Below are 72,089 nucleotides of genomic sequence, written 5' to 3'. Positions count from 1 at the left end.
CCCCATGCCATGCAGAATCTGCACCATGTGGAGGTGGAATAACTCGAATTCCATTGGATATGGATGGAGGAAGAAGAACATGCAATTCCTTCTCTAATCTTTCTGCATTACCAAAATACTTACTAACTTCAAAAACCCCCATCCATCACTTTATCACACACATCATCATATAAAACCATCATCTGTCTATGTGTGTGTGTGTATATATATATAAATAAAATAGCAATATCAGTGATATGTTAATGTACCTACTACTCTAGGTAAACATGCAGTGCTTCCAGCTAAGACAATGGTCTTGAACCAAGTTTCATCTGGGGTTAATCCTGCAGCATGGCAATGTTCAAGGCAAATTGCCACTGCTTGATGCAAACCACTTGCAGTCCTCCTGTATCAGTATGTACCAAAAAGACCAAAATACCCCTTCAATCATATAAGTAATAAACTTTGATCGATTGATTTGATGTGTGTATCATATGTTTAAGGTGTACATACAGTCCTACAATGCGTGGCTGGAATAAAATCTCTCTTGTACGAAATCTTTCTTGCTTAAGGGTAAAATGGTCATTTAGATGCAACATTTTATCAAATGGGTAGAGTTTCATTATTGATTATCTTTATATTTTATGTAGATCTTGAAAGAACTTGAAGGTGTTCATATGATCAAAGGACCTGATCCAAGTTATAATGACATTTGCTTCTCTGGTGCTGGAAGGTAATGTTTATTATATATTTATGGTTAATCATTGTATAAAAGTAAATAATAATAATAATAATAATAATAATAATAATAATAATCTTTTTATTTTCGGTGATGTTTCACAACTCTCAAAAACTTTCCCATCTGTTGATATGGTTTTTGGGAAGGGACAAAGTAGAAAGTTCACCTTAAGTAGACAAGACGTGATGAATTCACAGATTCGCAAAACAAACCACTTCAATAGTATATCTAAAACTTCAATTATCTCCTTGGTTATTGATGGAAGTTCCTGTATACAAATATATACAAACTTGATGCTGGTATCTGTAAAGACAAAAATAACACCATTTAAATGGCAATTGTGCTTGTAGAAGTCCTTGAGCAGATGGAAGTTGACCATATAAGCCTAAAGCTGCCATCTTTTCATCTGCACTTAAAGTTGCAGAAGGAAGATGGAGAAGAGCAGCATACTATTTATCAAAAGAAACTGTTAATATCAAAACATGGATGCAAAGAACATCTTGTAAATATATATAAAAAATATATCAAACCTGAGATAATATACGTGAATGACCACCTGGATGTGATGATTTGGCAACTTTAACCGATAAATCGACTTGATTTAGAGTAGAAATCATGTTGGATCTAACTTCTCCAACCATTGGTCCAAGTGGCCAAATGAGATTCTTGCAAGTGCTCTTTTGATGAAAGCAACAAGCCCCGAATGAGTAGCAGGTAGATGTGATATGTGTAAGATATGCAGTATTGAGGCCACTCAATCAGTCGATCCACAAACTTCTCCAAAGCCTTTGTACCAAAAACAAACATCTGCAAAGAAACATTGTTATCATTAAATAATTAAGTAGAAAAAAGGAAATGCCTTTTGGAGTAAAGCAACAGATCAGGAGAAGTTGTTATTACTAACTTTGGAATATGTAGGTTTGCACAATGCATCCAAACAGCACGTAATGCAATTCCAAGTGTCAGATGGGTCACGAGTTGATTCTTAATAAGCAATCCAGTCATTTCAAATTTATAAAAACCATATTTCCTGATTTGGAAAAATGAATAAAGCTTCGAATAGATATAAGAGGCATTACCAACGACAATAGCAACAAGCTTAAGTTGTTTATCAGGGTATCTGTTGAAAAACTTGTACTCTTCAAACAAGTTTGCAATCATGCACTCAAATATTTGTTGTTCCCTGCCAAATGACACGCCATCAAAACATAACTACTCAATAAACCATTAACGATATTAGCAAAATAACTTAAAAGTGAACAAACACTACTAGAAAATGGAAAATATAATACGGTTATATTTGTATATATAATATGGAAGGTCATGCCGTATTGTATTAGGGGTGTATTAGATTAGAGATGTAATAGAGTACCGTAAACAACCGTACTCTATCTCACATATATAATTTCTATCCCCCCCCCCCCCCCCACACACACACACACACACACATATATATATATATATATATATATATATAATACGACTTGCATTGTTGTTTAACCGTACTATATCCTCAGACTATCCGTATTACATTCCCACAATAATCTGTACTCTATAACCATTTATGATATCATATGATTCGGTTATGTATTAAATGACACAATATTTTATCCCCAACAATACTCTATACCAACATGTTAACACCAAACATCAAATTTATCACACAATGAAAAACAGAAACACAAACAAATGTGGTACACCAAATAAAAGATGAGTACTTGTTCTATTAATCCTTCAACATGGCGATCTTGGCATTCTCCCAGTTGAGAGTTGTAGCTGCTCTAAGCATTAAGGGGAAATACACTAGCCTGAAATAAAAATAAAAAAAACAAGATCATGAAAAATATTATAATGATGATGATAGATAATAATTTCACTTTTTCTAATTACCCCTGCATACCAAATTGAAATTAAAAACATATCTTCATTGTTAAAACACATCTTGCATGCCATCTGTCCTCACCTATTAATCTATACCAAGAAGGTTAACTAAATAAAACAAACAAAAAATTATATCAAATGGGAATCATAAAGAGAAAATAGTTCCAAAATTTATTATTACAAAAGAAAACAACTGTCAAAACTCACATGATATAGATATAGTCAACATACCGTAGCAGCAAATGGAATTTATCATGTGTTGAGTTACTAGATAAAAAGAATAAAGAAAAGAAAATGATATTGTCATAAACATACTTTACTAATTACAAATATATAATTTACTATTTACCTTGTTAGAGGGCTGATTTGTGGTTCATTGGCTAGAATGTGATGCAACTACATACACGTTGAATCCTTACAAAATCTCGTTTTAAGATCTTCAAGTGATGCTGTAATCTCATCCCCAAGTGTTTATGAGGATATTTGTGGTTCATAGGCTAGAATGTGAATCTAATATGGAATGATATCATATGGATATATACCCCTATTAAAGTTTCATTAACCAGGTCAAAAATACAATCAATTTTACTGTAGGACACGACATGACATGACAAGATATACCAACTGTGTTTGACATGTATGTATTGAACTGAGATTGAGACTAATATCAATGAGACAAAAATTGCATTGCAACACAAAAAGGTGGGACATGGAGTCACTCTAGCTACTCTTGTATGCACAAAAGAAGTAAATGCCCTCATTATCCTCATCATTGAAAATTGCCCTATATAGTGCAATAAAAAGGTAAGGCATAAAAGACTTGTAAATTACACCTTCTTAAAGTAACTGTTTCCTTCCTGCGATGTTCTGGATCAAAGAAACAAAGCTCCAGGTCAAGTTGATCCGCTGCAATCCGAGATATAAATTCAGAATTTGCTTTGATGCTAATATTTTAATGTAAACAACAATTTCCAATTATGCCCTTGGAAGGTAAGAGATGTGCAGGATAGGCATTACCTAACATTGTGTGAAATCTTGTAGAAATTAGGTTTTAAAGCAGTATTTGCTGCAAATTTACATGCCATTTCTTAGCCTTTTAATGTCCACATTTGGCTTTGAAACAAAAGAAAACAATCAAGCTTATGAGGTTGAATGTTCTTTTTACATACCTCGAATGAATTAACGGATGTATGCTTCATCTAAATGCAAGGTCGCCCTCTTTAATTTATCATCACAAGGTTGACCATGTTTCACGAATCACAATTCCTACAAAATGACATCATCAATCTATACATGCTTGAAAGTTCCTTTACTCCAATAAGTGGTATCAATATAAAGTTTGTTTAACTATATCAACAAGTTTTTATTAAATAATAGGTAAGTATGGATTTCAACAAGTTTTTACTCCAATACATGTCATATAAGCAGAATGTAGAACAATGGTTTTGAACTTTCTTCTTTCAAAGCCCACATTCTCATTAGCATCAACAGAGAGAGATATGGACATGGGTGGTCTGGACACTATAAATTTGCTCCTATTAGAGAGTCTGAGTGATCTCCATGACTTACAAACTCCACTAAATGCAGGAAACTCAACAACTCCAAGTTGCATCATAACTAAAAAGAGCACATCATGGTTAAGATTTTACCAATGATCACAAGTCTTGATCATGTCCGTTCCCATTGCATTATCATGGTTCTGATCTCCTTGTCTTACCCATTTCTAGTTTTCTACACTTGCAAAAAAGAAATTTGCATTTGAGATTTCCTATATGCCATTTCCAAATAGAATACAAAGGTTATAAACAGGGGACAAGCATATACGTATAAACTTAGAAAAAAAATCCAATTTTATGAAAATAAGATGCTAAAGTAATGAGTCACCCAACATTAACCATAGTTTGTTGTTGTATAAACAAAGAAGCAAAAGGAAGGAGTCAAAACTGGTTTGTTGATAATGTAAAGCTATATTTGTATTGGGTTTTTTCTATTGGTTCCTAAGGTTTTTGGTTTGTAGTTGATTAGGAAAATAGTCTAGATAAGCACATCCTCAGTTTTAGTTTTAATCTGAATGTTACAATAACTACTAAGAAGGGGGATAAGAAAATGTATTCCTCTCCATGTTTCTAAATACGTATCTACTAATAGGAGTTGATATGAAAATATATCGTTATATGATCATCCAGATCCTCTTGAATCAGTTATAAACAAACAATAACAAGATGTTCTTAAAACCAATTAACCTAATTAAAAACTGAGAATCAAAAAATTAAGCAGATGGATAATTGGTTGAACTAAAGCAGGTTTTATAGTTCTATGTGTCTCGCTCTAGCTGCCTATCAAAATTACCTCCTCATGAGATATTGTTCTTATGTACTTGATATACTCCATCTGTTTTTTTTTTTTTTTGTAATTCAAACCCTTCTTAAAGCCACTCAGCTGATTATAAATGGAAATGTAAGGATCAGAACAGAAAGTTAAGTCAAAAACCATAAAGAATGTCAATGAGGCAATACATCGAACACATTATGTGCACTTACAAACCACAAATGTGCACTTACAAATCACAAATGGAATCATCAACAAAGAAATAGAGAGAAAGGAAAGGAGGATTCAAACAAGAAGGGGATAATGATCTAAATTCGCATTCAAACAACTAAATGTATCAATCAACAAGTGAAGAATTGTCAATTTTGTAACAAATTGGGTAAAGAGAAGAGGCACAATCGTGAGAAGAATTCTAAAAGAGGTAACTCACAAGACATGAAATACGAGAGTCCAATAATGCACGTGGACAGGAAAACAATCTGTTTCTTGGCGTCATCGATAAGGTCTCGAGCAGTCATCATTTGCCTGCCGGTGCTCATTTTTTGAGACTCTGATCAGATAAATTTTCAATGCTATAAATTCTTTACATAAATTCAACAAAATTGTGACCCAATCTTGCAATCTGATAACTTTCTCGAAGCAATTGCAACGACGATTCTAGATCCACGAATCAATTGTGACGCGTTCGTTCCTGTACGACCCATAGGACCCGCCATTGTTCACAGCTTCGGATCTACGATTGTGAGCGCAATGCTACCGTGTATCTACGATTATTCAACCATCGATGGGTTTTCCACCCATACTTGAGAACCTAGGTGATTTTTCCCGTAGAACCCTGCATATGGATTCAAAGACTCGTCAGAAGCCAGAATTAGGGTAGTAATGAACATATGAAGGTCAATGAGGAATATGAATGAATTTAACCGCATGAATACAATCAGCTTTGGAAGAGTAAAATTGATTAAAATAAGCATTTTTCATGTTTCTTCTCTTTCGTACCTTATTTTCATGTTCATAGGTTAAGGAATCATCAGACCATTAATTATCACCCATAAATTCATTAGTCTCAGATGTTTTGGTTCCCAAATCAGAAAAAGAATCCAATTCGTCCCAGAGAAGAAATAAGCACTAAAGAAAGGGCAGAGATAGTTAGAGACAGCGAGGGAGGGAGGCATACGACAATGACAAACTTCATCATCTTCTTCCACTGCCTGGCAGTGTGTGATTCACGGTGACGACATGATTAGGGAAAGAGGGAAAAAACCATCGAAATCGACAACGCCATCTCCAAAATTGACCGAAAAGCACCTTTTTTCATCATCACCGGCAGATCCATCCTAGTCTCCCTTCTTTCCGTCACTTCTCACAATAGAGAAACAAGAGGGGAGAGTCGATTGTGAAGATGAAGAAAAGAAGGTAGAAAAGAAAGGCGTGTTTTCAAAAATTTTGGGTTTCGTTTTCCCCCGTTATCTTCTCAAGCGCGTTTCACTAAAATTATAAAGCAACATCTACAGAAGACGCACGTTTAAGATAAAGCGCCCTCCGTGTTTTTAATTTTTTTTTCTTGAGACACAAATTTAAGGGCACGCAAAAATGCGTATCCTCTATCCTTCAAAATTTGGAAGTCTGACATTATTTTTAAGGACGCCCAAAAATGCGTAACGTGAATCAGCGAGTGCCATTGTTTGCGCGTCATTAAAGGCTATTTTTGTTGTAGTGTACACAACTGAAGGAGACAAGGAAAGGCACCAAGTGGGCCTGATCAAAGAGAATAAATGGAAAAAGTTTCTTGCATGTGAAACGTACACAATAGATACATGGATGTAGCTGGATGTTCCAAATTTAGCTATATAACATAAGTGATAAATTATGATACATTATTGGAAGGATGACAATTAAAAAAAATTACCTACTGAACATGTACGTTTTGTCTTGTTTATAAAATATCGCATGTTTAACCCCGAAATACAAGTTGTAAATTGTTATAAAGATCATATTTTAAAACATTTGAATTTAAATTCGTGAACTTAATACTTAGTATGGTGAAGAGAGAAGTATATGTGTCTTAGCTTGTTCCATTACAGGTGTATAATCAGTTTGTAACGGCCCAAAATATAAACAAAAGTTTTTCGATTTTAAACTAATAAAATTATTATCCAAAACAAAATCCCATCCATAGTAAATCGAATGTATCATCTATGTCATCAAAACATAAGAGTAATCAAGAAAACATGCGGAATAAAATTGTGTGTGCACCACAATCACCCCAAGCTCTTCCCTTTTGCACTTGAAGTACCTGAAACAATAAATTGAAAACCGTAAGCATGAAGCTTAGTGAGTTCCCCCAAATACCACATACCCACATATCATACATATAATGGGCCCTATCCGATGAGTGTAACGGGCCTCGCCCTAACTCGCATAACTGGTCCCGCCCGCTGAGTATAACGGGCCTCGCCCTAACTCGCATAATGGGCCTCGCCCAACATACAATTCATATAAGCATAACCATATAATAGCATACAAAATAATCATCGGGCTCCACCTAGTAAGCATACAAGCACGTACCCATGCAAGAGTCACGTAGACATCTAGCATCCTAACCTCACATATCATGGCCGACATTGGTGCCTTGGGCCCGCTAATCCCAGTGAGGAAACTCTCCTCGAACTTGTTGGATCACACTACTAAATCACTAGGTGCTGGTCCGACCAATCCACACACTATCAATACCAATAACTTCCAATTAATAATTGGCTATCAAATCGATAACCATCAGTCTAAAATAGGGTAAAAAGACAATTTTACCCTTTACCTAGCTAGATTTAAGACCATGGCCCAACCAACTACACTAGAAAGCCCAATTCCAACTTGGTCATCGCAAAGCCCTATTATGGCCCAATTTTCCAAATTGGGCTCAAGTCCTTTTGTGGGCCCTCAACCAAGTAAACCCAAAATAAAACATCAACCCAAGGTAAAACTTGATGGCCCAACAAGGTCCCATACACCTAAAGTCCAAATCATGGCCCAAAACTGAGAGCCCAAATGTACGGAGCCCATCTGATGAGTACGCGAGGCATACTCAGCTCGTATGCTTAGCGTACACGACTTTAGGCAAGTACGTACAACGTACCAGCTTGGTATGCCCAGCGTACTCACCAATTGGCCAAGGTCATCAATTAAGCACTTAATTGGTTAAGACTTCGACCAAAATCTCATATTTGACTTCCTTGAGGTGGTTTATCACGTAAACTTTCCAACTTTACCAAAAGAGCTTAATAAGTGACTTAACACATGCATGAGACCAAAACCACCATAAAGTTTGAACCTTTATGCTTAAGAAACCCTTAAAACGTCCATATCTAAAAGGTTTAGCACCTAAAACAACCTTAGCTCATTAAAACCAACCAAAAGGGACCAAAATGACCATAAACAAACTTAAGAGTAGATAAATGCATAGAGTAAGCAAGATATGGACTTTATACCTCAAAATTCACCAAAAGACTGAGCTAAATCTGAATCTCAAGGCTCTCCTCCAAAGAATGAGTCTTCAAGCTTCTTTTTCTTCCACTTCAAGGTGCACAAAATCCACCAAAGTTCAAAACAAAGCTCCAAAAGTAACAAATAAGGCAAAGGGACGAACTAGGGTTTTCAAAGGGTGGAGGTTGGTCTAAAATGTCTAGTAGGTGGGTTAATGAGGCTTAAATAGGGTAGAAAGCCTAAAAATTTGGGTTTGCGCTTGGCCAACATACGCCCAATATAACCCACGTATGCCCAATGTACACGGTTCGAACCCGCGATCATATATCAGCTAGTATGCCAAGCGTACTTTATGGTATGACCCACATACTAGCCTCAAGGTGTAACAACCCAAAGTTATCCATCGCCGAAACCCATTTCATTTGTAAGACCCGTTTTTAGCAATTCGTTTCGGTTTCGTGTTTGGGCTAAGTTATTCAAACTTATATGATTATTATAATCTAATAAGTGTCCAAACCCCTTAGGAACTCATGAAATTGGCCCAAATTATTGATTTGAAAATTTTTAGAATCGTTTCCGCCGGAATACGACAACTTAATCGGGTGCGACCAAAAGCCCCGTTTAACGTCGGTATCGAGTAGAATTCCACCGTGTCCAAATCTTAGAACATATTTAAAGGTTTAAGCTTCCATTTGAAGCTTTTTCCCTCTCTCACTACTCTCTCTCTCTAACCTCTCTCCTCAACCAAAGATTCAAGGTCCAAAACACCAATTTAAGGCTTCAAATCTTCAAGGTAACTTCCCTAACTTGTTTGTTCAACCTCATTAGCCTTCAAATCCAAGTTTAATCAATGATTTAGGACCTCAAACATGAGTTTACGGCCAAGGAGCATGCTTGGACCGTAAACTCAAATAAAATGGGTTTTTATGCCTTTAAACCCCTCCAAAACAATTTTGGGACTTAGATACGACTATATGATTTACAAATTCAGACTTAGAACACCCTAAACATGAATTTTGAGGAGTAAACTTGATTTTACTGCCCAAGAGCATGCTTGGGCCATAAACTCCTCATTCATGGAGAGTAAACTCAAAAACAAGTGTTTAAAAGCCATTTAAACACACCTTTAGCCTTGGAATAAATCCTAGAACCAACCAAAATTAGTTTGGGGACCTTAAACATGATAAATACCTCCCATTTAAGTGTTTACGGCCATGAATCCCCAAGAACAAGTTCCAGGGCCGTACACTCCTTTACATAGGTTAAATGGTGCCCTAAATTCATACCAAGGCTTGGAAAAATTGTTAGAATCACATGTGATTGTCCTAGCATCACCAAATAAATTAAGGAATGGGTATGGGGGAGTTTATGGCTGTAAAATCCATGTTTACTGCCGTAAACTCCAATAAATGGCCCATAAGTGAATTCAATCCATTCCAAGGCCCTAGAATTAATCCTAGCTAACTTTCCCAAGTGTTAGCATGCCATTTAGCACCATAAAACCCTCAACCATGAGTTCACGGCTGTGAACTCATGTGTGTATAGTGTATAGGGCCGTAAAATACATAAGGAGTTTACTCTTGAAGAGTAAACTCATTTCCCAAGTCCCACACGTCCGTAGATGTCACCCGGGTCACTCCAAACACTTGTTTTGAAGTGTTTTCGGTCATTGGAGTGCAATATCATATCTAATTAGTGATTTAGAATCTAATTAGATATATTTTTATATCATTACATATTACATAGGAACCTCGCGCGTTATCAAGCCCCGAACCGACACTTAGCATCCGAACCAACACGTTTTCTCGTCTGGTGAGTTCATACCCCTACCCTTTTTCAATGGTTTTTCAATGTTTTCAGGGGGGAATACAAGCAAAAGTACAAGAATATCTTGTACTTGAATTCATTATTTCATTGAAACGGTTTCATAATTCATACACTTTTAAGAATTGAAAACATATTAACAAACGGTTTAACTTATAGAATTGTTCTTCAAACCTATTTCAATTCTTATTATATAGTGTTATACTTTATACTTCACAATTGATTGTTCACACTTTTACTGATAGAAATCATAGAACATTTGTATTGTCCTTAATAAAACACCTTAGGTTCGAGTGTGAAGGACAAGCATCATTAGAACTTAGTCAGTCATAGATACTACTTCCCCTAGATACGAGAATAAAGAGTAATCTTAATGATTGGAGACAAGTCCTTTGTAACACTTCCCTTGGCACGAGAGAGTGGAGGACTATCCCTGTAACCAGAATCTCCAGAAGGGAGAACGTGACTTGAGTGTATAGATCTATACGGGACTGACTATCCCGCAACTGGCTGCTAGCTACAGCCGAGCCGAAAGGTTCAAGGGTGACGAAAGTCATAAAAAGATATTGGCCCTGGCCCGAGTCATATCTAGTCTGTAGTATGGTTATGGAACACGCAATCAAGATTATGAACACTTTGCACTTATTTATTAGTTTTATATATGTGTTAAAACTAATGTACATTTAAGGGTAATCAGACTTTCAGGAGACTTCACACACACACTTTAAGTATGGTAGATACTTGTACATTACTTTCAGATTCAGTAACACTTCACAAACAATTAGGAAAATATGGGATTTTCCTGGGATAACATTCGTACATAACCAGAAACGTGTAATAACTCGGATAACTAAAACTTTACAATTCACAAGGGTAAACATGTTTTTCAGTGTACATCTTTTACATTACATTTTGGATTCGATAAACATTAATTTTAAGAAAATATGGGATTTTCTTGGGTGTAACTTTTTCAGAAACAGAAAGGAACTCGTACCTTTTTCAGAAAACAAACCGCTTATGAACTCACCAGCTTTATGTTGATTTTCAAACTGCTTGTATTCTCAGGTCCGCATTAGACAGGTACCCAACAATCCTTTTGACGAAGACGGAGTGCGTAGAAGACACGTCTTACTTTTGTTCATATATACTATGTATCACACTTATACAACTTTACTTTTGAACATATGTAAATTCTAATATGTAATGTAATGGTTGTTTACTTGCTTACTATGTACATTGGATTTGATACTCAACATGGAGTCCGCCCCGAAAATGTTTCCGCATTCGGTTTTCGGGGTGTAACACAAGGACCAAAATGCATTATTTTGTTTATCAAGGGAAAAAATGGAAACTTACAAGGTTCAAGTGTTAGAATTTTCCCTACTTGAATCAGACTTCGTCCTCGAAGTCCGCTGCTCCAAATAACTCCGGATAGTGCTCCCTTATATAATCTTCCAGTTCCCAAGTCTACTCCAAACCCTTGCCGTGCTGCCATTGCACCTTCACCAACTCAACAACCTTGTTCCTCAAGGTTTTCGTCTTCCGGTCAAGAATCACCACCGGTCTCTCAATGTAGTTCAAATGGTCATCCACCCGAATATCTTCCAATAGTACCACTGCAACATCATCAACTAAACACTTTTGTAGTTGAGAGACATGAAATGTGATGTAGATCTGAATGAGCTCATCTGGAAGATCCAAGAGATAAGAAACCTAGACCACTCGGACCGAAACCATGAAAGGACCAATGTACTTGTGGCCAACTTGCCCTTCTTCCTAAACCGGATGACACCTTTCCAAGGTGACACCTTCAGGAAAACTATATCCCCTACCGAGAACTTTAAGTCTAATCGACGTTTGTCGGCATAACTTTTCTGCCGATTCTAAGCCTTTTGAAGCCTACTCCGAACCTGCTGGATCAACTCGGTAGTCTTGCGTGCCACCTCGGTACTCCCCATAACCCACTGACCAACCTCACTCTAACATACCGGGTCCTACATTTCCTCCAGTAAACCATCGCGAAAGGAGGCCGATAAATGCTGGCGTGATAAATGTTGTTATACGGAAAGTCTACGAACGGAAGATACGTATCCCAACTTCCACCGAAGTCCAAAACACATGCATGTAACATATCCTCCAGGGTCTGAATGGTCCGATCACTTTGACCATCGATCTGCGGATGGAAGGTTGTGCTGAAATGCACAACTCGTCATGGAACCTACTCCAAAATTTAGAACTAAACCAGACATCCCTATCTGAAACCACGGAAACTGGCACCCCATGTTGAGCCAAAACCTCCCTGATGTAAATCTCCACCAACTTCTCCGCAAAGATGCTCTCCTGGCTCAAGACAAAATGCGCGCTCTTGGTCAATCGATCCACGATCACCCAAATCTAATCTCACCATGCGTAATCTAGGGAAACTTTGTAATGAAGTCCATGGTAATATATTCCTATTTCCATACAGGAATCTCCAACGGTTGCATCTTGTCGCGAGGTCACTGATGCTCGGCCTTAACTTTTCTGCAAGTCAAGGTCCGCTCTACATACCAAGACACATCCCGTTTCATGCAGGGCCACCAATAATATAGAAGAAGATCTCGATACATCTTCGTCTCCCTAAGATGAATGGAGAACCTCGATTTGTAGGCCTCCTCCATCAACACCTGACACACACTGCCCCAATACGGAACCCAAACCCGTCGATGAAGAGTCGACAACCCACATCTATCATAATCGAAGGAAGCCATCTGAATCTTCCGGTTCTCTTCCTTCATAGTCTAAATCCGAGCCTCCCGAATCTGCTCCAAAAGCGGAGTAACCACTGTCATCCTCAAACATATGTCTCTAACCAGAGCCGCGACCGCCTTGCCGCTGAGAGAATCGGCCACCACATTGGCCTTTCCTGGGTGATAAAGGATCTTACAATGATAATCCTTCACCACATCCAACCATCGACATTGTCTCATGTTCAGATTTGGCTGATCCATCAAATACCTCAAGCTCTTATGGTCCGTGTAAATAGTATAGTGGACCCCGTAAAGGTAATGTTGCCAAATCTTGAGGGCATAAATCACGCCCCCAGCTCCAAATTGTGCGTCAAATAGTTCACCTCATGAGGCTTCAGCTGCCTCGAAGCGTAAGCGATCACGCACCCCCTTTGCATCAACACTGCTGCGAAACCTATGATCGACGCTTCATAATAAACCACAAAATCCTCAACACCCTCCGACAGGGTCAAAATCAGAGCCTCACACAACTACTGTCTCAAGGTCTCTAAAGTTTCCTACTGCTCAAGCCCCCAACTAAAAGTAACAGTCTTTTTTGTCAACTGAGTCAAAGGAACAAGAATCTTGGAGAAATCGTGGATGAATCTCTGACAGTAACCTACTAGTCCAAGGAAACTCCGAATGTCAAATGAAGATCTCGGAACCTCCCACTACATCACGGCCTCAACCTTAGCCGGATCGACCAGAATACCATTCTGGTTTACAAGGTGCCCCAGAAACTGCACCTCGCGCAACCAGAACTCACACTTGGAGAGCTTTGCAAAAAGTCGCTCCCTCTTCAAGGTATCTAGTACCTCCCTCAGATGCTCCTCATGCTGCTCATGGGTCTTGGGGTAGATCATAATATCATCAATAAACACAATCACAGACCGATCCAACATCAGAATGCACACGCGGTTCATGAGATCCATGAACATGGCTGGAGCATTGGTGAGCCCAAAAGGCATCTCTACAAAGTCGTAATGACCATAACGAGCCTGAAAGGCCGTCTTTTGCACATCCTTATCTAATGATAACTTGAATGCAAGTCAATCTTGGAGAACCAAGATGCACCCTAAATATGGTCAAACAGATCATCAATCCTCGGGAGTGTGTAATAGTTCTTCACCGTTACCTTATTCAGCTCCCAGTATTCAATGCACATACGATGAGACCCATCCTTCTTCTTCACAAACAAGATCGATGCTCCCCATGGCGAATTGCTTGGCCGAATGAATCCCTTGTATAACAACTCCTACAACTGTGTATACAACTCTGTTGGATTAGGTGTCTAAGCCCCTAACTATAATTGGTATGTACTTGAGCCGATAGTAACATAGTCCATTTCGGGTTGCCTTCATCAGAACAATTTGATAGGATGGATATTTGAGTTAGAGGTTATTTGTGATTTATTAATATAGTATAAGTATAATATATTAATTGAGAAATCATATTATTTAATTAGTATTGATCAATAATTAATTTGGAATTAATTTAGTGATCAAAAGAGACTAATTAAATTTACGGGGAATGATTATGTAAATGAGTGAGACATATGGTTTGGGCTAATGATCCATGATTAATTTTTAATGGGCTAAGTTTATGTGAAAGTCCATAAATTATTAGTCCAAATAACTTCTGGATCATAAGCCTAAGTGTAAGAATTAGGGTTACATATAACTCTTGGAATTCTACACTATATATGTAACCCACTAAAGCCAAAAATCGGACCATGGGTGGATTATTCTAATAGACGGACGATTTTTTGTGCTCCATAACCTCTCTCATTATTCTCCACTTGTTTATAGTGTTTATGACTTGTTTGAGGCATCACACTTAGGGTGTTAAGCTCTTGAAAGGCCAAATTCAACAATCTACAACAAGAGGTAATCTTCTAATTTACTTTTATGATTCATCTGTTAAATTGTATGGTAGTTGTAGGCTTCATGCTTTGGATAATTTTTGTTGCATGTATAACTAGAGAAAACTTAGATTCAAAACTATTAGGGTTGTATGTGCACCATATGAGTGTTATAGTATACATAACCCAACAGTGGTATCAGACCCATGGGTTGTTTTCTGTTATACACACATATAGATTAATTGTTCAAAGTTGAAAAAGTTGAAAATTTGCATTCTGACATAAGGACTCGAAGAGTCCATGTTCATCACTGATGAACTCGACGAGTCCATTATCCGACTCGACGAGTTGGATCATATGTTGGCAGTTTTTCGAATTTTTTGGTCTGAATTGGATTAGAATCATTACCACAAACTGTTTTACATTATAAAAACTGATTTTTCTGATATGGTAGTGATTAGTCTCTTCCAATTAAAAGATAACTCGTCAAATTTAAGATAATTACAAGTTTATATGATAAAACTAATTATTTGAAAATTTTGATTGAAATTATCTTACTACAAGAGTTATTAGGATCAAATTGATAAAAGATAAAATGGTTATTTTATAAGTTTTAAATTTGATCTAAATGTTTTTGGTGAGTTACAAAACTTGTCTTTAAGTTTTGAATTTCTAAAAGTTTCTTTTTTGAGTTACAACTTGTTTTGGAGATCAAAGGTTTTTTGAAGAGTTTCATAACTTGTCCTCAAGTTATGGAACATGAAAAGTCTCATTCATTAAACATTAACTCCATAAGTTATGGAATCCAAAAGTTTTCAAAAGCTACAAAACTTGCCCTTAAGTTTTGGTATTTGAAAAGTCTCAAAGTATGAAGCATTGAATTCTAGGACTTAAGCAATTTGAAAAGTTTTTTTTTTAAAATGTGTAACTCTTGGGTTCATAATTTAAAAATTAATTAAATAGTTTTAATTTTGAATTTTATATTTAGAACCTTGATGTGCTTTGAATAGTTCAATTACACCATTATGGACCTTATTAATAGTTAATTAAATGTTTAATTAAAAGAGTATTATTAAATCCATAATCATATGGTTTAAGTTTAATTAAATTAAGACTATAATTTATTAATAGATTAAACCACCAAGTATTTTAAAAGTTTAAAATACACCCTTATACTATATAAAATTAAAAGTTTAATATATTATATATGTATAAGTAAAAAGTCAGTCTTATCGTTAGTAGACCTCATTCACGAAGCCAATCTATAAGGGTGGTATAAGGAAACTGTCTATAAAATGGAAGTTGCATGGGTGTCCACTCACACCCACCGCTTCCTTGATTGGTGGAGGGTCGTTAGCCGAACGGGTAAGATAAGACACAAACTTACATTAAAAGTATAATGAAATACAAAGTAACTAAACATTTATAAATTCCAAATCTTAGTTACTTAGGAAAAATGTGAATTTGGTGCTAATCCATGAAATTCCACATTGCACCTTATTAGTCATTAGTGGAGTGTGTGTGGTTAATCGACACACTAATATGGGACTAATGAAGGATGGCAATGAGTTTCTCGTAAATTATCATTGATCAATGGAGCGTGTGTGGTTAACCGGTACATGATTTGGTGGTAAATGACAGCGAGAGTACCAAGCTAATTTGCATGGTTACTCACACCTTGTTTGTGATCCTCGGTATCCTTGTCACAAACTTGAAAGGCATAATCGAGATTAAACATGCCATTGAGAAGTTCAATGAATCTCAAAAGAATCTAGGAATTTCAATTCATTTAAAACCTAATATTCAATTTCGTTTTTCATGGTGGAAATTGGTAAATCGTCACTTACCTACCTTCAAATATTTTACAATTGGATTACGACATCCCTCTTCCGAATTGTAGAATATTGTGTTGGGTCCTAGCCTTAATATTTCATTTTGGGTGTTTTATTAAGGACTTAAATCAACTAACTTGAATTTCTCCCTTATAGATGTCTAGTTTTGACGACTATGGTCTTCCCGAATCTTTTGGAAAAAGCTTTCATATGAAGATGATATTTCACAATATCATACTTCACTTCCTCCACCTCCTCAAATTATTCTCCCTAACCAACGTCTTCATCGACTTGGAAAGTTCAAGGTCACTCAAGCCCTATTGGCTAGCAAACACCAAGATGGAAGGTCTGTGTGTGCACATGTCTTGGACATCAAGTCACACATTGACAAGATGGGAATGTTGGGTGTCGTCTTCCTAAGGAAGCTGGTTGTTGACTGGGTTCTTCAGTACTTCTCGAGTCGTATAGTCAGTTTGTTAAGGACTACTATATGACAGATCACGAAGTGACCCTTATCGATCTTGCCTATTTCCTAATTGTTGCTGAATCCGCAATGATTTGGCGCATTGGTCAAGCTAATTTGATTGGAAGATCTACTTCCCAAGCTGCCATAGACATAGGCAATGGCATAGATAGTCCTGAAAAGATCCCTTCTCCTATGGGAAGGGAATTGGCTATGGTGAAAAGATTTAACCATAAGTGAAAAGCCAGTTCTGAGATAGTGTGCAAAGGCCAAAGTGTCCACTTGTTTCTATTGCCATTTGAAGGGACATTGGAAGCGAAACTGCCGTGACTACCTGAAAGATCTCAGAGAGGGTAAAATCAAATTGTATGATTCTACTTCAGGTAATTCCACTATCTAACTCTATTAAGTTCATATTTATAGACTCTCAATATATGATGTGATAAGATTACATTTTGATGTTTTGTAGGATCGAAGAAGAGAAAGGAAGCTTAAAGAAAGAACATGCTGAGTCTGATCGTGAAGAGATGGATTTCAATCGTATGGTTCGATGATCGGATTTTGAGCTGTTGCTTAAGAGTTATGATATATTGCTTAGAAATATGTAGTAACATAGTTTTCTTATGTACTTGCATTGTAAGGAAAAGTTTTTCCGCATTTTATAAATAAAGAAAAATTAGATTTTATCTTATTTTATATTTCCTTGCAATGGAATTTGTGAAAATTGGTGTTTATCTATTTTTAGCAATATTGGAAAATGGATTTAATTCTTTCATTTGTGGTAGCGTCAAAATTTACCAAATAAGGAAATGATCTCATCACCAATGTTTCAATTGTACAGAAACTTGGAATCATGCAACTATTATTATATGATGGATGAGAGCTTTCGTCTTTGGGAAATTTAGAATAATTCCTTATTCTCATGAATATGTGAGTCAAGTGAAGGACTAGGGGATCTAGTACAAATTGTTGGGCACTAGTCCAGGTCCACCCCAAAGATTGATAAGACTATTCGTCATGATTTACTAAAGTTTAGTAAATATGGTTATGCTTACAAGACTAAGTGTAATTATGAATCATTGGAAAAGTTTCAATGTATAACAAAACAAATAAGAAGAATTAGATTAGGCAAAAAGATAAAAGTTTCTCCAATCTGAAAGGAAAGGAGAGTACTTTAGTATTGTGTTTTATGATCATATTAATGATTATGAAACCATATCACAATTTATCATCTTAGCACACCTTAGTACATTTGTATAACTACTAATTGGAATCGGAAATTGATGAAATGTTTAAATAAAAAAAGGTGAATCATACTTCATTCCAAAATCAAGTCTTAGAGTCATACTCCAAGATTATGTCGTGAGTGGCATGATTTAAGTAGGTTTATAACACATCATGAAATGTGGAGTAGAAAATGTTTTCTCACTCTTGCGCATTTCGAATTGGTAGTTGTGATGTTTTGGATAAAACAAAGACCAACTAAAGACCAATTGTATGAAGTGTATTTTCTTGATGAGAACCCGCACTAGCTCTTGAATACGTGTTTGTCAAGGAATGTATCCAGACAAAAGGATCTTGTATGTCAAGAAGTCAGTGGGAGCCTTAACGATCTTGAAAAATTTCAAGAACTAATCAAGAATAAACCTATTGTTAATCACTAGCACACGACTTGAGGTTTGTAACCTATCGTGTTGACATATTCTTGTTTTTGTGCCTATTCCAGTTAAAGTTGACTGTGCATGTGAGTTCTATGAGTTCTCAATTGTTTGCATAAGGCAAAGCACCTTGATCAATAGGGGTGATCTTCTCAACAACTTGGAAGACATGGTAGGCCCTTGTGCTGCCAAGTGGCAAGAAATTAAGATTGAACAAGTTCAGTCCATATGATTTTGAATTTGTCATAGACCTTGTCTTATGATAATGGGTGGACATGACAAATTCGCATGGATAGGAACACATACACCATAAAATCTAAATGGTAAAGGTTTCTCTCCAATTCATGAAAATGATTGTGAGGAAACGCTTCTACTAAGTAGATTTTAAGAAGATAACAGTTGTGCTAATTGCGCTCTCAAATTCGATTATGATTACGACATCCCTCTTCATAGTTCGAATTGTGTCGCATCCCCCAAACCAGAACGGCGGAAACGTTCCAGGGCAGAGGACGTCATGTTCAGTATCATAACAATGCACAATAGTAAAACAAGCAACAACATCATCCATTGCATTAAAAATATAGTTAATACAAGTGTGTTCTTAATGTAATTGTAATACACCATATATATATATATATATATATATATATATATATATCAAAATAAAAGACGAGTCTTGAACACGCTCCATCTTCTCAGAACCTGGTCCAGTGTACCTGTCTACTCGTGACCTGAGAATACAAGTTATTTTGAAAGAGTAGATTAGCATTAAAGCTTGTGAGTACATAAGTATTTTAGTGTCAAATGTTTGTATAGGTTTGAAGAAATGTTTGTAAGTGTTTGATGTAAATTTTGTAAATGTTTGATGTAAAGTTTGTAAATGTGTGATGTAAAGTTTGTTTACTTCCTAGAAAATCCTATATTTTCTACAAAATGGAGAGTAGTCTTCTGCCAAGACCCGACTGTTCTGAATGTTTGTTTTTTTTTTTTTTTGTAAAAGTGAGTGTTTTCCCAAATATATGACTATTATTACCATAAGATAGTTTACATTACCTTTTATGTTAGAAGATCACTATATGAATGTAATGGGAAAATAACAGTGTGCAGTGATGTTGTAATAAGTAACTACTGAAACACTAACTACCTTAAAACCATTTTGTTTAATTAAGGTTAAAATGTGATGTGGTTATAACCATACTGATTGACAAGTGTTTAACACGACGACATGCTGGCGTCGAAACTGATGTGACATTTGTCACCCCCTTGGCCTTGCCGGCCAAACTGTAGTGAATAGTCGAGATGCAGGCTTGTTAGTCCCGTATAGATCTATACACACAATGCCCGCTCTCCCTACAGGAGACTCTGGTTACAAAACACGACCTAACAATTATATTTCTAAGCCATGAAGTAGTTTCACATTAATGTTATCTTGTTCTTGTAAAAGGATGTATGTTCCTTTCTGTTTCTTGTTATTATATGTTCCTTTCTGTTCTTGTTATCGTATGTTCCTTTCTGTTCTTGTTTATTGTATATTTCTTTATGTTCTTGTTATCGTATGTTCCTTTTTGTTCTTGTTATTGTATGTTTGAACTGACTCATGTATGAACTGACTCTTGTAAGTTTCATTGTTCTAGAAATAGTAAGTATTATTATCCTAAACTATACCTATTATAGTTTACCAGTAAGCTCTGTAATTGAATGACTGTTCATGCTTGTACACCTTTGCTACCCAAAGGTGTTGAACTGAGTTTAAGTACTTTTATATCTACATACATATACATAATATATAACTAAGATTTAAACGACACTCGGACAAACAACCAATACCCTAAGTCCACAAACAAACAAGGAATATGAAATAAAACGATTTATCAGTCCTAAGCCCTTTCAACCTTATTTATATAACTATATCTATATAGACATGATTTTGTCAACATATAAGTTTAAAAGGGTTTTGTAAAACAATAAAGAGTTTATTATAAACAGAAAGGGTTTTTAACCATTTGAATGGTTATTGATGACTTGATGTCAATTTATAAAATGATTTGAAATAGTTTGTTTGTTAACATAGTTTGAAATATAAGAAATCTCTTGTTTTGATAGTTACAAATCACGTGTGATTGATAATAAAACTATAAGGTTTTCTACTTGTATTCCCCCATAAAGCATTTAAAATCATTTAAAAGATAAGTTAGGGGTATGAACTCATATGTAGTGAGTGATTCGAATGTAAGATCAATATAGGATGTTAAGTGTCAAGTGAAGCCTCAAGCACAAACGGATCCTATTAAGCATATAATGACACATATATGTATATAATTAGTGTATATAACAACTAATCATGACAGGGAACAACCTTAGGGACTAGGAAATACTTGGAATGAAGTGCTACAATCACATATGATTGTTCTAAAGGTGTTTACGACAACACAAGTGTGTTCACGACCATTGGTGTTTACGACCATGGGAGTTTACGGTCAAAGATGTTCACGACCAATGAAGTTCACGGCCAATGATGTCCTTGATAGGGGTTTACGGCCAAGGGAGATGCTATGGCCATAAACTCTTGTTGTTCATGGTGAAATGGTTGTTTTCAAGGGTGTATTTCAATAGCTTCTAATAGATAACTAGTATATGGAAATGATACTTACATTTTGAAGCTTGAAGGGGTGTTCACAGCCCAAAGAACTAGTGTGTGTTCTTGTTGTTCTTGAAGAATTAACCCAAAAGAGGTGATTTCACGGATGAAATCAAGGGGTTTTACTAGATTAAGAAAGGTATCAATTAATAAATGGAAGAGTCACTTACAATTTGTCGGGAAATAGAAGTGATCTTGATGATACTTGAGAGAGAAATGAGTGTTATTGAGTTGGAAGTGTAAGAAAAGAAGAATAATGAAGGAATATCCTACATAAGGGAGGAGTTCACGACCAGCCAAGAGATTATGGCCGTAATCTCTAGTTTACGGCCGTAAACTCCAAGTGTTGGAGTTTTCCGTCTTGAATGTTGCACAATGAACTTTAGCAGATACTTCCATACACCCAATCCTTGAATGTACTAGGCTTAGAACACCCAAACAGACCCTTAACAATGCTAAAAGATAGCAGAAACAAGTCTGAATTTGATTGAATTGACTGGTTGTACAAGGTAGAATAACTTATAGTAACAATAATTAAAAATAACTCTATATAAATGATTATATTGTTACATTTAAAATAAAAAAACAATGTTTGATGTTTTAAATAATTATAATGATAGAAATTAAAACATTAAACAAATAAATTTAAAAAAATTAATTAACAATAATAACAACTATAAATAACATTAAACCATATATTATATTTAATTTTATACACGTGTAATTCGCGGGTAGAAGTCATTCAAACTATTGAGATAATGACGTTATAATAGATGTATATATTATCATATAACTCAAAATAATCAATATATTATATCAGTTTAATATACAAATTATGATATCAAATTTAACAACATTATTGTTATATTAAAAAATATATATTTATAAAGACTTTAATTATATAGGTGTTTTTCATTCAACGTACGGGAATGACATTCGCCTCGTAAATGTATATATGCACGAATAATTATTGCAAAGTAGTCTTCCATCAATCAGTCTCAAATATACTAATCTCGACATATAGGGCGTGTTTGGCAAAAGTAGCTGTTAGCTGGAAGCGGGTAGCGGTTAGCTAGTAGCGGATAGCGGAAAGTTGTAGCTTTTATTTGTTATATGAATGTTTGACAAAAGTAGCTGGAAGCTTTTAAAATATATAAAATTACATAAAAGGACAATTTATTAAAAACAAATAAATATATAAATATATTTTTAATGGTAATTATGAAAATTGATTTCAAAAGCTTAGGAGCGTTTTGTTAAATGCTACATGAAGTAGCTTTTAGAATCGGAGCGGTTTGTTTTACTAAAAGCTAAACGCTCGTACTACCGAACGAAACTTTTTGTTTAAACTAGAACGTTTTACCAAAAGCCAAAAGCTAAAAGCTCCCTACCAAACACACCCATAATGTTATTTTAAATTTCAATTTTTTCCTCAAACTTTTATTTACGTTTCAAAATTTACCTTTTGTTTTTTAAAATTTTATTTTAAACCTTTTACTTAATATGTTACTATAAAGTATTATTAAAAATTAAGGAATTGTATAACAACCAAAAAACCGAATTAACATATGCAACTGACCCATACTAACATAACAATTTTTAAAACTGATGATTCAGTTTCTATTTTTTGTTAATTGGTAAGTAGTGAGTCGATATTTGTTTTATAGGGAAACCGAGCCAAAAAGGAGATCTTAATCACTCATGTTAAATGAAAGTACAATATTTTAAATTTCATTGAGTCGCCATCTTCTTTATTCGGTTTCGTTATTTGGTCAAAATTGTTTCTTGTGTTTTCATCTCTTGAAAAAACAAGATTTAATTACATGTGGACAAATTGATCATACATGAATATATATATATATATATATATATATATATATATATATATATATATATATATATATATATATATATAATCATATTTTTGAAAAAAATATATTGATATTAATCTTAATTTGTATAGATTTAAAAATTAAAAGTCATAATGTATTCTATTATTTTTTTTTTTGATAAAAACATCATTTTAAAATGAATGCTTAACATTCGTTCTAAAAAAATCGATAAAAATATCATTTTAAATTAAAAATATCATTTTCCTATATATTATTATTATTATAATAAATAAAAATAAAATGACAATATTTAAAAGTTAATGGGCAGTATATATTATTGTTTGGAACCAAGGATTTCAAAGTTAAAGGGCCAATGTATATTATTGACTTATTGTTATAAGTTATAAGGTTTTAAATAAGGGTGTTCCTGTATAGACGAATAAAATCATGTAATTGAGCTTTGGGAACAACAAAGTCCCCATCCCATCCATCTTCCGTCACTCTGAAAGAAGAATTTCAATTTTCTTTATGTTTTTTTATTTTACTCCCTTCAATTTAGATGTAAGTTTTAAAAGATACATTTTATTCTAATTTTTATATTACATTCTAATACTTAATTATTGATTTGAAATATGTATATAAAAATATATATTTATTTTCTTAATAATTAACTCCTCGTTAAGATCTCGTTAAAATTCCAAATACAGAGTGTTATTTTTTCTAATAAATTTGAGTTCTTAATTATTAGCAAAACATGTTAATCTGTCGTTAAAACACCACCACAAATCTTGTTTTATCTGTTAGGCTTGGTGAAAATTGATGATAAAAAAATCATTCATGTTCATTAATATAGAGTTTGTATCATCCAAAGAGAATTTTTAGTAATTTGTCAATTATTTTTATGCCCTACAATTTATAACAATAAAACATCACAACTTATAACAATTATTTTTAGTAACCTGCCGAGTACGAACTGATTTATAAACTATTATTATCGTCAAATGTTGATAAGGGTTCCATTATAATGTATTAGTAAATTTTCAATTATTTTTACGCCGTATAATTGTTACACCTCCGGCCGAGGCGGAGGAATATAAGGTTTGATTTGAAAATCAAATATAAATGTAAGGATATTTAATGAAAATAATATATTTTATTATTTTCAAAATTATATATATATATATATATATATATATATATATATATATATATATATATATATATATATATATATATATATATATATATTAAAGTTGGACAATACTTAGGAATAGTGTGGTGATGCTAATTTGCGCAGGGTTTTTTTTTTCACAAATGGTCCTTGGTTTTTTGTATTGTATTCAATATAAATGTTTTATTTTGGGTTGTTTTGCGCAGGTTTTTTTTCCACAAATGATCCTTCGTTTTTTGTTTGGTCCTCTGATTATGGAGAAAATGATTCTTAGGAACAGTACCTGCTAGGCGCTTCCCGATCCTTCCACCGCCTATCTCTCTCTGCTATCAATTTTTACTTCTGATCCTTCCACCGCCTCCCAAATCGACTCTCCTATCTTCTTCTATCCTGTGCTCCCTCCACCGCCAACCACTGCCTGATCCGTGCTTCCCACCGCTCCATGTTAATTTCTCCGATATTTGTCGGTGACGGTGGGCATAGCACGATGGCGAGTATGATGATGACGTACGATCCGTCTTCGAGCCCTAAATGTGTTGAGACCACAAACGCACCGTCGTCGACCCCCTTTTGCTTTTAATTTCGGTTTTCCTTCTTCACCTTTGTTTATCTGGAATTTCCTGGGAGTGATTTCAAATTTCGTCTTCTCTCCAAGTGTGGTGATAACCTGTTTTTTCGAAATCGATTCTACCCACACCTCGCTTTCTCATTTTTCTCTTATGATTTGCCCTCCAGTAATGTCTTTTCTCCACAGCGAAGGTCAATATTAGGGCTTTGTTTTTGCTTCCTGGGTAAACTAAAACTTTCATCGGCTATGGTTTTTGTCGGGCCGTGAGTAAGAAAGCTACTCGAAATTGGTTAGTTCTTCTTTCCCACTCCCTCAATTATCTATTCACATCATTCTTCTTTTTTGATTTCTAGGTCATGTAACTGTTGTTTCTATTTTATGTTTTTGTTCTTCTGTGTTGTTATTTATTTATTGTTTGCTATATTTTTTCCTTCTTATTCCATGAATCTGTATCAGCAGGCTGAGGAAATCAGCTAATGTGTTTTTCTCTTTATTTGTTTCTTTTTTGTTTCTTCAGTTTCATTATGTATGTACAGATCTTTGTCTTTCACTGTTTGCTATATGTTTCGTTGTTATCTATTGATTTTCGATGAGGTGGTGGCCCACTATTACGAGTGCATACTTAGCTTCATTAAATAAGGCCCAAGTTAAATCAACAGATATATAAACATTTGCTATCAAATAACCGATTGATCAGTTGTGATGAGATCTTTCTTTTTCAGGATTTTGTTAATACATGGAAAAAGAGGTGCTCATTTGTTTTGAGACTTTGATTTTCTTATCTTTAATGTAAACTGAAACTTTCCTTACGACTTGAAATAATTCTTAAGTTGTTAATTGGCTGTTATAAGCTTGACATACTTTGACTTAGTTATCAAACAATTGAATAGTAGAATATGTTTACCTCAATAATCTTAGTTAATTTCTTCTCGCTTTCTTAAATTTTGGTTGGCAGTTCACAAAATAGTCATGTATTCTACTAATTTCAATTTGCTAGCACCAGTTAAAATTTTCTATTCTGGTTTTAAAACTGACAGAGTAGTTGCTTAAGTTGGTTAACGTGTTGTTTTGTTGCTTAATAGATATATGTAATAGTGCTTCCAATCAAATAATTGAACTTATCAACCGACGACCAGATCTGTAGGAAGTTTTATAAGTTTTATTTGACTTTCAATTCATGTTGATGTCTAAACACCCCTGTGGATTTCTTGCATTAAGGATTTAAGCGTTTCAAAGGGTTTTCATTAAGTTACAAACACTTTTCATTGAAGAAAGCGTCCAACAGGTACTTTGTTATCATTTAATCATCCAATGTTAATTCAAGGCATATTTCCCTCTGATTGCCCTATTTGTCTCATCAGTGATTAAGATGGCGAATTTTTTAAGTATTAACCATGTGATTGTTGAAAATATATGAAAATTTGAACTTTTACACTATACGGTATCTTATTAGGGAGCAATTACATTGCTTCATTGGTATTTCCCAATTTGCATTAAAAAAATAAAAGAAATTTACAAATTGTAATAATTTTCTTTGTCAGCTCATATATTATGAGCAGAACTTGATGGGTTACTTAAGGAATGTGGTTTGCCCAAATCTTCATATGTCAAACGTGTACTTGGCCGGTAGCATAAGTAACTTTCTTTTAAAAAAAACGGCAATGCTTTAGGTAACAACTATTTTTGAGTAAATTGACCAAATTAGAGACGAATATTCATAGCAAAAAGCTGTTCTATCCATTTGTGTTGGACAAATTGAATGATTCCACCTTTTCCCTGGACAAAAACTTTAAAGAGTGAAATTATTTGAGAAAATCATCTTGTGTTCTTTTTGGGGGAAATCCAATACCTTTGGTTGGTGTGACCCATGAATAATTAGACGATGGCTTCCAAATGGGTGGGTTGACTAATGAGTCGAAATGAGTCATTTTTAATACAGTGAAAACGAGTTGATCCGCCTTCACCTATTTCTTTTTTAAATATACCTATTAATGTTTTGAATATAAAATTGATAAATTCGTTAATTTTTAATAATGCAACTCATCTATGTCGTATCCTTCTTCTCCTGCTTCATATTATTTGTCTTCTTCTCTTGCTTCATTGTCACATACTTATTGGTTTTTGTCTCACGTTACTGTTGGATTTCACGATTAGTAGTTCGTAGATGTGTTTTAGATAAGTTAGTGAATCCGATTGATCAAAATAAGTCTCAACAGTATACACCAATATTACCTCAGGTAATCGATTGTTTCATAAGATGGTAATGGAGGGTTTTAGCCGAATAATGTAACCATTTGTTTTCGTTTCCGCCTCTCACCAGTTTCAGAACTGTGACTGCTATCATGATTGGATGAATTATTTTTTCGTGAAATATTGAAATTTTCTGAATCCTATTTTCTCTAATTTTCTACTATTATTAAAAACATATAGGCAAAGATATTGATTACAACATAAACTGTTTTAAAGTAAGTCACTCCTGAAAGAATTTTGTTTTCGGTCAAGATTCAGTTTTTAGATGTTGATGTTATTTTTTTTGCTTCTTTTGCTCTTTCCATTATCCTAACTCAAACATGATAACACTCATCTGTTGTTTCTTTAGTATATTTTCAAGCCATGTGTTTGTGAAAATTCAGATAAGGATTTTTTTATTCTGAACAATTTTTACCATGGTGTAACTAAGGAAACTTTGTGATTTGTTTGCAAATTGGTGGCCTGTTATAGGAGATTATCTTCTACTGTTACGCCAAGCTTCTTTTCTTTTTTATTTTATTTTTTAAATTTGGGCTTTTCAAAAAAAATTCACACCTTTAATAATAAAAAATGGATATGGCTTGAAAAGGATTTTAGAATAAATTCAGGTCAAGATTGGTAGCATTGCCCTCGCTTTGGCCCCTGCTCCGATCGTTGTTGTTCCTACTTCTTCTATTTGTGGTGGGAATTTGAATTCTTCAAACGATTGCAACAATGGAACCCCAGATGTGGATTCATCTGCTAAGAAAAAATACAGGAAGGGAAGAGCCAATTGGATGCTTTAGGTAATCGATCTTATTAATTTAATGCGTTTTTTGTTGAATTTCATGTTGATCATCTATAAGAAGTATCTGAATGCTGTAGGCTTTGTTTAAGTTCATATTTTGTTGCAGGCGGACCCCATGAAGAGAACTCATCGCACATGTACTGGAGTTTATATGTAAGGTTTTTCCCTTTTGTGGTACCATCAAAATTTAATATGGCCTTTGAAGTTTCAAATTTGAATGTAAGGGTCTTCATTATTACTATATTTTATGATTTTCAGCTTAATGGAATGGTAGAGAAGCATGTTGATCATATGGTCCACTTATTCGACAAGTAATACCTTCATGTCATGCAAGCTTATTTATTATTGTTAATTTTTTCTCCATTGAAAATGATTTGTCTTTCTATTTTTTATTCCTAGGTATATTTATTAAATAACAACATATCATTAGTCTCAGATGACATTAAAGCTTGGCAAATTGGCCTCTTTGGAAGGTAAGCTCAGTATTTCACTTTTTTGTCCGTTCACTTGCTAACGTAGTCATGTTTAATTCTTTCAAACTCTATGGTTTGAAAATTTACTTTTATGTTAAAAAAATTTGGTACTTATTCACATGAAAATTAACAATTATTTTGTCCAGTACATTACTTACATGTATTTCAACTTGCAACCCGATGTTGAAACCTTGAGTCTTTGACATAAATGGTTTTTTTTTTTGTGTGTATCTATTGTTTTGCAGGTTTATAATGTAGTTAATCTTTTTTCTGAAAAATCAAACATATTTGCTGTTAATTTTCAAATTTCAAATAATTTATTTGAACATATAAATTCATAAAGTCAGAAAAGGAAAACAAAAAAAACACTGGGCAGCGGTAAAAAAACATATTTTATAGCATTCTATTTTTTGGAAATCGCCATTTATAGCATTCTACTTGGTAAAAAATGCTTTTACCAACAAAGCCCACTTAAAAAAAAGGAAAAAAAAGACCCGTGCCCGGTGATGGAGTAGGTTGAGTTCCATAAAATTTATATAGCTTGATGATTGTTATTACTTTGATGTGAGTTTTGTCAAAAAAAAAACCATGCTTCTTCTGTTGGAACTTTAAGTCATGTTTGTAGGTTCCTGCTATACTTGTGCTTTGTTAAACATGTTAGTTGTTTTTATGAATTTTTCTACTTTCGTTCTTATTGTTTTATAATTTTGTTTCGAGTAAAGTGGGTTACATGGTTTGTTGCCAGATGTATCCTGCATTCACTATGCCACTAAGAAAGATCTCTTTTTTTTTTTAATTTCTGTACTACATAGTTGTATTTGGGATGATTTAAAGCCAAGTAAAAGCTTGGATTCTATATTTCTTGACTGTGCTTCTTCACTTCTTTACTAGATGTACTTTCTCATGTATCCCATCACTTAATTTTTTTTTATTACTTTACAAAAAGTTGTTCCTTTGTGATTATTTTTTGGACCACTGTACACTTCACATTTTTTTTTTTGTAAATTTGTGTTATCAGAGAGCCTTGCATGTGTGCTCAGAATCGAAATGTTTATATGCTTTCAAGGATGCAGTGTCATTAAACTCCGAGTGATTCTAATTATTTTCTAGGATTTTATATTTTTTTATAAATACAGTTTGTTTATATCTTTTTAAAGTCTACAATATGGAGGGTAATATTGAAATTGTTTTTGCAGTGAAGAGGAGAAGTTGAAGAAGCTTGGCGACCTTATAAATGGCAGCCACCATAGTTGCAGTGCTCTATTTGAGTTCAGGTATTATAAAAAGTCGTGGAAAAAAAAATCTTTATATAAACTTATAACATACCTTCTCTCTTTCTTTCCAAAAATGTTAATAATATTTACGCATGAAAACGGTTGTGCAGAGTTGGCAGAAATGGTCCCTTGATTATAGTTTTTTTTTTGCAACTTGGGATTCATTTTTTTTAGACGGACATTTTATGAAATTGTCTGCATTCTTTCTGATTCCATTACTAATCTGCTTCTTCCATGAGTTCCCGTTGCTTTCCGAAGACCTGTAGTTCTTGTGTTTCGAAAGAATTTTCAGTGATGGGTGAGTAAAGGAGCTTTTTAGAACAATCCCATACTTGGTTCTGATAATGTACTCATGTCTTACTTTTAACATTTAGGAACCTCTTTTGTATCATTTTTATGTTGCAGGCCCAAGGAACATTTAATTTTGTTATAGAGGAGGTTTTGGAATTGATTCCGGTAAGTTTTTCCATGTAATAGAAATTTTTGCATAACTAGAATAGCTGAAGTTTGAAAAATTAAACAGTGATTAAATTTTATGAGATTTCAGATTTCTTATATAGCTTACTGATTTCTTATATATCCTACTGCTTTCTTATATAGATTACTGTTGAAGTGAAGATTTTGAAATTCTCATATTGTAACTATGGTTTTGAAAATCTATAATAGTAAAATATGATGTATCTAAAATCCTGATTATGAAAATCTGATGCATCTGAAATTCTGACATTGAAAATCTGATATTGGCATACGAGTATATTTTTTGGTTTATCTTGGTGTTTCATGTTTCTTTGTGACTGTTTCAATTTGGATGGATCGCAGATGCTCCTGTGTTGACTTTTTTGCCCTTGTGATGATGGTTGCCTTGGTGGTATTCTGATATGTTTATGGTTGCTCATGTGCTCTTGATTCATCAGACGAGATCTACACATTTTTGCGTGGAATGAATCTTACAAGTGGAGAATTCAGTATTGTATGAATTTTTAGTGTTGGAGAAATTGATAGCTGCATGGGATATCGGTCTTAGTCTTAGATAATGATGTGGTTTAATTTCATTGTGGAAAGTTTAACCGGATGAGAAGACCTGCTGTATAATCTCTTTCAATTTAGCAATGTAATTTTATTTTTTAATAGCATACAACACTTTGATATCTTTTCTTATTAACACAGATTGTATTTTCAAAATTTTCTTATTATAACATTTACACGTTTGTAAATGGACAAATCTCCTACAATGGCAACGTACTTTATTGTGGCTAACAACTTAGGCAACATACTTTACTTTTTGTTGCAAAAGCAACACCTTGTGTCCCTCGCAACGCGGGGGGAAACTTTCTAGTTCATATTATTAACGATCGACTAATTTATAACTTTATTAAAATGCCCCATCTTCGTGACATATACCCCCAGTTTATGAATGGCAACTGACATATTATTTCAATTATTGTATTAATATGTGTGTCAATCATTCTATCGATAAAATGTAATATTACAATTTTATACATTCGGTTTACGTTGTAGTTTTAGAAAAGACCCTAAATTTTATCAATTTAAATCTTTAACCCTTGAAACTTTATTAATTTTGAAAACTAACAAATAGAAAGATATTATTTATTCATAAAAGTTGTATAATTAAAATGATCTCATGAATACATTTACAAGAAGAGTAATAATGAATATTATTAAATATTAATAGAAAAAAATTAATTTGTTAAATTAGAAATATAAACTATGAAACATTAACAAAAATAGAAGGGATAAAAATGACAATTTGGTTACAATTTCTTTCTATATATAGATGATTGGTATTTCTTATATGTTAAACTGAAAGCGACTTGCAATGTCATTTTGAAAGTAACTTTCCTTAAAAGTAAACATACAATACTTGTTATAAATATAGATTTTATTAAATGACAAGCTGGGAAGAATGGATGGGTGACACATATTATGAGGTATTTGTACTTAACCTTTATTATTATTATTATTATTATTATTATTATTATTATTATTATTATTAAATGTATGTTTTTCTCTTTGTTATGTTTAGAGAGATGATATTCATCCAATGGAGACAAATGAAGTAGATGAAAATAATAGCTTCAATGAAAGTAACTATTTTTTCGACGACACATCGCCATTCGAAACGGATATTCATCCAATGGACACAAATGAAGCAGATGAAAATGAAAGTTTGAATGAACGTCGTTATTTCTCCGATGACACATCACCATTCAAAACAGATAAGGTATAAATTCATTAGTATGTTGTTACAATAATGTTAGCATCGAGTGGATTTGTTAGTCACTAATAAAAATATAATTGCCAGGTGTTCAATTCTACACAAGAATTGATGGATTGGGTGCAAAATATGGCAAATACTTTAGGTTATGTCATCGTCATAAAAAATTCTAAACGTAACTTTAATGTTGTATTTCAAAGTGACAGTGGAGGTACATACAAAAGTACAAAAATCTCTAAAAAAACAGGGACAAAAAAATTAATTGTCCATTTAGCCTACAGGGTAAATATTCGTCATTAGAAAATTCTTGGAAGATAAAAATGATATGTGAATTTCATAACTATGAGTCGTCATTATATTTGGAAGGTCATCGTTATCCACGACGGCTAACTGAATATGAATGTCGAATAGTGGAAGATTTGTTGAAAAAAAATGTCAAACCAAAAGATATATTATCTGCACTAAAAAACCTAAATCCGAAAAATGTCTACTCTCAAAACTATCTACAATGCAGACGAAAAAGTTCGACGTAGGGGGAGAGAAGGTAAAACTCAAATGCAAGGTGTTATGGAATTTCTAGATCAAAACGGATATGTTTATTATAGTCTTGCAAATGTTTTGACAAATAAGTTAGAAGATTTATTCTTTGCTCATCCAAGATCGTTAGAAATATGGCGTGCATTTCCACATGTCTTGTTAATGGATGCAACATATAAGACAAACAAGTACGGGATGCAACATTCTTTGTCTTATATGTTGCATCCATTAACAAGACATGTGGAAATGCACGCCATATTTCTAACGATCTTGGATGAGCAAAGAATAAATCTTCTAACTTATTTGTCAAAACATTTGCAAGACTATAATAAACATATCCGTTTTGATCTAGAAATTCCATAACACCTTGCATTTGAGTTTTACCTTCTCTCCCCCTACGTCGAACTTTTTCGTCTGCATTGTAGATAGTTTTGAGAGTAGACATTTTTCGGATTTAGGTTTTTTAGTGCAGATAATATATCTTTTGGTTTGACATTTTTTTTCAACAAATCTTCCACTATTCGACATTCATATTCAGTTAGCCGTCGTGGATAACGATGACCTTCCAAATATAATGACGACTCATAGTTATGAAATTCACATATCATTTTTATCTTCCAAGAATTTTCTAATGACGAATATTTACCCTGTAGGCTAAATGGACAATTAATTTTTTTGTCCCTGTTTTTTTAGAGATTTTTGTACTTTTGTATGTACCTCCACTGTCACTTTGAAATACAACATTAAAGTTACGTTTAGAATTTTTTATGACGATGACATAACCTAAAGTATTTGCCATATTTTGCACCCAATCCATCAATTCTTGTGTAGAATTGAACACCTGGCAATTATATTTTTATTAGTGACTAACAAATCCACTCGATGCTAACATTATTGTAACAACATACTAATGAATTTATACCTTATCTGTTTTGAATGGTGATGTGTCATCGGAGAAATAACGACGTTCATTCAAACTTTCATTTTCATCTGCTTCATTTGTGTCCATTGGATGAATATCCGTTTCGAATGGCGATGTGTCGTCGAAAAAATAGTTACTTTCATTGAAGCTATTATTTTCATCTACTTCATTTGTCTCCATTGGATGAATATCATCTCTCTAAACATAACAAAGAGAAAAACATACATTTAATAATAATAATAATAATAATAATAATAATAATAATAATAATAATAAAGGTTAAGTACAAATACCTCATAATATGTGTCACCCATCCATTCTTCCCAGCTTGTCATTTAATAAAATCTATATTTATAACAAGTATTGTATGTTTACTTTTAAGGAAAGTTACTTTCAAAATGACATTGCAAGTCGCTTTCAGTTTAACATATAAGAAATACCAATCATCTATATATAGAAAGAAATTGTAACCAAATTGTCATTTTTATCCCTTCTATTTTTGTTAATGTTTCATAGTTTATATTTCTAATTTAACAAATTAATTTTTTTCTATTAATATTTAATAATATTCATTATTACTCTTCTTGTAAATGTATTCATGAGATCATTTTAATTATACAACTTTTATGAATAAATAATATCTTTCTATTTGTTAGTTTTCAAAATTAATAAAGTTTCAAGGGTTAAAGATTTAAATTGATAAAATTTAGGGTCTTTTCTAAAACTACAACGTAAACCGAATGTATAAAATTGTAATATTACATTTTATCGATAGAATGATTGACACACATATTAATACAATAATTGAAATAATATGTCAGTTGCCATTCATAAACTGGGGGTATATGTCACGAAGATGGGGCATTTTAATAAAGTTATAAATTAGTCGATCGTTAATAATATGAATTTTGAAAATAATAAAATATATTATATTCATTAAATATCCTTACATTTATATTTGATTTTCAAATCAAACCTTATATTCCTCCACCTCGGCCGGAGGTGTAACAATTGTACGGCGTAAAAATAATTGAAAAGTTACTAATACATTATAATGGAACCCTTATCAACATTTGACGATAATAATAGTTCATAAATTAGTTTGTACTCGGCAGATTACTAAAAATAATTGTTATAAGCTGTGATGTTTTATTGTTATAAATTGTAGGGCGTAAAAATAATTGACAAGTTACTAAAAATTCTCTTTGGATGATACAAACTCCATATTAATGAACATGAATGATTTTTTTATCATCAATTTTAACCAAGTCTAACAGATAAAACAAGATTTGTGGTTGTGTTTTAAGAACAGATTAATGTGTTTTGCTAATTATTAAGAACTCAAATTTATTAGAAAAAATGACACTCTGTATTTGAAATTTTAACGAGATCTTAATGAGGAGTTAATATTTAAGAACATAAATATATATTTTTATATACATATTTCAAATCAATAATTAAGTATTAGAGCGTAATATAAAATTTAGAATAAAGGGTATCTTTTAAAACTGACATCTAAATTGAAGGGAGTAAAATAAAAAAACATAAAGAAAATTGAAATTCTTCTTTCAGAGTGATGGAAGATGATGGGATGGGGACTTTGTTGTTCCCAAAGCTCAATTACATGATTTTATTCGTGTATATAGGAACACTAAATTTTATGCCCTACAGGAATTCATTCGTGTATTTAGGCCGGAGGGAGTAGTGCCGCGCTCCCTCCCATTACCGCACTTTTCTAAAACACCAAAGGGATGGAAAGAAGAGAGAGATAGAGAGATAGAGGAAGAGAGAGAGGAAGGGAGCGCTCCTAATTTTTGCCACACTCCCCTAACCTCTCTTCTAAAACCGTATAGAGAGCGCGGTGTTTTAGTGCCACATCAGCTGAAACCGCACCTCACACCCTTTAGTCTTAAGAGTACCGTAGAAGTGAGGTAGTCATTTTGTGTCGGACATAATGTCTTAGGAACCCTAAAAATGTCGTTATCAGCCTGTAATTCCCTGTTTTCCATACAATAATTTCTTTATATTGTGGTTCCTTTTATTTGAATTGAATTTACTTTATTCAAACATAATTGAAATAATAGCCACAATCACCATCTATCTTCATCCCGTCTGCTCTCTAATTTTAAGTGCACATGGAGTGCTTAATAGATGGATCTATGACTATGTTTATAAAAGCCTTAAGCATGTGTACAACCAACTTTTTTTTTTTCACATCTAACTGTTGTCGGCATCTCTTTCTTTAAGTCACAATTGTCTTTATATCGATTATAAATTACATTGAAATGTTTTTTTTTTTAATCTAAAAATGATGTATGAAAGCAACTACACCAATGTATATTACCAACCAATGCATGCATAATGGATCCTCATCTGCACCTACAAAGCGCTTTATTTCCTAATAAGCTAGTTATTTGGTGCCATCCAGTAAGGCTCCTAAATGCGAATTACAAAAATAATAATAATAATAATAACAACTTCGTTTTGACATGCTTTTTAGAATTTTGTTTCTATAACTTTACTTACAGGTAGTCACTTTTATCAGAGTTACATGCATATAATAAGACTTGAAATTAGAAAAATCATTTATGGATTTATTTTGCTACACAACCTATCATTCTTATTTTAGAATCTTTTCTATTTATGTATATATGTATATAATATACCCACATAAAACAACAACATACGTTCCATTGGAGAATCTAATGCTAACTTTTGTCTGGGTTTTCCAATCTTCTTTAAAAGAAATGGATCAAAAGTTGTATATGAACACTTCTTGTGCCCAAACAAATAATATTGGATGTACTCATGTGTTAAAAAGTCATGCACAATAACCAATATAACGGGAAAAATCGAATCTTTTTAAGGGTTAATGTCATAAAAATCCTTAAGTTTTTAGAGTTTTGTTGGTTTTGTCCAAAGTTGAATTTTATGTCCGTTTTATCCTCATATTTTTCAAAAAATGTCCGGTTTTACCCTTTTACCGGTGATAATAGGTTTTTAGGTTACCATTATATTATTTCGCAAAAAAACCCTTAAGTTTACAGTTTTTTTTTTTTACGTTTTATCCTTAAGTTTATAGTTTTTTTATACTTTTATCCTAAGTATTTTTTTTCATATTATACATATTAATGCAGAAAAAAAACCGTATTTATATACGAAAAAATGTTTAATTAAATATTGTATTTACATTTTTTTTAAATGTTATATCTTTATGTGTGTGTGTGTGTCTATATATATATATATATATATATATATATATATATATATATATATATATATATATATATATATATATATATATATATATATATATAGGTCTTTTCCCTGGATAAACTGTTTAACATGTAATAAAAAACAAATTAGTATGTTTTTAGAATTACAAATGCATACTTTTATGTATTAAAAAATATACATGTCAATAACAAAACTTGTTCAATCATAAACGTGTTTATATATAATATTAAAAAATATAAATACGACATTTGATTAAACATTTGTTTCGTATATAAACACGGTTTTTTTTTGCATGAATACGTATATTATGAAAAAAATAATTAGGGTAAAAGTGTAAAAAAATTATAAGTTAAAGGTAAAAACGTAAAAAACTGTAAATTTAAGGGTTTTTTGTGAAGTTAATATAATTATAACCTAAAAACCTGTTATCACCGGTAAAAGGGTAAAACCTAATATTTTTTGGAAAATGTAAGGGTAAAAACAGACATAAAATCAAACTTTGGATAAAACCGAGAAAATCTTGAAAAATTAAGGGTTTTTATGACATTAATCATTTTTTTTAATTTAAAAGATAAAACTCATAAATTTATTTTAAATAAATTGTCTAATCAATATGAGTGGGTAGAGAAGAGTCGAGAGTCACCTATTTTAACTCATAGAAGGAAAATTCTGAAATTTAAATTAAACGTACAATTAGAACTATTTATGTTATAAACCTCGTTTTTTAAATACTTATGTTATAGATCCTTATCATTTAAATAATTAATTTTAATAATAAATATACTCGCATCTAAATTAGTTTTTATTTTTTATTTTTTATTTTTATTTTTTTTATAATCTTGTCTAACGACAGATCTTCACAATCAAGAAGTGAGTAAAAATTCAACAGATACATGGTTTATGAGAAAGATTATACACGACTTAATTACTCAATAAGTTATTAAAGATGCTTTGAAGAAAAAGATTTCTATTTGTATTTTTTTTTTGTATGAGAAACAAATTATACATGAAGTTTCTTGAAAAAGTGGCAATAATGTTGAGGATATGAGACATGTCCTACAAAGTACAAACAAAATATATTTTTACTGACATTTTTTATTTTGATGTTCACTATCAATTTAATGGTTAAATGTTTATATAAAGTTATCATATATTTTATTTGTGTACGATGTTTAGGAACTTCACTATAAAAATGTATAAATAAATCATATTGTAATGTGTTTTAACTATGAAAAAAAATTGAAACCAAATTAGTTGTAAAACAAGAAAATTTAATATTTAAATTCTAATATCAAATCACTTAAATGATAGAAGAATAGTACATTATATAATTTTTATAGTTCCTTATGCACATAGTTCCAATACTCATTTCAACAATAGTCTTAATTTTTTGAACTTAACTCGCCATTAATTCACCAAAGGGGTTCTAGCCCAGTGGTATCATGTGTGATCCTAAGAGTGGGTTAGATTTGTCATTCAAAAAAAAAAAAAAAACTCACCACTAATTCACAAAACATTTCTTTGAAACTCAGGCATAACACCCTCCATAATGCTTGAACATCTTTTATTTAACAAAAAACCAACCTGTAGGAAAAGAACTATTTTTTGTGAGGCTCTTTTTTTTCATGGGATTCCAAGGCTGTGAATCCAAATCCATCCCTCCACGTGTCAACCACACTGGGGATCGCAGATACCACCAGCTTCTCAACCTTGAATGACTTGAGCATCTGAAAACCATAATTTTCATTTTACAAGAGTTTATGTAAAACAAATTACATATTTGGTCCCTGTGAGTGAGGTTAGTCCAAGTTACTAATTTTCTCCCTGTGGTTTCGTTTTGTTGCTGTTTTGGTCCCTAAGTTGATTGCTAAATCGAACTATTTGGCCTTCAGTTTTATTAAAGTGACTATTTTGCAGTAGACCAGATTTGTAATCCAATTGTAATTTTATGATTAAATTATTCTCTAAATTATCACGTATCTCTTTTCCTAAATTATAACGTGTTTTATGCTAATGTGTAAATATTTATTTAGTTAATAGAAAATAAAACATGTGTTATTTTCTAAATTATAACGTACTGTATTATTTTATTCTGAAGTATATATGTTTAAAAGAAATTAAAAAAATGTTTTTGTCAACCAATCATAAATTATCACGTATTTTATTTTCTAAATTATAAAGTATCTTGTTCTAACGTACAAATACTTTATTTGGTAAAAATAAATAAACAACGTTAATAGTCAATCTCATATTTTATTTTCTTTTGTCTAAAAAAAATTAGATTATAGAATAAAATACGTTATAACTTAGAAAATAATTTAATAATGATATTATGAGTAAATTACGAATTTGACCCATGTGGTATATGTTTTTTTGGGGGTTTGGTCCAAGGGCAAAATGGTCATGTTATTAAGACCAACATCATGAGTAGTTAGATTTAACAACCCATGGACCAAAACGAAAGAGAAATTTGTAATTAACTCTAGAACTTAGCAAGATTTAATATAAAAAATTTTATGTCGAATAAATTAATATGAAAAGATTACCTCTTCAATAGCATTCATGAGACGCCTACACATTCCCTGACACCGATATTTGCTGCATGTTGCAATTAAAGGCATCTCCGCAACATTTACCCCATGAATCATGAACACAAATTTCAAACATAGGGTTAAAAAGGTCAAAGGGCAAAATGGCCATTTACTATTCAATGCTAGAAAATATCACCAATTTGTATACCTTAATGATGCTACACAAAGTATTACGTCATTTTTCTCCAAGATCACTGTATAGAACCCCTCATAGTTCAGACGTGCAAATTCTGATCTGAAGAAAAAATCAAACGAAATAATTATCTCCAAAAGGCTGTGTTAATTAGTGAAAAAAAATCATGAAATGGTAATAGTGTTCACCCCCAATTGTATAAAACATGTGGGATCATATCAATGTCTGTTCTTGGATCCACCATGGGAAGAAAACACTCCTCCATAATTGTAAGTGCATCTGCCAGTTTCAACTTGCATTCAGCTTTCAAAGCAACCAATCCGGAATGAATCTTTTGGTCGCCATGTATGCATTTCAGAATGGTCCACGAGAAACCATCGGAAATGGAATTCATAATTCCAATCCGGGAATGAAGCCCGAAATAAACCTATAAAACAATCAAGATCAAAAGTTATTAATAGTGTCAAATAAATTCACAGATTCCAATTCCAATTCGATTTCGATTCTTACCTCCTTTCAGCTTTCCCCACAGAACCACGTCAAGTCTCTTTCTATTCCGGTTTCTCCATGACATTCCTCATGGTCTGTAAATAAAATGTTCGATTTTTTAACCAATTTGTTTTAATTTTAGATATTGACAAGAAAGAATAAATTATTTTATATTAAAATTTACATTTATGTTCGCATTGCAAACATTTCAGGCCATCCAAACTTGAAGGCTCGTTATCATTGACCACATTCCCACAAATCCAACAAGAGCATTGCCTTCAGGTAGCTCCTGGAAAAAACAAGACACATAAAATGGGATACAAATAGCCAAATAAATTAAGAAATAAAGACAAAAGGATTATGAAAGTAAAAATATAAATGAAGGGAAAGCAAGACACATACACACACCTGTACACATAAGCATGTTAGATGAGAAGTTGAGGGGCAATTATCACAGCAAATCAACTCACCACCATCACCACAAAGCCCACAACTGTCATCATTATCATCAATTTCCTCCACCTCAACAGTGCGCGTGGCACCTCTCCTAACCTTATACTCAGCTAACCAAGCTTCCAGCTGGCACAAAGTGAACGACTTCCCAGACCCCATAAAAAGATTCAAACACGAGCTTTTTAAATTTAAGCTTTTTTCAAAGAGTCAGTATTCTGCAATTTCTTTACCCAATGAATTATATCTATAACATGGTAAGAAACTTCACTAATGCACAATTAGGATGAGTTTGTTACACCTGGACTGATCAAAACAAATTGGAGAGAGAGAGAGAGGGAGAGCTCACCAATTATGAACAGATGGAGATAGATATACTCAAAATGCACTCCCAATTCATGTAAGCATTTCATCGAACAACTGTTGTGCACATTCTATTGAACGGGGGAGAAGATGAACTGTGTCCCTAAGATGCTGATCATAAGAACATACATTCAACTATCCATGTAACGTTCTTTCAAAATCTAATCCAATCGATGAAATCACAAGGGGAAAACGATTGAGATAGAGAGAGAAAGAGATACTGGAGGATGTAGGGAAGGAGCTGGCGACGCCAGTCGGAGGAAGGGGGGCGTGGGGACAAACATTGTCGTAAGTAAGAAGTAAGGCTTTCGCCAGGACGACGATTTTTGATGAATTCTTCTCGGACTTTGTTGATAACGTGATGACTTGGGTATAGACAAATGTTGGTCGCCGAACATCCTTGAAAATCTCAGCAGATACAAAAACCCTAGGTAGTAGAAATTGGATTTGGCGATGACGAACTGGAGATTGGGGAAGGTTTAGGGCTCGCAGATGGTGGATGAGAACAACGGTGAAACGATGGGAGAGATTGGTTTGCATCCGTTTATACGTGAAAAATGGTCTGCGTGTGAGCGTGTCTTGTATGTTGTATTGCCACTTGTATTTTAAGGTAAGTTACATTTTTACCCTTGTGGTTTGATGACATGTATTGCCGTTAAAAGTAACTATATGTTGGTGATTTTTTAAGGTTATTTTGACCGTATCTTTTTCCGGTTAAAAGTAAGTATACATTGATCCCTTTTTAGAGTTAGGCGCTATGAATAAAATTATACATAACTAGTGACCATTTTTTGTGGTCACTGAACCTATTTTCATTTTGTATTTCAATGACCATATTGTTTATATTGTTTCGTCACAGTCATCCCACATGAACGTATAGGTGGGTTTGAACAAAGAAGAGCACTCAGTGACCACTATTTTTTGTCACTAAGCCTCTAATGAAGTGATCATTTTTTTTATCATTAGGCCTTTAATGCAGTGACCATTATTTTTGGTCACTAAACTAATTATGATATTAAAATATGATATTTTTTCTACGCTTAGTGACCGGAGAGTGACGACCATCAAACAATCAGTCACTAAACTTGTAGCATTACCAAAATTCAGTGACGACTTAATAAATGGTCACTAAATGATGATATTAGTGACCGGATTTTAGGTGGTCACTAATAATTGGTCATTAAAAGGGAATTTTCTTGTAGTGTAACGAAGTCAAGGGCGGATCCATCTTGGAGTCTGGGATACCCCTCAAAAAAATTTCAATAGTACAATTTTTTTCGGAAAATTTCGTTTATGTTGTGGTGATCGAGCTTGAAGTGTCTTCTTACTCACTAAAACCCTAACTGGCCTCACTCGTTTTTCAGTCTTTTTCTCTCTGGTTTGGTAGTTAAAAGGGAGAGATAAGCGATTCAAATGGTCTAAGGAAAGGTTACTAAAGGTAAGGGTTAAGAGGCTTTCAAAAATTCGAGTGTTTGTATGTTTAAATTGGGTAAAAAGGACATGGATACGCGCAGCTGCATGACTGCTCCCGAAAACAGATCAAGACATTTCGTTATGACATAATTGACCCCTCGGGTTAAAGCATATAAACAAAATCTACCCTTAAGCCATTTTATTTAATTAAAACTGTCTCTAGAAATTGCTATTTACCCCCTCGGGTAAAAAAATAATGATTTATTTTTATTATTACTATCAATATTACTTTATTATTATTATTATTATTATTATTATTATTATTATTATTATTATTAATATCTTTTAAAACAATTAAAATAATTACTTACCGAAATCCCAAAGGATTCATAGATATATATTATCATTCTTTGCTTCATGATGAGAAAACTTTTAACTTGAAGGGAATTGCGTACATCTCTCGTTTGTTGATGGAAACTCACATTGCTTTTCCTTTAGTTTATAAATTATTAAATATGGCTAACAGTAATACCTATGGCTACATGAATTGTTTGTATGACCATATGTATCATTTAGCCACATATAATAAACGCGAAAAACCATGTGGTTGTAAGCATATTATTGTGGCTTTTTTTTTTAAAATTGTTTATGTATCCAAATGTATCATTTAGCCTCAGTCGAATAATGTGGCCAAATATGGTCATCTACCACATGTGTGTGTTCGTTTTATCGGAAATAATGTGTAATGGATTCTAATGTAGCTGAAGGGAATACATATGGTCACATGATTTGTTTATATGAATGTATGTATCATTTAGCCACATATAATAAACATGACAAACCATGTGACTGTAAGCATTTTATGGTGACGTTTTTTAATAGTTTCTGTGTCAAAATGTATTGTTTAGCCTCAATAGAATAATGTGGCCAAATATGACCATCTGCCACATCTTTTTGTTCACTTTTATCGAAAATAATGTGCAATGGATTCTAATGTGGTTAAAGGTAATACATATGGTCATATGAATGGTTTTTATGGTCATATGTATCATTTAGCCACATATAATAAACGTGAAAAGCCATGAGGCTGTAAGCAATTTATGGTGTCATTTTTTTCTAAAAGTTTGTGTGTCCATATGTATCATTTAGCCTCTGTCAAATTATGTGGCCATAAATGACCATTTACCATGTATTTTTGTTCCATTTATCGGAAATAATGTGCAATGGATTTTTAATGTGGCTAAGGGTAATACCTATGCTCACATGAACTGTTTGAATAACCATATGTATCATATTTTTTTTTTTCTAAAATGTGGCAAAACGATTTTTAAAAATGTGTGGTCGTAGGTCATTTTTGTTGTAGTGTTATTTTTCTACTCCTATAAGTTGTGAATCGGGTTGCTTCTCGACTTTATTATGGATCACTAGAGGCTCAGAGTGAAGGTCTTCATCAGTGGAGATCTCCATGATATGTGGTTGCGGTTTTGAATCTAGATTGTTAGGTGGTAAACATTCGTTCAATTGTCCAATTTGAGTCTCAATGTTTGATATGGCGACTTGTTGGTTCCTTATTGTAGTGTCAATAGAATCATGTCTCTTCTCACTCGCTTCCATGTTCGGGTAGTGGTTCTTCTTTTTGGAAGTTCCCTCGTCCGGTTTTCCTGAACTTCTCTTCTTTAGTTTTCGTGTATTCATCATAAGGTAACTATGACATCCCCAATTTCACGGCCAGAAAAGACCGATTTGTTTATGCTTTATTTATAAATTAGAGTATTTTTTGAAGAATAATATTACGGAATTTGTTCCCAAAAATATGATAAGTAAATTATTAAAGCATTGTCGAAGAAATCTATTTTCATCATATTAAACACGTTGGGATATCATTGTCAAAACAATGCATAAGCATAAAAAAAAATAGTACAGGCCTTACAATATCTATTATTCTAATGACCTATAATACATAGATCTCTCATCAGATCATCACTCCTGTTATCTTTTAACACTACCTGTATTACAAGAAGCTGAGTGGGTTAGGCTTGGCATCCTGGTGAGCACATAGGGTTTTCAACCCAAAATAATTAAGTTCATTAATTTCATCAAATCATTCAACTCGATTACCCGTTCCTGTTATCTTCACTTTATGTCCCTAAAGTATCTAATTTAAGGGACCTACCCTAAGGATTAACATCGAAATAGAAAAAACTGCTTAGGGGATTCCTTAGCAATATATGTCAATAAGGCAACCATGAGGGGGATGAAGTACACCTGGTGAACATGTAGTTCAAAAACACCTAAGGGTTTGAGCTTGTCGGCGTTCCACTGGACCGTCTAGAATAGTCCATGGTCGTCATCTATACTATGATAAATAACTGAATCAGCTCAAACATCGAGACCTCTCATCATTTATTTCATTATCTATATCATCTACGCATCTTTACCTATCATAATTATAGGTATAAAATACATATACACTTTAAATCAAGTAAAACATGTATAATTTGTTCATCCATCATAGATATCAAGAACACATATAATATGCACACATAGCATGCAATTTATATTAAATACTTCATATCTATGTGTAAGATGAAAGTAACTATGCACTTACTTGTTAAAGTGATGACTCGAAATTTGGGCAGTGCTTCGCTTCTAACAATTTTCTTTCCTTCGACGAAACCTAGTATCATTATTACTAGATATTAGTCTAATATTTATTGCGACTAGTTATTAGTCTAGATTCATCATTAACTCAAAGTCTACTTTCATTATCTATCAAGTAAGGAACAACCATGTAGGATCATATCAGAGGTAGGTTCCGTTTGGTATACGAAGTATACTGTTTGGAAAGCCCACTTTATACACCTCACTAAATCACAGCCTAGACACCATCCCCATAAGTAGATCAATCAGTATAACGAATTTGAATCACTGATAAATCTTGTTTATGGGTTCATAATAACTATAATGAACTTAAACATAAGTTATACTTAAAGTAGGGTAAGCATAACTCACTTACAAGGGGGTTTAACGAAGAACCGAGAACTGCGCAAGCAAAACTTCTGAGCCAAAAGGTCTTATTCTCAAGACCTTATGGCGCTCCATGACTCACCTCTAATACTTAGAAAGTGCTACGGAAAGGGGAAAAGGGTTTGGGGTGTTTTGGAAGTGAATTTGAGAAAAGGTGTGAAGAAATGGGATGATTTGTGCCTCTATTTATAGGCTATGAATTGGTGCAACACAGAGTGTTTTTAGGATGAAAACAGAGTGTTGAAGTGCTAGGTGTTGCGATCGCGTGCGAAGCCGTGGGGAAGAAGGTGTGGTTGAGATGGTGCCACGTGTCACCTCCGGAACTTAATAAAAAAGTTAAATCTATAATCTGTAACTTTGGCATTCGAGCTCCATTTTTGATGGTTTTATATCCACTTGTAAGTAGCGACGTGATCTTCAACTTTCGTTTAGACTCAATAGACTAGTTTTGACTTTAATTTAAAAGTTATATTTTAACAGGTTGGACAGTTAAAGTCCGTTAAAAATTCATAACTTTTTCATCCGACGTCCGTTTTCGACTGTCTTTATATTGTTGAGCTCCTATTAACAAGATATTCATTTCTCATTTAGGTTGTATCTGCTAAATATCGATCGATCTAAAATTCGATTTTCGGGCTGTATACTGCTATGCCAAATCTTATAAAAATCATAACTTCCTCAAACGAAGTCAGATTTAGACATTCTTTTTTATGTACGTTCTCGGTTTAACGTATACTAAGAATTTTGTTTACATCGCTAAGGCTAAAAAGTAGTTTATTAAAAAATTATTTTTTACGATATGCGACAATGTGTCGGTTTAGTCGCAAAACTTCGAAAGGTCATAACTTATTCGTTATAAGTCGGATTCCAACGGTCCTTATATCTCTGGAATCATTGTTACAGCTACTTTAACTTTCTTCATAGATATTGGGTCTATCTATTATTTTATTTTTGGTGAATATTATGATTATTATTTTTTTGTATCGTTATAAGCACGTATATTGCACATAAATCACATAATACTCAAATAATTCTTTTTCATTGCCTCAAAAAAGGTTACAATTGTTGACCCTAACTATTACATTATTACACTAATGCTTAGCCAGAAACGAGAGTGCTACAGTAACCATTCATTTTTAGGCTTCCTTCAATCTTCAACAAAATGATCACCACTCACGTACGCTTTTTGATTCCCATTCTAATGTAAGTCGAACTCTTTTGTCAAGTGAAGCCCACTACAATTGTCATAACCCACTTGTATGGCATGTATGGATTGAGCCATCTTGGTAATTATCCATATTTTTGAGCTTTGCCATCACTACAGCCAAATTTCCGTATCCTCCATCTCCACTTACCTTGCCTCTTGTAATGTCTTCATGAGGGTTTTAGTATTCTCCATAATGATTAGAAAATTCTTCACTTAGTGCCTTGATTGTAGCCAAATTCTTCATCATCATTGGTCTAGAGAATAAAGGAGTTGCCTCATGGTTACACGTATCCCATCATAGAATATTGACACTTCTTGTTGAACATTTAGGTTGTGTTGAGGAAAATCCTGAGCAATCCCTTGTATCTCCCCTAAGCTTCATATAAGGACTAACCATCATTTTGCTTTAAAAATTCTATCTTCTTCTTTAGTTTGGCTATCTTCAACGAAGGAATGAATTGTTTAATGAATGCTTCATGAAAGTTGGTCTAAGTTCTAATCGTTCCAGGTGCAAGTGACTTTAACCAAATTATGGCATCTCCTGTATATGTTACTTGAAGCATCCTTAGTAGCACCGTATCTCTTGAAACATTTTAAACATTGAATTAGTTTGCAATCTCCAATACATCATCGATGTGTTTAAAGGCATCTTCATAGTCTTTCCTGGAAAATGGAATATCCTTGAGCATCGAGAGAATATGTCCCTTGAGCTCAAAACTTGTCGTAGTGGGAATTACGGGTGGAACAAGAGCAGGTTCATTGTCATTATGCATTCTCCTCTTGTATTCCACCATGTTCATTGTTGTAATTCCCGCCATTTCTTCTACCTCGCATTTGACGTCGTCTTATGAATCGGTTTATGTTCCTTGATTGTATCGGGTGCCTTTGTTTTTTTGAGTTTCCTTGAAACTTTCAAACTTGTTCGATTGACATGTGATACTTGATTCGTCGACCTTTTTATCTTTCTTTTTATGGAATGTGGACTCAGGATCGTCTAGTGGTGGTATGATAGGTAATTGTGATCCCTTGGTCACATATTACTGAAACAAAACAAAACAAAAACCGTAAAAATGAACTAAAAGTAAATAAATGAAAAAATGAAAAAAATTCAACTTTCATGACGTGACAAAGGATCGATTAACCAAAATAATGCATAAAATTAACTTTTTGTGGTTTTTACCCCATAAAAATGATCGATTAACCTAAAGCAATATTATAAACCGAAAATAGTCATTCCTTGGAAACGAAACCAAAAACTCGGTGTTCATAAAAATATTCCTATTAGTTTTAAATTTATAATAGAATGGAATTTATCTACTAATGCACTTATAGGTAGTGTACCTAGTCAGATAATAATATAGAAAAGTAAGTCGGGTGTCGATCATAGGGAACATGATTTTGCTAATAAATAAACTACGAAAATTTAATCTAGAAAACAACTAAAGTAGGGGTTTTTATTATCTAATTTTGCAAGTTCAGAATAACTTAATTTAGTCAAATAACTAACAACTAAGCAAAACACTAACTAGAGACGATTGTAATCAAGAGAATAAAGACACTTTTGTTTAGCTTTGAATCCCCCCTTTTCCTATGGTTAGTTTAAAGATATGGATTAATTTAGTTGGTTACGTATATCAAAGTTACTAGAAGTCTTTGTCCAATCTCCTAACGTTTCACCAATTCATGAACAACTATGCAATGATCATACACAAGTGGATACTAAATTGATTATTTAAGATTAATGGGCTATGTAAGATATATCTAACATTATTTATGATCAAGACAAATAACCAAACATAATTATGATCAAATTAAGTTCTCTAACACAATTAAAGTTATTATCTTTATTACCTACTCTAGCATTTGATCCATCGCTAGATCTAGAAATTTAATGGTCATAAACAACTAGGTAGACAAGTTCATGTAATTAAAATGATCATTCAACTATACTGAACATGAATCTAAGCAAAAAATATTAAAACTTTGAACTTGCTAGGTATTGAGAAATCAAATACAAGCTAAAACAACTTTATAAATCCATGAAAAGTAGAAACTAACACATAGTATTAGGGTTCATCATTATTAAACGAAAGCCTAATGATTTAGCTCATAATTTTAGAAAATGAAAACATAAAAACAAGAATTTAAACTAGACATGATCAATCTAAGAAAACCGAATGTATGATGTTAAATCTTGCAACAATCTCGTAATCTCTTGGTCTACCATCTTCTCATTCTTCCAAGGGTTAACTTTCGCAGCTTTTCTCTCCCAAAAGTCATCTAAATCTCTAGACTTTTTCCAAATCGATGTAATATCCAATATATATAGTTTCCATAATTTTTCTCTTAACATCGTGACCATAAGAGTGTCATGATGTGAACTCCGTATCTATCTCGTATTCGCCAAGGAAACTTGTACCTCTCCGTATAGGAATCTTCTAGGACACGTGGTCATGACATGAAGGACCATATGTCCCATCATGAGCTTTATTTTTAATCATGGAAACAAGATCTTTCCAAATTTCATGTCGTGGACTTTAGAACACCACGTCGTCAAAAATGTGTAGGACTCGAATTTTGATCCTTTAAGCTCCTAGCTTTATCTCTAGTCCTGTAAGTATCCAACTTTTTTAGTTTTCAGTCCATTTTCATCAAGAATGTCATTTTTGGCTGCAAAATACATTTGAACTTAATAAGTAACAAATATCATTGCAATTTACCAAAATATAGCCTAAAATGCATTAAAATAATGCCTAAAATTGTATATAAATATGGCAATATCAGGTTCTATGTAACGCTTGTGTTTCTGGGTTTAGCACTAATGGTGATGTAATAGTCTAGGTCAACCATTGTAACTCGTTTTAAAGTAATAAAGATGAATTACTTGAATATTATGTGAATTATGTGATTTTGTGTGCTTATTGCTTGTTTATAATAATATAATAAATAAAGAATAAAAATAAGCATCAAAAATAAAATGTTAGATAAACCCGATATCTATGAAGAAATTTGTAGTGGTCGTGACAAGGATTTTGGAGATATAAAGAACGCCGAAATCCGAGTTATAACGAATAAGTTATGGCTTGTCGAAGTTTCGCGATAGAATCGGCACGACACTGCGCGACGTAAATTGTGAATTTACGATAGAGGACTTTTTAGCCCTAGCAATCTAAACGAAATTCGTAGTATCTGTTAAACCAAGAGTGTGTATAAAAAGAACACCCAAATCTGACTTCATAGGAGGAAGTTATGATTTTTCTAAGTTTCGAATCGGCTGACACAACCTACACGAGAATCGAAGATCTCGTCAATAGGAGCTCAACGATAAAAAGACAGAGGAAAACAGAGCCTGTATATAGAAGTTACAAGTTTTACACGGTCGTTTAACAATGTAATCTTCTCATACTATTAAATTTAAAATCGGTCGAGAATTAATCGACAAAGTCTAAACAAAAGTTGTAGAGTACGGTCTCACCTACGCGTGGATATAAAGAACGTCGAAAACGGAGCTCGTATGTGAATGTTATGAATTTTAGAATTCGGAGTGGGAAATCTCGAAGCTGGGTGCGAGGGGTACGCCTAACGTACCTTCGGACGCCCTGCGTACAAAAGTACACCCCACGTACGAAGGAGGTACGCCCCGCATGTTGACTTTTTCCTCTGTAACGACCCAAAATTTAAGACAAATTTTTTTTTTAATAAAACATTACTTTAAGCAAAGACATCATTCCAAAACATAATCTGAGTATAAGTTTTCAAAACACATGTTCATTATCAGAGTAAACATTCCCAGGCTGGCAAATCTATGGTGTGTGCCATACGATCATCCCGAGCTCCATCATCCGCTACCGGAAGTACCTAAAACCAAAACTGAAAACCGTAAGCACGAAGCTTAGTGAGTTCCCCCATCATACCATACAATCATATAACATACATATACTGTCAGGCATATCTGGGTGTCCGATCTACCCCTTCGGTCCTCTAGACCGGATACTGCTTAGCATATCTGGGTGCTAGCCTCCCCTTCGGTCCTCTCGACCGGATGCTGCCTAGCATATCTGGGTGCTGGCTCCCCTTCGGTCATCTCGACCGGATACTGCCTAGCATATCTAGGTGCTGGCTCCCCTTCGGTCCTCTCGACCGGATACTGCCTAGCATATCTGGGTGCTGGCCTACCCCTTCGGTCCTGTCGACCGGTAAGTGGGGACTATTTCACCCCCTACTACCACTATCACATAACATCATATCATGCTAGCACATAAACATAACATCACATACTGTCAGACGTATCTGGGGTGTCTGACTACCCTCCGGTCCTAACAACCGAACTCTACTGATGAGCCAGGGAGCCTCGTCCATGCTCCTACTGATAGTGAGATACGAGCCCAGCCCTCCCTCACTCTTTCCTTATCTTGGGCCTCGCCCCTGATCTACTGCTAATGAGATGTGGAACGCCATCCACACTCTGCTATTGGTGAGGTACGGGACCTCGCCCACACTCACCACCCTACCAGGCACATACAAGTATCACACAGACAACTAGTATAAACTATCACATAAACCATTCCTTGGGCACCCGCCCGCTATCATTGGACCTTGTCCTGAATATCATACTAGCATACTGTGCCTAGGGCTAACCCCCGGGTCTTCTACTCATAACTACATGGGCCGACATTGTGGCCGTAGACCCATTCATACAAAGGGAAACTCACCTGCACTGGCTGAATTTATTGATGATCCCACTAGCCGCTGCCCGACAACTCTCTGAACTCCTGCTCCACCCGCTCCCCGAGCTACCAATAACAATGCAACACTGAGTCAAACTGACCCCCGAATGACTACCAAGTCAACTCTGGTCAAAGTCAAAGTCCTGGTCAAAGCCAACCTTCCAGGTCAACCCTACTCGCCGAGTCACCCTACTGACTCGCCGAGTTCATAAGTTCAGAGTCCTTCCACTCGCGACTCTACTCGCCGAGTCAGTCCATGACTCGCCGAGTCTACCGATTTCTGAGTCCTGACCTGTCCAAATCACCGAGTCTCTAATCGACTCACTGATTCGAGTCTAAACTCGAAGGGTTTGGGGGTTTCGTGTCCTGACTCGCCGAGTCCAAGACATCCTTCAACAGACTCGCCGAGTTGTTCTTCCAACTCGCTGAGTTCCTGCCCAACTTCATCTGACTCGACGAGCTGTTCATCCCACTCGTCGAGTTCCTCCAAATCTTCATGCTACTCGCCGAGTCCACTCAAAGGACTCACCGAGTCCATTCAGATCTCCATACATGCAGAGGACTTTTGAGTCATGCGTGGACTCCAAACTATAGATCTACCCTTCCCAAGCCTATTCCTCACGTAAAGTTGCAAACTTTACGTATAGAGAAGGAGATCTAGGCAAAATACACCACAAAATAGGGTTTAAGGCAAGGAGGCTCCATAATCAACTCAAGGGCTGCTACTTTATGCTTCTCAAGACCATAATATGCTTAGATCTGAAGTATTAACTTCAGATCTGGCTTCTAACTCAAAATAATAACATTATGGCTAAAAGCCCCAACAACCACACATTGATCTAGGTGCAAAAAGGGTCCAGGAACTAGTTTATTACCTCCAAATGCTCAAAGTGAATTCACAATCCCAGATCTATAGTCCCTTCTTTCTCCTCCAAGATCCTTCTTCCTTCTCCAAGCTTTAATGCACCTTCCAAGGCAACAAATGGCTCAAATAGAGGATATGGCGGCTAGGGTTTAATGTTATGGGTGAAAGAGGCAGCAAAGGAACCCTAGGGGAGAGAATGAGGCGCTTAAATAGGCTCCAAGTCCCGAATTTAGGGTTTTCCTCACACAGACCAGACTCGCCGAGTCCACTTGGCCGACTCGTCGAGTTGGTCACTTACACCTCTACCCGGATCCCGCTCGGACTCGCCGAGTCGCCCCTAAGAATTAGGGTTTTCTTCCTTTCTTGGCCCTCAAAACTTTAGGTGTTACATCCTCGGTCTGTATTGAGCCATGATGATCCAACCATCTTCGGACACGTGTCGTACGACCATGGAGTACACCCAATGTACTCAGAACTAAGCTCAACATAGTGCGAGCCCTCGCGGCTATAAAATGGGGCCGAGGGCCAGCCGATTTGTTCACTCTTTTCTCACATATTTCTCCCTCTACTCTCTCTCTAGACTATCCTAACTCCCCCGAATCCGAGGAAACCTTGATAGCTCTAGAAGGAGGCCTCAAAGAGCTCGAAGGCTCCGAGAAAAAGAGTTTTCGGTTTGAAACTCTGCCCGTAGAGAGCCCGATTTTCAAGCAAACTTCCCAGTTTCGTCAAAGAATATTATTTTTAGAAGTGAGGTGTTGGCCGAATCACTCCGTATTAGTTGAGTGTATAGTCACTTTCATCTTACACATAGATATGAAGTATTTCATATAAATTATGTGCTATGTGTAAATATATGTTATCTGTTTACCTGAGATGTTTGCTGGATGAAAAATCTGTACTTCTTTCATTCAGATCTACACTTTCTCATCTTAGATCTAAACTTTTTCTTCAAATATAAACTGTATACTTTGAGATCTATGTTGGATGAAATATTTGAACTTCTTTCCTTCATATCTGAACTTTTTCTTCAGATCTAGACCGTATATGTATTTTATGCTTTGAAAGTTATGCCGGATGAAAGATGGAAACATTATTTTTCAGATCTAGACCGTATATGTATTTTATGCTTTGAAAGTTATGATGGATGAAAGATGTAAGCTTTGTTCTACAGATCTGGACCTTGTATGCATTTTATATCTACAAATATGTTGGGTAGAACATTGGTAGATGAAATAAATGATGTGTGACAAAATGATGAGAGTGATGGGTTTCGAGCAAAACATCAATCCTATGGTGTACATGCAAACCCTAATAGCTTCGGATCTAGTTTGTCTAATGAACATGCAATTGATAATCCAAAGCCATAAACCCTAGATCTAATAAACTATAACTAAAATTAGGGTTTAGATCTTACCTTTTATTGTTATATAGCAATAACAATCAATCCTTGGCTTCAGAAAGCTTAGTGCTTCAAGTGTTGCACCTCTAATGGAGTCACAAACACCGCTAAGAAACTTAGATGAAGAGGGAGGAGAGAGGAGGCACCAAAAAACGGCTGGAAACCCTAAAGGAAGTATTCACCACGTTTTTGGGGCCATAAGGGTTCCTTATATATGCTGGCTATTAGGGTTTATAGCTAGGAAACTTTAATCTGACTGCTTAAGCCCTAAGCAGCCCATGGACCCCTTCTGGAACATGCCTTGGACGATTTCTAATGGGCTTCCCCATAGAATTCATCCAACCTATTATTCCAAGGCGATCCATAGCCCAATTGCAATTATCTTATAATTACAATTCCAGTCCCCTAAGTTTAATTAATCTCTTTTAGCCACAAAATTAATTCTTGACTAATATTAATTAAACAATATGATTTCTCCTTTAAAATATTATTCTTATAATATATTAATAAATCATAATTAAACCTTTCTCTCCTTAATTCATCCTACATATTGCTATGGTGAAGGCAACCCAAAAGGACCATGCTCATAATCGGGTCAAGTACATACCAAAATAGTTATGGACTTAGATACTAATCCAACAGTCTCCCACTTGGATAAGTCTAATAACTATTTTTCACAACTTCAGAACCTGATCAGCAATTGTAGCTTTCAAAAGCTGCTATCAACTCTGATGTTATCAGATACGCGTTTCCTTTAGATAAGGGATTATATATTCCTCCGTTCTCAAGATATCGTATAGACACAAGACATGGATTCAAATCATTCTCTATGTCTATGTATTGTTTCCCGACATTTGATTTATGACAACTGACAACAGACTACAATTAAACACATCAACTTAGTCCCGACTTGGCCAAGCGCTTAGGTGCCATCACTAAATCATCGAGGGGACCACAAATATCGCTTTTATCCCAATTTGGGTAAAAGGAATGGATAAATTTTGACTCAAATGCTTGCTTGCACCTACTAATCGAATCACACACAACAATAAGTTTTATAACACCAAGTTACTGGTGCGTTTACTTATCATCAATGTGCAACTGACCAACAAATAACAACTCACACGTCTCGGTTTCAAGAATCTACAATGTTATCATCTCACTAATCACCCGTGATAAATCCATGAAGTGATTCAAGTGAGTGTGGGTTTAATCCAATACTTTAATATTGTCAAAGCACTCATGAACTCTGCAACAAACTTGTGCTATGTCTAAACACTTCAGACAATCTACATGCAAATTCATGACAGTCTTCCTTCATACCTACTTCCAACGTATGACCGACTGTGGAGGTTCGAATAACCCAGTTATTCTGGAAGTCAAAACATGCAAAATGAAACACAACGATAATACTTAATCATATATGGCCCCAAAACTTTGAGCGTAAATAAAACACCTTTTATTTAAACACCATATCGACTACTCATTATTCATTGTTTAATTTTTCAGATAATCAACTTATTACTTGAATTACAACAATAGTTGTCCTATGCTCTGGGCATGCACACTATGTTACCTATTATCCTTACTTTGTGAAATAGATCAACTGAAAACCTTTCCAATGAAACTCATTTCACAATTCCCAATCCTTATCATTAGTGTAAGATCACAACATTCTTGCCACTAATAGAATATGGTAGATTCTAACATTTTATGCAATGATCCTTTCGTAATGTCATAGCACAAAAGTCACCAAGACTCGGCTAATGAAATTGCATGGTATTCTATCAGAAATTGTTACAAGACAATTCCATAGACGTGAAGTCTCACATTTAAAGTACATTCCTTTGAACATCCTTCTTGCATAAAAGTTTCTAATCTAGACATAGACTTTCAATATCCAACTCCCAATATGGACACATTTCCATATTTGCCATATGACAACTCATTCTAAAGAGAATCTTATTTTTTCAAAATAATGTCAACATGGTCCATCCAATACTATACTTCCAAATACTCACAAACAACAAATCCTTGGCGAACCTTAGATCGTCATTTGATAGTTGTTTAATTATTTTAGTCAAAACCGTTCTAGTCCTTTTTCCCTCTTAATGCGCTAAGAATTTAGAAAATTTTAGAATGATCAAACATTATAGCATATGCAATCGATCCTATACCTGAGGCGTATGGAACACGATTCATAATGTTTCACATTAAGACGTGATACTTTACCAGTCTTCTACTATAATATTTCTAATTGCCATGTTCTCACAATTTTGATTATGAAAAGGGATGCCGTAATGATAACCAAATTCTGAGAATGCAATTATCCTTTCCATATATAGAATTTCCTCATGTTGAACCATTCCAACACAGCATTCATATATATATATATATATATATATATATATATATATATATATATATATATATGACTAAATTTGATTAAAATTCCACAATCTAAGCCTTTAGATTTGAAATGAAGTATAATATTCTCTCCCTTAATTATAGCAAAACAACTTTTCAACCCCTACAACTTGGCAAAGTGAATCTTTGTTTTCTATAATTAATATTGCTAACTTGCAATACTTGAAATAATAATCATATTCCCACTAAAACGATGATTATTACCATACAAGCATAACACTTATGCTCCTACTAGGTTTGACATATATCTAGAAAACATCTGAACTTCCAAAAAACAATGTTTATTGAATTCCTTAAGTTCATATTTCTAAATACCTGATGCATTGATAAGCCTTTATCTAAGCTTCTTAATCTCATACACCTTTGCCTTAGAAAGCTCACGTGTGTGTCTAAAGAAATTCAGAACTTATGTTACTAAGTCCCAGATGTTCAGACTAATTGCCAAATCTCACAATTCAAACTATGAAAAGGGATGACATAATCATAATCAAATTTTGAGAATACAATTGTCACAATTGCAATCTTCTTAAAATCTTTCTTAGTGAAAGCATTTCCTCACAATCATTTTCATGATGGAGAGAAATCTTATGACACTTAGATTTCAAAATGTATGTGTTCTTATCGATGTGAATTTTTCATAACAACAATCATAAGACAATGTTTGCCACAAATCCAAACTCATATGGACCGAATGTGCTCAATCTCGATTTTTTGCCTCATGGTAACATGAATGCCCACCATGTCTTCCAAGCAACTCACCCTTTCATATCAATGTACTTTCCATTGATCAAGGTGCTTTGTATTTATGCATTCAAATGAGAACTCATAGAACTCACATGCATAATTAACTCAATTGGAATGGCACAGAAAAAGAGTATGTCATCCACGATAGGCTTTAAACCTCAAGTCGTGTGCTAGTGATGATCAACTAGGTTAAACTCTTGATTTGTTCTTGAAACCTTTCAAGACCATTAAGACTCCCATTAACTCCTTCACATATAAGATTCTCTTTGTCAAGGAACTTTTCTTGATAAAACAAATATTCAAGAGTTAGTGTAGCTTCTTATCAAGTTTAACACTTCACTTAATTGGTCCTAGTTGGTCTTTGTCTTATCCAAGACATCACAACTTACTAATTTCAAATGTACAAGAATAAGAAACTTTCTTATTCTACATTTGATAAGTGTTACAAACCTACTTAAGACTTGTCACTCATGTCACAATCTTGACTCTAAGACTTGATATTGGAACGAAGTATGATTGACTTCTTGATTTAACCATTTCTATAATTCTTGATTCCTCTTCTTAGACATACAAATGTACTAAGACCCACTTAGAGGATCAATTGAGATATGGTTCTTAATCATTAAGACTTATCATAAAACACAATAAAAGGTACTCTCCCTTCTTCTTAGAATAGAGAAACTTTTATCTTTCTGCCTACTTGATTCTTCTTATTCGTTCTGCTATTTATCGAAACTCTTTCAACCAACTCAGAATTACACTTAATCTTATAAGTATAATCATATTTACTAAACTTTAGTAAATCATGATGAATATCTTTATCATTCTTGTGGTGGACTTGATTAACGTACAACCTAGTGTACTCGATCTCTCAGTCCTTCACTTGACACTTTGCCAAAGATTTAGTCTAATTCCCAAATATGAAGTTTCTCATTCATCACGCAATGCATGTTGCATGATTCCAAGTTTCTGTCCAATTGAAACTTGGGCGATGAGAAACTCTCCCTATTTGGTAAATTCTCGACATTTCACAAATAACATAATCAAGAATCATATCCAATTCAACATTGCTAAAATTAGAAATACATAAACATCCATTTTCACATATGCTATTGCAAGGATAAATAAATAAGACTAAATCAAAATTCATTTTATTGCGGAAAACTTTTCCTTACAATGCAATTCAAATGAAAACTATGTTATTTCAATTTCTAAACAATCTATTCTAACTCTAAAGTAGTAGCTCAAAAATCCGATCTTCAAGCAATGCGATTGAAATCCATTTCTTCACGATCAGATTCAGCTTACTTCTTCCCTTAAGCTTCCTCTCTTTTCTTCGATCCTACAAAACATCAAAATGTAATCTTATCACATCATGTATTGAAAATCAAAGAATAGGAACTTATAGAGTTAGTTATTGGACTTTACCTGGAGTAGAGCCATACGTCTTGACTCTCCCATCTCTTAGATCTCTCAGGTAGTTTGGGCAGCTTCGTCTCCAATGCCCCTTCTCTTGGCAATAAAAGAAAATGAAATCCTTTGGCATAGCACATGGGACAATCTCATACTTAGTCCTTTCTGGACTTCCAATGTTGCCAGTGTCCATTGAAGTTTGGGAGTTTGATTCACCAGACAAATTTGCTTGACCGGCATGCTAAATCATTGCTGATTCAGCAGCTATAAGCAAATAAGTGAGACTAATGAGGGTCACGTCGTGGTCCATCATATAGTACTCTCTAATGAACTCACTATATGATTCAGGAAGCGACTGAAGAACCTAGTCAACAGCCAACATCTCTGAGATATCGAAACCCATCATCCTTAACCTATCAATGTGTGACTTCATCTCTAAGATGTGTGCACACACAGGTTTCCCATCTTCGTGTTTACTTGCCAAAAGGGCTTGAGTGAGCTTGAACTTTTCAAGCCTTCGAACTTGTGGTTCAGGGAGAATAATTGGAGGAGGTGGAGGAAGTGAAGCGTGATCTCTGGTTCCTCGATCATATCGTGGAATATCATCTCCATTTGGAAAACTTGTTCCGTGGGATTTGGGAAGACCATTGTAAGATTCAGACATCTACAAAACGGGAGAAATTCAAGTCAAGTTGATTAGAATCCTTGATGTAACACCCAAATGAAGCATCAAAGCTAGGATCCAACACAATACTCTACAATCTAGTTGTAGAATATTTGAAGGTAGGTAAATCACGATTTACCAATTTCCACCATGAAAAAACGAAAAAGAAAATTTAAGTTTTAAGTGAATTGAAACTCCTAGATCTTTTGAGATTCATTGAAATTTTCAATGGCATGTTTAATCTCAATCATGACCTTCAACTTTGTGACTGGGATGTCGAGGATCACAAACAAGGTGTGAATAACAGTGCGAATCACGTGGTGCACTCAATGCTACTATCACCTAATCAATGTGCCGGTTAGCCATACACGCTCCATTGATCTATGATAACCATCGAGCCACCCTTCGCTACCAATGCCAAAACCAAATTAGTGTGTCAGTTAACCATACACGCTCCACTAACGTCTCGGCAAGGGTACGAAGTGTAATTCCATGGATTAGCATAAATTTCACATTTTGCCTAAAGTAACTATGATTTGGGAATTTGTAAAAGCATGTAGTTACTTTGTACTTCATTATACTTATAATGGAAGGTTTCTATCCTATCCTACCCGTTCGGCTAACGACCCTCCACTAGTCAAGAGTGCGGTGGTTAAGAGTGGATACCCATTCAATCGCCATTTTACAGGCAATTTCCTTAAACACCCCTTATAAACCAGCTTCGTGAATGAGGCCTACTAACGGTAAGACTGACTCTTTATTCATATATATATATATATATATATATATATATATATATATATATATATATATATATATATATATATAATATTAGACTTTTAATGTTACATATATATAGTATAGGGTGTATTTTACGCTTTTAGATTACTAGGTGGTTTTATTAACTTTCTCTTTTAATTAAACTTTTAATTAACTTAACAAAACCATGAGGGTGTAATTTGAACTTTTCAAAATACTAGAGTTTTTAGAATTTAAATATTACATAATTAAACTATTAATAAAAATTTTAAATTCCAAAACTTGAGGGCAAGTTTTGAAACATTTCAAAACATTAGGATTTAGAATTTAAATATTTCAAAATTAAACTTTTAATCAAAAATTTAAATTCCAAAACTTGAGGGCAAGTTTTGAAACTTTTTAGAACATTAGGGTTTAACTATTTAAATTTCAAAAAACAAAACTTTTAAGTTCAAATTTAAACTATAAAACCTAAAGGGGAAAATTGAAACTTTTTCACAAGATAATCCAAATCTAAATTACAAATAATCAATCTTTATCAAATAAAACAAAAGATTATCTAAATTTTGACGATTATCTTCTATTTTGGCAAGGATAATCACCCAATATAGATAAAATTTGGATTTTATTGACAAAAAACATTTTAGGTAATTATCCACAACCAAAACAGGTCAAAATCCCGCAAAAACAACATTCTGTGACTCAGACTCGTCGAGTCAGCATTGTACTTGGCGAGTCCAGCCCCCGAAAATTCAAATATTTCGATTTTAAGCTTGAATAATCAAATATAGCATCAAATACATCAAACAAACATCCCTAGGCTCTGATACCATTGATGGGTTTCGAGCAAAACATCAATCCTATGGTGTACATGCAAACCCTAATAGCTTCGGATCTAGTTTGTCTAATGAACATGCAATTGATAATCGAAAGCCATAAACCCTAGATCTAATAAACTATAACTGAAATTAGGGTTTAGATCTTACCTTTGATTGTTATATAGCAATAACAATCAATCCTTAGCTTCAGAAAGCTTAGTGCTTCAAGTGTTGCACCTCTAATGGAGTCACAAACACCACTAAGCAACTTAGATGAAGAGGGAGGAGAGAGGACGCACCAAAAATGGCTGGAAATCATAAAGGAAGTATTTGCCACGTTTTTGGGGCCATAAGGGTTCCTTATATATGCTGGCTATTAGGGTTTACAGCTAGGAAACCCTAATCTGATTGCTTAAGCCCTAAGCAGCCCATGGACCCCTTCTGGAACATGCCTTGGACGATTTCTAATGGGCTTCCCCATAGAATTCGTCCAACCTATTATTCCAAGGCGACCCATAGCCCAATTGCAATTATCTTATAATTACAATTCAAGTCCCTTAAGTTTAATTAATATCTTTTTGCCACAAAATTAATTCTTTATTAATTCTTGACTAATATTAATTAGACAATATGATTTCTCCTTTAATATATTATTCTTATAATATATTAATAAATCATAATTAAACCTTTCTCTCTTTAATTCATCCTACATATTGCTATGATGAAGGCAACCCAAAAGGACCATGCTTATAATCGGGTCAAGTACATACCAAAATAGTTATGGACTTAGACACTAATCCAAAAGAGAGGCCTCGATGTTTACGATGTTTAAGATGATCCAGTCATCTAGCGGTGTATAGATGACGACCACAGACTTTTCTAGGCAGTTCAGTGGAACGCTAGCAGGCTCGCAGCCTTTAGGTGTTTTTAAAGATGTACTCCATCCCCCCATGGTTGCCTTATGGAGACATATGGTTGAGGAATCCCCTTAGTAGTAGTGTCCACCCTGATGAAATTCCTTAGGATAGGTCCCTTATAATAGATGCTTTAGGGACATAAAGTGAGGATAACGAGAACGGGTAATCGGGTTAGTGATTTAATGAAAATAAATAATTAACTTATTATTGTGGGTTGAAAACCCTATATGCTCACCAGGCTCCCCAGCCGGACCCACTCAGTTTTCTTGTATTACAGGTAGTGGCAAAAGCATAGTTGGATGATTTGACGAGAGATTATGGAATTGAGGCCAGATAGTGTTTTGTAGCCTAAGATGTTTAATTCTTTTTGGTTTTTGCTTATGGTCTGTATCGATGATTCACATCCCAAGTTTTTGTAATGTAATGAAAATACATTTCTTTAAGAAATTCTTGATAAAATTTATATCATATTTTGTTTTGGGAACAAATTCCGCAATACTTTTCTTAAGAAGTTACTATGATTTTTTTATTAAGAAGCATATACAAAATCGGTCTTTTTCTGCCCGTAAAAATGGGGATGTCACATTCTATTACTAAACTTTATTGCTTTAAAGTATTACTTACGTAGAAATATGAATATATGTGAAAATCGTGTAAATCCGTGCATGTATGGATCCGTTATGATGAAAACAATATTTATCAAATAGCAAGTAGCACACATGATCGTGTGGGTTTCCCTTGAGGCCACACGGGGTCGTTTGGATGAGTCTGTTTGACCAAAAAGTGCAATTTTTTCTCATGTTAACAATCTACCTTGCATAGTTCTTGAAGAGCCTTTTCCCATTAACTCTGTACAACTTATATAGGTTCTCACACATGACTAAGAGGTGTTTTATCATCCAAAAACATCCCATACAATCTATTAAGTGCTCAGTGAAACCTTTAAGAAGATTGTGATAATAATGTTTAAAAGAAAGGTTAAATAGTCTATTTTGCACTTGAACATTCCAAAGTCCACAAAAAATTGCTTCAAACATGTTGAACACCCAAGAGGATGTCGTCAAGCGCATGAAACCATTACTAATCTCACTGAAATTCCCAATCTAACTATAGAATCCTCAATTCCATTCCATGTTCCAAATTTTCCCTTGGGCCAAAACAATTACGTGAGCTAGAGATTTGCTATCATTCCTTCATGTTTACATTCCACTATCATCTAAGTGCTTTAATTAATTTTCATGAATGTCATTCACTTCTTTGATGTGATTCCTTATGTAATTATCAATACATTTCCCAACATGACCTTATGGCCCAATATTCCATACATTCATCTAAAGATCATTCAAGTCTTCATGTTCTTGCATTCAAATAATATTATTAGTATCAAGTCATGTTTATAAGTGTCATATACTCATCAAATGCTCACATACAAAGGATTCTATTGTTTTCATCATAAATTTCCCCAAAAACCATAAAACAATTGCTTATACTTGATTCTACCATAATGGATGAATTTTAGAATTCCAATTGGATTTGTTGCTACCAAATATCATCTAGGTCACATAGTTCAATCCAATTTCATTAACTATTGCAATATCCCTAATGTGGGTTTTCTAGGGTTCATGACGATTTTCACCTAAATCATCCAATCCACCAATATAGTGATTGGTTTGAGGTTGGAATTAACAAAACTACAAAAGGGAGGTTAGAAACCAAAACCCTAACCATTAGAAGAAGGTAATTTCGATGTTGGGTTTCAATCCCCAATGATAAACTCAAAAATAGAGCTAGAGGAGAAGGATTATACCTTCTTAGCCTTTGATTGCTTCCCTTATTACTTGGATGCTTAAAAACTCCACTTTAATCAAACCCTAGGTGGAAGAAGATGAAGAATCTTCATTTAAAGAGTCTCTAAGATGATAAATAAATAAATGGAAGAAAATGAGGAGAGTGTTCATCTTATTTCCTACTTTTTCACATTTAGTCCCTCACTTCATGCATTTTGTCCCTTTTTCACCATTACTTCATTTATCTTCACATATTTCTAAAAGGTTGACATAAAAAGTCCTCCTCCATCCATTATATAACTTTAGTAGTCCCTTCCACTAACTGAGTCAACCCTTTGGTCAACTCACTTTGCCAATTTGACACTTTTGGCCCTTGGACTTTGATGTTTTGTCATTTCCACTTTTAACTTTTTAAGGTCCATATCAACTAATGATATGATTATCCCATAATCACTTATTTACATAAATCATCCTTTATCTATTTACTTAATTAGTTTAAGAGGTTTTTCTTAAATTTTATGATGTTACATAACATATGTAGTACAAATGCTAAAGTCTAACTATCGTCCCATATTAGCCTACGAATGTTATAGATTCGACTATTAAAGCCATTTCCTATCAACAAAAGGGATAAGCAATCCAAACAAGTGATCTAACCTAAAGCCTAAATTATCACTGACAGGTTACTTGTCGCATATGTAGTCGCACTCGGCGATCTATCTATGTGACCCTCAACTTAACAAACGTACCTAGGAACTTACACTATCTTTTTTTGATCTTAGGTGTCCTCTATAATCAACTAATCTTCTTTATCTAAGGGAAATTGGAGAACATAAACAAGTTCCTGATGATATCCCTCCGCCTCTCTATAACTCTAACTCGCAGAGGAAATCCATAGATCTTCCTGTTGTTGCATGTTAAAATTTTACCACTACAATCACACTTGAACTGGTGAGGCGTCTCCATAGCTGAATCTCCAACAACTACCATATCTCACCCATGTGTTAACTAGGATTCTTGTGTATATCTGAACCTTACTAATTCATGATAGGGAGTCTTAGTTATCTTCAACTACTACTAATAACTTGTCGCGTACGGATCGATGAATCGGTCTCCAATCTTATCTTGTATACTGCTGCTACATTAACCACTTCGGGATGTATTACCATATGTTTAATTATCTGCTACTATATTTCTCTTATATTACTTCCATTCTCATCATTTGAGCACCTGAAACGTCCGTACTTACAGAAAAACTCTCTTCATTGACACTGATCCCACTGCTGTAATTCTCCGGTACACGATAAGTAAATCCTTACTACGGATTAAACCACACTCTCTACATATGGTATATGTCTTGAATGATCCACCCTTTTTTACATGAAAGCATTCGACGCTCCTTATAATGAACTACGTCACCTAATGAATTCCTAGTCAAATGGATCATATGCGGTGGGGATAGACCCTACATCCTTAAACGCGGGAACCTATATGGTTTTCTTGTCCATCTGAGACTAACCTGGGGATTTGGTAACTCCTGGATTCTATTTAATGCGTTAAAGGAAAGTCTAACCATTTTTTGAGAATTAGTTAGAGAATCTCATAACCTTTGGGTATTCTAGCAAAAGACTCACTTCTTTTACCCTTTATCACTAAAACGAGCAATCTCTATCTACTTTTCTTGCACTCACTTGGACTGTGATGTCGAAAGCGATATTCTTACATTACAGACCAAAACCAGATAAGTTGGTTCAGGACGTACTAAGGCATACGCTTAGGCAATTGGTATAAGAGGATCTTATTAATGTATTAGAAGCAACAATAATATTTTTTGGATTACATACTAATACATTTGAAGGTAAACTGGACCTAGTAACTTTTGGATTAGGTGTCTAAGCCCATAACTATAATTGGTATCTACTTGACTCGAGAGTAGCATGGTCTATTTGGGTTGCATGGCACTGGATAAATTTGTATGGATGGACTTATGAGAAGAGGATATTTATGACTTATTAATATATTATAAGTTCTAATATATTAATATGAAATCATATTATTTAATTAGTATTGATCAAGATTTAATTTGGAATTAATATTGTGAACAAAAAAGACTAATTAAATATATGGGGATTGATTGTGTAAATCTTTCATACTTATAAAGTGGGCTTATGATCCATAGTTATTTATGTTGGGATTAACCCATGTGGTGACCCATGGATACTCAATGGAGGTTAAAACCCATGGATCCTAAGGAATCTGGAAAGTCATGCACGTTAGGGTTTGCATGGTGTAACCCTAGTTTTGCTACACTATATAAGAAACCCATTAGCTCCTAAAATTGGCACCCTAGTGTTCTTGGAATAGCTATAGCCGATTTTAGAGCGTATGTATTCTCTCTCAAGTCCTCCATTGTTGGTGGTGTTGTGTGATTCCATTTTAGGTGCAACAATTGGGGAAGTAAGTTTTTAAAGGCCAAACTCAAGAAGTTCTACAAGCTACAACAAAGAGGTAACTCTACAACTTAATTTTATGTTGATTATGTCATTTCCATGCTAGTTGTAGGCTTAATGCTTTAGAAACAGTACTGCATGTATAATTAGAGAAAACAGAGATCCAAAGCATTTAGGGTTGTATGTGCACCATAGGATGTTGTAGTATACTAAAACCCTTCAGTGGTATCAGAGGCTAGGATTGTTTTCCGTTATACTTGATGTTTCATTGGTTTTCAAAGTGAAAAAATCGATTTTACTGCCTTCTACCCAGTGAACTCGCCGAGTCTGCTGGGGGACTCACCAAGTCCACTCAGAAAAAGTCCAACTCGACGAATCTAGTTCATGTACTCGCCGAGTTGGTGCTTCAGCGGGTAGTTTTTCGAGTTTTTGGACTGTTTTAGATTAGAATCATTACCACAAAATGTTTTAGTTCATAAAATTTAATTTTGTTGATATCGTAATGATTATTCTCATCCAAATAAAAGATAATTGTCAAAGTTTCATGATTTGTATTAGTTTATATGATTAGGCTAACTTCTTGAAACTTGTTTGATATGATGTCACACCCCCAAACCAGAATGACGGAAACATTCGAGGGTGGATGACTTCACGTAGTATCACAACCATTGAATATTGTAAAGAAAGTAACACAACCATCATATATATAATGAAAACGTATGTTGTTGCACTATACATATTAGCAAAAGAATATTACAATATGATGATAAATGTTCAATAATAAAACATCCTTAGTGTTCCTTCTCCAAGAGCTGGTGGTTACCTGTATTACTGATTCCCTGAGAAATACAAGTGGTTTCGAAAAAGTGTCAACAATTAAGTTGGTGAGTTCATAAGAGTTTTGTATTGAAAAGTATGTCCTTTTTGATAGTAAATCGATGAACGAGGTTTTCAGAAAATCCAATATTTTCTATAAATGATTTGAAAAGTTTCCAGTGTTGGAGTGCGTTAGTGTTTTCCATACTTGAATAATAATGATAAACTTTGTGCTAACAATAAAGTGGAAAACTGAATGCATATATGAATCTCGTAAATCAAACTCGTTTTTATACTTTTATGTGAGTTTTATAACCATATTATTGACACTGACGGCCTGTAACAACATTCTTCAAGTGTTGTAATGTTATGACATTTGTCACCCCAGACCTGCCGGTCTAACTATAGCTAATAGTTTAGGTGCGGGGTTGTCAATCCCGTATAGATTTATACACAAGTATCACGCTCTCTCTTTCCAAGAGATTATGGTATATAATACAGGCCTTGAAATGCATACATACGAGTACGTTGAAGTTTGAATGTCTCACATTACTTGGTATAAACAGATTTACGATAATAAAGACTTTACTTCTTTTGAAACTATTTCATTTGTCAAGATATATATATATATATATATATATATATATATATATATATATATATATATATATATATATATAAAATGTATGAATAACTTGATAACTATACTCATTATAGTTTCTCCAAAAAGTATGTTTCCATTTAGTAAGAACAACTTGGTGATATAATAGCCCTTTAAACATAAAGATATTTTTGTATCAAAACCCTATAAGAACGATATTATAATTATGTTTATATAACGATACTTTGATTTGTAATGTAATTGTATTCCCCCCCTAAAATGTGAAAAGAATTGAAAAGTAGGGGTATGAACTCACTCGTTAAGTTCGAAGAGAGAGGCTAGAGTTGAGCAGAGTTTCGACCGCGGAAAGTTGCGTCTTCGGGCTCTTGGGAATCTCTGCAACGTAAATCTTTCGTCGGGGGCTCGAGTGCGGAAACCGAGGTGAGGGAATGGTCTCTGTAGCTTAGAAGTATGGGAGAATGACTGAGGAATTGTGAATGTGTGCAAAAACTCGAAGCTCAACCTCTCTATTTATAGGCTGGAATTGCCTCGTACGCGGGGCGTACTTTCGGAGTACGCGGGGCGTACCTCGGTTACGCGGGGCGTAATATTGCGTCATGGCTTACGACTTCGGGCTAGCTAAGTGTAGAGAGGGCGGGCCGATGGGACTCGACTCTGGGTCTAGTACGCGGGGCGTAATCCGGCCTGTCCTCTTCTAAATTTCGTAACTTTCACGTACGAGCTCCGTTTTTCGTGTTCTTTATATCCACGCGTAGGTGAGATTATGCTCTACAACTTTCATTTAGACTCCGTCGGCTAGTTTTGACTTTATTTTTAATGACATAATTTTAATAGGCCGGGCCTCCTAAAGTTCGTTAAAAATTCATAGTTTCTTTATTCGACGTCGGTTTTCGTTTGTCTTTTTATCAATTTGCTCCTATTGTGGAGCTCTTCAACTCTCATTTAGGTTGCGTTAGCTAATTAACACTCGATCTTCAACTCGAGTTTTTAGCCCTCTACTACTGTCACGAAACTTTGAAAATTCGTAACTTCTTCATACGAGGTCCAATTTGGGCGATCTTTTTATGCACGCTCACCTTTCAACGAGATCTACGACTTTTGTTTAGATACTTAAGGCTAAAATGCATTTTATTGAGATTTTACTTTTTACGTCAAATAATGTTTTAACGGTATGTCGTAAATATACGAGTGGTTATAATTTCTTGAATATAACCCGGTTTTGAGCGTTCTTTATGTTTTTGGAAACCTTGGCATGATATCTAATATTTGATGCATCCCAATTTAGATATTTGAACACTTTATTTTCGAGGTTAATTTCGTTGTATTTGACTTTCGAGTGTTACAATGCTTTTGGAAAATATAGGGTTGTCACATCATCCCCCTGTTAAGGGAATTTCGTCCCGAAATTTAATCTAAGATAGAGTTTACAGTTTTAGGAAAAAGATGCGAGTACTTTTGTTTCATCTGATCCTCGCGTTCCCAGGTGTATTCAGGTCCTCGCTTGGCGTTCCAGCGGACCTTCACAATGGGTATGCGGCTTTGTTTAGTCCTTTTGATTTCCCGATCCATGATCTCTACTGGTTCCTCCACAAATTGGAGGTTTTCATTTATTGCAATTTCTTCTAGAGGGACGACAAGGGTCTCGTCGGATAAGCACTTCTTTAGGTTCGATACGTGAAAGGTAGGGTGTACGTTGTGGAGCTCCTGAGGTAGTCTAAGTTTGTAAGCCACTGGACCGATCCTGGCAAGGATCTCGAATGGTCCGATGTATCTAGGGTTCAATTTTCCACGTTTTCCGAAGCGTATTAAACCTTTCCAAGGCGAGACTTTGAGTAGGACATGGTCTCCAACCTGGAATTTCAAGGGTTCTCGTCTCTTATCTGCGTAACTCTTTTGTCTATCCCTTGATGCTTTTAGACGTTCTCGGATTTGAACAATCTTCTCCGTAGTTTCCCTTATGATTTCTGGTCCAGTGAGTGTGTTGTCAGTTGCTTGTCCTTTTGCTAGTTGTGTGTCCCCCACTTCGGCCCAGCACAAAGGTGACCTGCATTTGCGGCCATAGAGGGCTTCGAACGGGGTAGCTTTGATACTGGTGTGGTAGCTATTGTTGTACGAGAACTCGACCAAGGGTAGATGTGTGTCCCATGCTTTGCCAAAACCGATCACGCAAGCTCTCAGCATGTATTCTAGGGTTTGTATGGTTCTCTCGCTCTGGCCGTCGGTTTGTGGGTGATAAGCGGTACTCATGTCTAGTCTCGTCCCCAAAGCTTTTTGTAGCGACTGCCAGAACCTTGAGGTGAATCTACTATCTCGGTCCGAGATAATGGATATGGGCACACCATGTAGTCGTACAATTTCTCTAAGGTATGTCCTTGTTAACTTCTCCAATTTATCTGTCTCTTTGATCGGTAGGAAATGCGCTGACTTAGTTAATCTGTCGACAATTACCCAAATGGTGTCGAGTCCGCTTGTTGTTTTGGGTAATTTTGTTATGAAATCCATGGTTATGCGCTCCCACTTCCATTCGGGTATTTCTGGTTGTTGTAATAAACCTGAAGGCTTTTGGTATTCCACCTTGACTTTGGCACAAGTCAGGCATTTGCTCACATAGGTAGCTATTTCGGCTTTCATGTTCGGCTACCAGTATAACTTCTTGAGGTGAAGATACATCTTATCAGAGCCGGGATGTATGGAGTATCGTGTCTTATGGGCTTCGTCCATGACGATTTCTCTGAATCCACCAAACTTCGGTGTCCATATTCGATCCATGAAATAACGAACTCCGTCGCTCTTGGTCTCAAGGTTCTTATCCATTCCTCTTAGGGCTTCTCCTGTCATATTTTTGGATTTCAAGGCTTCTATTTGGGCTTCCTTGATTTGCGTGGACAGGTGTGAATGGATCATCATAGTTAGGGACTTCACTCGGCGACCTGAGTACTCCTTCCGACTGAGTGCATCAGCCACTACATTAGCCTTTCCGGGGTGATATCGAATTCCGCATTCGTAATCACTGAGTAGTTCTACCCATCGTCTCTGTCTCATGTTGAGTTCCTTCTGGTTGAGGATATGTTGGAGGCTTTTATGATTGGTGAAGATTGTACATTTTGTGCCGTAGAGGTAGTGTCTCCATATCTTCAGAGCGAAGACGACTGCCCCTAGTTCAAGATCGTGCGTTGTGTAGTTCACTTCGTGCGTCTTTAGTTGCCTTTAGGCGTAGGCGATGACCTTCCCTCTTTGCATTAAGACACAACCAAGTCCTTGGTTTGATGCATCACAATAGACTACGAAGTCCTCCGTTCCCTCTGGCAGGGTTAGGATGGGCGCACTACATAAGGCTCGCTTTAGTGCCTGAAATGCGTTGTCTTGTTTTTCTCCCCAGTCGAAGGTCACATTTTTCTGGGTTAGGGTGGTAAGTGGCTTGGCAATCTTTGAAAAGTTCGGTATGAATCTTTGGTAATACCCGGCGAGTCCCAAAAATTGCCGGATTTCTGTAGGGGTCCTTGGAGTAGTCCAACTATCTATTGCCTTTATCTTGGAAGGGTCCACGTGTATTCCTTCTTGGCTTACAACATGTCCTAGGAAATCCACTTCCCGAATCCAAAATTCGTATTTGGAAAATTTTGCGTAAAGTTTCTCTACCCTTAATGTTTCCAGTACTTGGCGGAGATGTTGGCTGTGTTCTTCCTGGCTTCTTGAATAGATGAGTATATCATCTATGAACACGATCACGAATTTATCTAGGAAGGGACGACATACTCGGTTCATCAAGTCCATGAACACTGCTGGAGCATTCGTCAATCCGAAGGGCATTACCACAAATTCGTAGTGACCATAACGTGTTCGGAAAGCCGTCTTGGGGATGTCTCCCTCCAGTACTCGCAGTTGGTGATAACTAGATCTTAGATCGATGTTTGAGAAGTAGCTTGCTCCCTGTAGTTGATCGAATAGATCGTCTATGCGCGGTAAGGGATATCGGTTCTTGATCGTGAGTTTGTTCAGCTCCCGATAATCGATGCACATGCGAAAGGATCCGTCCTTCTTTTTCACAAATAGGACTGGTGCTCCCCATGGTGAGAAGCTCGGTCTGATGAATCCTTTGCTCAACAGTTCGTTTAATTGACTGGACGGTTCTTGCATCTCGGTTGGGGCTAAACGGTAAGGTGACTTTGCTACTGGGGTAGCCCCAGGGATTAAGTCGATTCTGAATTCGACTTGACGTTCTGGTGGGATTCCTGGAAGATCTTCTGGGAAGATGTCTGGGAAATTACAGACTTCCGGAATGTCTTTAATGTTTTTCGATTCTCGTTTCTTGTCTACTACGTGGGCTAGAAAGGCATGATATTCTTTGCGAAGATATTTTTGTGCTTTAATACAGGAAATGATTTGTAAATTTGAACTAGGTTTGTCGCCATAAATGACGAGAGTTTCGCCGTTTGGTAGATTTAGGCTAACGACCCTTTCGTGACAAAGGACATCGGCATAGTGAAGGCTCAACCAGTCCATACCGATGATGACATCGAAACTTCTTATGGAAATGGGCATAAGATCGACTCGAAACAAGCGCTTGTTTAAATTTAGTGTGCACCCTACGTACAAATCGTTTGCGTGTTCTGTTTTACCGTTTTCCATTTCTACAGTGAATATTTTATTGAGTGGTTGGGGTTTTTGATTTAGTAGGTGTTTGAATTTATGACTCACAAAACTTCTCTCCGCACCGCAGTCAAAGAGTATGCATGCATAAGTGTTGTTGAGTAGGAACGTACCCGTAACTACCGTGGGGTCTGCTATTGCTTCATTCTGTCCTACTACCAACACTCTCCCCACACCGCCAGTATTCCTTTCCTTGGGACAATTCCTCCTGAAATGTCCGGTCTCTCCGCACCCATAACATGTCTGGCTTACTCCCGTACCAGAAACTTGAGTGATTGGTCGTGCCGGTGCTTTACAGATAATGTTTTAACGATGTGTCGTAAATATACGAGTGGTTATAATTTCTTCAATATAACCCGGTTTTGAGCGTTCTTTATGTTTTTGGAAACCTTGGCATGATATCTAATATTTGATGCATCCCAACTTAGATATTTGAACACTTTATTTTCGAGGTTAATTTTGTTGTATTTGACTTTCGAGTGTTACAATGCTTTTGGAAAATATAGGGTTGTCACATATGAATTATCTTAACTTATGAGTTTAATTAGATCATAGACAAATTGTTTGATTTTTTTAGTTGGAATTTTTTATCTAAATATTTTTGATGAAATCCATAAGTT

The 72,089-nt window shown here is 34.6% G+C and overlaps 2 protein-coding genes, 2 long non-coding RNA genes and 1 other non-coding gene across 19 annotated transcripts; 3 read left to right on the top strand and 2 right to left on the bottom strand.

Annotated features, from left to right (window-relative positions):
* The first annotated feature begins 24,677 nt into the window (after positions 1-24,677).
* LOC145101035 (uncharacterized) lies at positions 24,678-30,954 on the top strand. 11 transcript variants are annotated; one of them, XR_013705428.1, is made up of 7 exons: positions 24,678-25,311; positions 27,881-28,057; positions 28,166-28,212; positions 28,318-28,370; positions 28,459-28,532; positions 29,729-30,262; positions 30,626-30,954. It is a non-coding gene; the product is annotated as an uncharacterized LOC145101035 (long non-coding RNA). The 11 variants fall into 11 exon arrangements; XR_013705429.1 differs by having other exon boundaries at positions 27,870-28,057; XR_013705425.1 differs by having other exon boundaries at positions 26,105-28,057.
* A 762-nt stretch (positions 30,955-31,716) lies between these two features.
* On the top strand, positions 31,717-32,711 carry LOC145099943 (uncharacterized). Its single transcript, XM_079037419.1, has 3 exons — positions 31,717-31,755; positions 31,851-32,048; positions 32,130-32,711. The coding sequence occupies exons 1-3, from the start codon at positions 31,735-31,737 to the stop codon at positions 32,340-32,342; spliced, it is 432 nt and encodes a 143-aa protein (XP_078893545.1). The 5' UTR covers positions 31,717-31,734; the 3' UTR covers positions 32,343-32,711.
* A 160-nt stretch (positions 32,712-32,871) lies between these two features.
* LOC145099942 (uncharacterized) lies at positions 32,872-33,833 on the bottom strand. The gene is made up of 3 exons (XM_079037418.1): positions 33,795-33,833; positions 33,502-33,699; positions 32,872-33,420 (listed from the first exon to the last, which is right to left on the bottom strand). Exons 1-3 carry the CDS (start codon positions 33,813-33,815, stop codon positions 33,208-33,210), a joined length of 432 nt encoding a protein of 143 aa, XP_078893544.1. The 5' UTR covers positions 33,816-33,833; the 3' UTR covers positions 32,872-33,207.
* Positions 33,834-38,092: 4,259 nt separating this feature from the next.
* LOC145099941 (uncharacterized) lies at positions 38,093-41,288 on the bottom strand. 5 transcript variants are annotated; one of them, XR_013704714.1, is made up of 7 exons: positions 40,986-41,288; positions 40,360-40,875; positions 40,136-40,240; positions 39,973-40,046; positions 39,651-39,889; positions 39,285-39,564; positions 38,093-38,465 (listed from the first exon to the last, which is right to left on the bottom strand). It is a non-coding gene; the product is annotated as an uncharacterized LOC145099941 (long non-coding RNA). The 5 variants fall into 5 exon arrangements; XR_013704713.1 differs by having other exon boundaries at positions 38,096-38,465; positions 40,360-40,628; positions 40,751-41,286; XR_013704712.1 differs by having other exon boundaries at positions 38,097-38,465; positions 40,360-40,548; positions 40,751-41,285.
* Positions 41,289-46,739: 5,451 nt separating this feature from the next.
* Positions 46,740-46,845, top strand: LOC145049086 (small nucleolar RNA R71). Its single transcript, XR_013683202.1, has one exon. It is a non-coding gene; the product is annotated as a small nucleolar RNA R71 (small nucleolar RNA).
* The last annotated feature ends 25,244 nt before the right edge of the window (positions 46,846-72,089 follow it).

The sequence above is a fragment of the Lactuca serriola genome, chromosome 4 (genome assembly GCF_051521515.1).
Source record: "Lactuca serriola cultivar US96UC23 chromosome 4, Lser_US96UC23_V15, whole genome shotgun sequence".
Taxonomy (NCBI): Eukaryota; Viridiplantae; Streptophyta; class Magnoliopsida; order Asterales; family Asteraceae; genus Lactuca; species Lactuca serriola.
The sequence above is the reverse complement of the archived record's forward strand: the minus strand, read 5'-3'. Positions and strand labels throughout refer to the sequence as shown.

What these genes read in the sequence shown, in the direction of transcription:
- LOC145099943 (XM_079037419.1), top strand. Translation starts at nt 31,735, where the DNA reads ATGGGTGACACATATTATGAG. An exon ending in TGGGTGACACATATTATGAG is followed by an intron (nt 31,756 to 31,850) that starts GTATTTGTACTT and finishes TGTTATGTTTAG; the next exon opens with AGAGATGATATTCATCCAAT. An exon ending in CACCATTCAAAACAGATAAG is followed by an intron (nt 32,049 to 32,129) that starts GTATAAATTCAT and finishes TATAATTGCCAG; the next exon opens with GTGTTCAATTCTACACAAGA.
- LOC145099942 (XM_079037418.1), bottom strand. Translation starts at nt 33,815, where the DNA reads ATGGGTGACACATATTATGAG. An exon ending in TGGGTGACACATATTATGAG is followed by an intron (nt 33,700 to 33,794) that starts GTATTTGTACTT and finishes TGTTATGTTTAG; the next exon opens with AGAGATGATATTCATCCAAT. An exon ending in CACCATTCAAAACAGATAAG is followed by an intron (nt 33,421 to 33,501) that starts GTATAAATTCAT and finishes TATAATTGCCAG; the next exon opens with GTGTTCAATTCTACACAAGA.